The sequence below is a fragment of the Mus musculus genome, chromosome 9, assembly GCF_000001635.26.
Source record: "Mus musculus strain C57BL/6J chromosome 9, GRCm38.p6 C57BL/6J".
Lineage (NCBI taxonomy): Eukaryota > Metazoa > Chordata > Mammalia > Rodentia > Muridae > Mus > Mus musculus.
In genome coordinates, this window is record NC_000075.6 from 99,684,443 (window position 1) to 99,756,314 (window position 71,872).

At 43.8% G+C, this 71,872-nt stretch overlaps 1 protein-coding gene and 1 non-coding gene across 5 annotated transcripts; both read right to left on the bottom strand.

Annotated features, from left to right (window-relative positions):
• Nucleotides 1-6,353: 6,353 nt before the first annotated feature.
• Nucleotides 6,354-32,825, bottom strand: Cldn18 (claudin 18). Of its 4 annotated transcripts, none has more exons than NM_001194921.1 (5): nt 32,554-32,825; nt 14,367-14,531; nt 13,629-13,755; nt 11,624-11,734; nt 6,354-8,452 (listed from the first exon to the last, which is right to left on the bottom strand). In NM_001194921.1, exons 1-5 carry the CDS (start codon nt 32,771-32,773, stop codon nt 8,281-8,283), a joined length of 795 nt encoding a protein of 264 aa, NP_001181850.1. In that variant the 5' UTR covers nt 32,774-32,825; the 3' UTR covers nt 6,354-8,280. The 4 variants fall into 4 exon arrangements, with proteins under 4 accessions (NP_001181850.1, NP_001181852.1, NP_062789.1 ...); NM_001194923.1 differs by having other exon boundaries at nt 11,612-11,734; NM_019815.3 differs by lacking the exon at nt 32,554-32,825 and adding an exon at nt 25,287-25,621.
• A 33,123-nt stretch (nt 32,826-65,948) lies between these two features.
• Nucleotides 65,949-66,075, bottom strand: Gm23949. The gene has a single exon (XR_003948496.1). It is a non-coding gene; the product is annotated as a small nucleolar RNA SNORA17 (small nucleolar RNA).
• Between the last annotated feature and the right edge of the window lie 5,797 nt (nt 66,076-71,872).

Sequence of the window (71,872 nt, forward strand, 5' to 3'; positions counted from 1 at the left end):
CCTCCCTCTTCTACTCTCCTGCCTTTCTCTCTCTTCCTCTCCTTCTCCCTCTCTCTCCTGCCCCCTCTCCTGTTTCTCTCTTTCTCCCCTGCATCTCTCTCCCCTGCCCTTTCTCTGTCTCTTTCTCTCTGTCTCTCTCTGTGTCTCTGTGACTCTCCTCCCAGCCCCACCTCGTGTTTTACACAATGAAAAATCAACCCTGCATTGAAGTTCACTATCATAGTCCTTTGTGGATTGAGGGTGATTTCCTTTGTACAGATTCCTAAGAAATCCTCATGGCCATGGGGTCAAAGAGAAGGAGCAGGTGCAGTGTTGCTGTGTGGCACCAAGGAGGCTGTCAGAGTCACTTACTGTCGGTGAACTCTTGGTAACTCTCTGTGGGGTTCTTTCTACCATTGGCTGTGCCTCTCTGTGGATAAATGAATGGGGTTGATGGGTCTGAACTGGTGTGGACTGGCAGCGGGGAAGGATGGGTGTTCTTACAGTCCTCATAAAACACATGGTTGCATCTACTCACAGAAAGCCTCCACTGCCTTTTGGCATGTTTGTTTACAGTCTGACATCCCCCCCCCCGACTCTCTATTAATGATAACTTGGCTCCTAAGACTTGGAATGGGCAAACATTCCTTGTATCATGGAGATTTTCAGGCTGGCTCAGCAGCCTGTGCTCCATTATGGTATTTTAGTCACCCTTCAGCCAAGCTCTATCCTCTTCACAGGGGCATTGCCATGGCAACCTCCCTTCTTTGGCAGTAAATATGGGTGGCAAGTCCTACATGCTTAATATGTTTGATATTTTACTCTCAAGATATTCTTTAGGGGAAGCTCAAATTGGGCCGGCTGAACAAAATAAATAAGATTTTGTCATCAACAAGGGCTAAAGGCGGCAGCTTTGATAACAGGCAAGACCAGGACTGGTCAAAAACTCGAAACCAGGGTGAGCCAGTCACTTCTAGCTGCACTTGAGACAGCAAAGGAATGGGCAAGCACTCAGGCAGAAGGGACACTGACACCCCCGCCCAACCCCCCACCAAATTCGATTAGAGAACCCTCAAAGTCAAGGGGCTTGCAGGGATGAAGTGGATCCAGTCTGAGCTTTCAGCTGCTTCCCCTGGAGGACACAGCTGCTTCTTCCAGACACAGTGCATTTTCGGGGTGTAGGGGAGTCCTGGGGTTTTCCTTGCCCTCAGGGGCAGCATCAAACTACAGTTGTCTTTAGAGCGGCAGCCCTTAGGTGTGCACACACACCACAGAGCATGCTGAGACCTTTTTAGGGGCTGAGTGTTGGCTGGCTCAGGAGGGACAAGCTGGCCACATGCCCTTCACTGCATTGGGCAACTGTGTGCCCTTATGATGCACTTGCCCCTTCTTAAGGGTTTTTGAAATCAGAGAATTAAAACTAAAAAACTGTAGCAAATGTTGTGTTGTGTTTCTTAGCTTCATATCCTTCCTCTCTCCCTTGTTTATTTATCTTTCCCTCCCTTCTTTTCTCCCTTCCAAAGCTTTTATGTGTCCACGTGCATTTTTCCCATTCCTTGGTATCTCTCTTGTGTAGCTGGGAGAGAGTGCGGTGTGGTAGAACACAAGCTTCCCTATTTACTGGCTGGGCAGTCTTGGCATTGCTGTCTAGTTTTCTCGTTGCTGAGAGATTTTCCAGAACACAGGACTTTGGTGCTAAGTCCAGGACAGCCCTGGGATGATAGGACAGTTACTTAGTCAAAATAATTGACCTCTTAAAACTGGTTTCTTTACCTCTGAAACAAAGATGGCAACACCTCATAGGGATCAGGTAAGGACTAGGGTTAGAGTTGGGGGCAGTGTGACATTGGGGCTACAGTAACAGGGTTAGGGCTGTTAGCTAAGGCTAGGGCAGGTTTAGGGCTATGGTTAGGGTTAGGGCTAGAGCCTGGATTAGGGCTAGACTTAGAGTTAGGGCTAGGGCTAAGGCTAGGGCAGGTTTAGGGCTATGGTTAGGATTAGGGCTAGGGATAGGGCTAGGGCCTGGATTAGTGCTAGACTTAGGGCTAAGGTTAGGGCTAGTGTTAGCATTAGGGTTAGGGTTAGTGTTTGAGCTTGGGTTAAGGTTAGGGCTAAGGCTAGGGTTAGGTTTAGGTCTAGGATAGAGTTAGAGTTAAGGTTAAAGTCTGTTAGGAGTAAGGGTAGGATTAAGATTTAGCTATTGTTAGGGTTAAGTTTAGGGTTAGAGCTAGGTTTAGCTATAGGTTAGAAGTTAATATTCAGTTACTTTCAAAAATGCCCCAAACTATTTTTGAGGGATTGTCAGATTCTCAATAGATGCTAATGACCTCAATGTTAATATTGAACTTTTTCTACAGTTTTAAAAGTTCAAAGTGACATTTCACTATCATTGTACTTTTAAATTTTCTGTCTGTCCAAGGCATTGAAGTCTGTTTTTAAGTGATACTTGTTTCCGTGGCTTCCTCTACTGAAACGCCAGCTTCTCCCCCAGCTTCCAAACAACCCGAATGGCTTCTACACAGACACTTAGATGATCCTCTGAAACCTGCCAGGACCCCTAAATCTTCTTTAGAGATACTGTTTCTTCTGCACAGCTCATGTGGGGCCCCTTGTTTGTAGACTCAGTTTAGTGGATTCCAGTTGTTACATGTTTGGGTCTGGCTCTCATCTCTTCCCGGGCTCCCACACAGTTGGATTGGTTTGGCCTCCACCAGCTGCCAGCAGTAGGTTTCCTTCCTGGAAACATCCCAACATTTTTCTACTTGTCTGGTTCTTCTGTCCAGGAAATGGTGTTGGGAGCTGGTGGGAGTGGACTGAAGGCGAAGATTATGCGGTCTCTCTGAGCAGTCAAAAGGGTTAACTGGCGGGCTGGAGAGATGGCTCAGCGGTTAAGAGCACTCTGGCTGCTCTTCCAGAGGTCCTGTGTTCAATTCCCAGCAACCACATGGTGGCTCACAACCATCTGTAATGGGGTCCGATGCCCTCTTCTGGTGTGTCTGAAGATAGAGACTGTACTCACATGCATAAAGTAAATAAATAAATCTTTAAAAAAAAGGGTTAACTGGACTCCTTGGTTCTTGTTTTGGTCCTTCCTGAGCAAAAGCTTTGAGCATGGTCTATCTCCTTTGTGATCCTTTTCCTTACCAGGGATGTGGGTCTCAGGGAGTGGAGGTGATGCAGTGGAGAGATGAACCCCGAAGTGTCTCTGAAGGAACAAGAATCAGGGCACTCAGTGTGAGGGAAGTCCCTGGGTTCATGATTACTTCATTTCTTCTTTCAAGGTCCCTGAAATGTAGTTTTTGCCTCTAAAAATCTGCTTTCGGCCTTTAGTTTTTGTCTAGATATACTTAAAAAAAATCTTTTGTTTTGAGACAGGGTCTTACTATACAGCAGTAGCTGGCCTAGAACTAAGTGCACCAAGACTGGCCTCCAACTCACAAGGTCTGCCCGCTTCTGCCTTCAGAAGGTTGGGATTGAAGACATTCACCACCATACCTGGTTGGAACCTTCATTCTTATTAAATAAAGAGGAAAATTGTATCTTTAACTAGAAGCAGCCAATTAATATTTTTAGAATATATTTCCAGGGCAGTTTTCAATGTATTATTTAATAATTCATATTAGGGAAAATTAAGAATGTATTTAAAAATATTTTTGCTTGTATGTGTGTATGGCATGCATGCATGTGTGTTATGTATGTGTGTTTGCCTGTGCTCAGGTATGTGTGTGTATGTGTGCATGTGTTCATGTGTGTGTGTGTGTGTGTGTGTGTGTGTGTGTGCCCCTGTGAGGAGGCTGAAAATTGATTTCGGATGTCTTCTCTGATTGCTTACCATTGTGTTTACTGGCTCAGGTTCTCTTGCGGAACCTGGAGCTTGCTGATTCCAGTTTGTCTAGGCAATCGATCAGCTGGTCTGGGAGATAGCCTACCTCTGTCTTGTGGGTGCTGCTATTACAGGTTGGCCATCACATTGCCTGGCTCTTGTTCTGAGCATCCAAACTCAGGTCTACATGATACCCACGCTGGTGCAGGCAGTGCTTCATATGTTGAGCTATCTCCCCAGCTCTAGTAAAATATCTTACTAATTTTAGTAGGTGCACCACAGCATGCATATGTATATGTATATGAGATTTTTGTTTTATTTTTAAAGATTTCATTTTATTGTTATATGTAAGTATACTGTAGCTGTCTTCAGACACACCAAAAGAGGGCGTCAGATCTCATTACGGATGGTTGTGAGCCACCATGTGGTTGCTGGGATTTGAACTCAGGACCTTCAGAAAAGCAGTCAGTGCTCTTAACGGCTGAACCATCTCTCCAGCCATGTTTTGTTTTGTTTTGAATTTGGGTCTTGTTGTCTTGTGATGATGTCCAGGCTGGTGTCCAGCTCACAACCTTTCTTCCCACGCCTGTCTCCTGAGGCATGTCCCACACACCTGACTGAAGTGTAGTCTCCAATTCTTGACTCCTTCCCTGCTCATTTTGTGTCTGCTTGAGACATTATGTCTAGAATACCTTGTTCCTTTTCAACTCTGGATTGTGAGGTGTTGAAAACCAGCTTGACTGAAACTAGGAGGAATACAGTAGTTCAAAACCATTCCCGAGGCATGTGCGCATGCAAATTCCTAAGAATAGAAAAATCAAAGACATGATGATCCCCGAGGAAGACCCTGAAATCTTGCTGTGTCCGTGCCTTAGTTCGAGAGCGTCTGTGGGTGATTGCTGATGTCTGCCTGGAGGTTTTGGGCCTTTCAGGCTGGTCCCAGCCTGGAGATTATCCAAGAAGTCAACAAAGTAAGAAAAAAAATCCATAAATATTTGTCTTCGATCCTGCAAACACTGAATGACATAGCTGAGGACTATTTCTCCCCCTCTGTCCTCTTCCCTCCCCCTCCCCCTTCCTTTCTGTTTTCTTTTCGGTGGGCACCGAATCGAGGGTCTCACATGCGCAGTCTCTACCACTGCGTTACGCTCAGTGTAACTTGAGGCTCGTCATTGACTACTTTTCTAACTCCACATACTTAACATTGAGTGCAAACTTTAAGAATTTCAATTGTTTTATTTTAATCTTTGTCACTTTTCTTTGAGCACTGAGGGACTCTCTTAGGTCCTCTTTTCTGTACCATATGACAGTTGGTAATTAGAGAGACCCAGACAGACATTTGGCTTCTGAAATTTTTCTTGCAATTCAGGTTCAATCTAAGGATCAAGAAACGAGACAACCACATTCATGTCCCGGCTGGTGGCCCTAGTTAAAACTAGTGAGTCAAAAAGCAAAAGGAACATAAAAAGATGTGACCATGGGAGGGGGACTTGATGGGAGGGGTGGGGGTCAGGGAAAGAGGGAGGAGAGTAAGAGAGGGAGGGGGGAGGGTGAGTGGGGAGGAGTGTGACCAGAATGTTTTGCATATGTGCATAACTGTTGAGGAATATGCTAATTATTCAAATAAATTTAGAGAAATGAGGCAAACAGTGTCCTATGGACTCAGTATTTGTGGCACATAACAGTCTGCCTTTTGATTGGGCATTCCAGACTAAGCACTAATGTTCCAGCCAAGGAGGTGGCTTTGGGCTGGGAAAGGATTCATAGTCCAATGGATTTTGTTAGGACTTCTGCCTTGACTGTTGGCAAGGGCTTTCTGCTTGCCATGTGATTAGTGCTCCGGACACCATTTGACCTTCTTCTCGGGAAACCGAACAACAGAGAAGAAAAGAGAATTGAGGTGTGGGGCGAGCAAGGTAGACCCCGGTCATGTTCCTCAGTACAGCTATGCCTGAGCCAACCTTGGCTTCAGCTAGCCTGGGTATGTATATAAGCTAATAAACTGTCTTAAAGTTGTGTACGTGTGCACTCATCCTTCATGAGGGCCCTGCATGTGCATTATTCCTGGGTCCTTATTATCCACATGTTATAAATAAGGGAACGGAGATTCAGGGCCTGAGGTGGAGGCCGGCTGTTGTGACTTAGCAACTCATTCCATTTCTATCACTGGATACAGATACAGTGACTACAGCTCGTCATGCTTTCATCCCAGCCCCAGGTCAGACTCTCTTGTCTCCTAGGGCTATGGATAAGCGTCCTGGTGCGTCCATGGTCAGACAGGCTAAGCTGTCTTAGGTCACTGAGCTTCACCCCGCTTGTTCCAAGAACCTCCCTTCATTACGGCTTCTGAGTGCTCAGAAACCATTAACCAGGCTGAGCCCAGACCTAAGTGGCCTCCAGGCACCCAGGCTTCTGCTCTGGCAGATACAGATTCTGCCAGCAAGAGCAATTCTGGGAAGACGCATGCATCTTTGAAGTAATGAAACTTTTTTACATCCGCACCTCAAAGCTTGGGGTGGGGGTGGGGGTGGGGTGAAGAAAAGGACAATTATTTGAATGGATGTTAACAGTGTTTTAATATTTAACGTACAAAACATGGAGGTTAATAACACAGAAAACAAGACAGCAATGGCGGAAAAAACGGCAAAGCAAGGGGAAGCTTTGAAACAGCCAGGTGCTACACCGAGACCCACTAACTGAAAACAGCTGATTCTCACTGCCTCCAGTCCGACCAGGGACTTTCTGGTGGGTGGGCAGGTGGGGGTAGGGGTGGGGTGCATTGTGTCCATGGCCTCAAAGGGGTGACCTTCCATTTGGACCCCAAGAACCTTAACAATCTTCATGCCCTAGATTGCTTATTTCTACCTCCTTCCCCCTCCTTCCACCTGCCCCCTCCCCTTAAATTGTTTGGTCTGTTCATTCTTTATGCCATTTCAGATAATGATTTTCCAGAGGGCCTTCTTCAGTATAGTCTAAAATCACTGTAGTCCCAGTGGGAAAAACTCTGCGTATTAACCTGGCTCTTGGTCAACACAGCTCCTTAGACGGTCTGTACATACTCGGAGCCACCACTGAATATTCATCCCTGCCCCCCAGAGGCCACTTATATATGCACTATTAATGCAAGGACTGCCCTTTTTCTCCATAGGAACTTGATGGCCAGGCTCTTACAGCATAGCGCTACAGCTGTTTCAGGTTCAGGTGGGTTTTAGAGAGCACCCTATCTCCATTTCCTGGGAGCATTCAGGCTCACATGGAGATGGAGTTCATGCTTTCTCCTTGAACGGGTCGTCCTACAAGCACAGAGAAGGGTGTGGTCTGCATATTGATGCCCGGCGCAGCTGTCAGAACTGCAAAACTGCCTACAGGACCAAAGAAGTGGCCCTGTCGATTGGCAGTAACTGTAGCTATGCCAGACACACAGGTCTCTATTGGATTTTTTGAAAAAAAAAAAAAAAAAAAGAACCCGTTTTAAGCTACTTTAATTTTTTTACTTTTAAACAGGGGCTGCATCTATGAGTACTAAGGCCGTGGAGACCTCAAAAGAAAACTATTAGACTCAGTGAGCTTTTGTTGAAGCTTGGATTTATATAGGATCTTACGCTATAGACAATGTCAAGGGATGCTTTTTTTTCCCCAGCTTTTTCTATATGTAAGGCTGAAACTAATTCACTGAGATACCAAACCGTTTTGCTAATATACTATTTATTATAACTATACCTAGGACTCAGGTTACCCAAAAGAATCTATTTCTTACTCTTCTAGGGGGAATTTCTGACTTCCGAGAGAAGGAGGACTTCTAGTGGAAAGCTCTGGAAGGGCCTTGCTGGAATCAGCAGATGCTGAGCAGAGCGAACAGGCTCGCTTGCCTTCTTTGAAAATCACTGTGGCGAGTAATGTTCTAGATCACCACATAGGGGGACTCAGATGACTGGCTGGGGGGAAACACAACTATCTTTCCTCTGGCATTCTTTCTTTAAGTGGTGTTCATTATTATTATCAGTCAAGTTGGGGGTGGGTAAGGCACAATTGAGTAGGAAATAATGCCTTTTAATGTATTTTTTTTTCCTTTTAAAATTTCCCTTGGTGGTCAAGCTGGAAAATCGACCATCAGCAGGCTTATTAAGTACGAGGAAGGAAAGTTTCTCTAAACCATTAAAGTATTAGTCTGTGAGTCAAATTCCATTCCATCACCAGATGAAAAGAAAGTCTACGGTAAAAAGCAGAGGGTTGGGCTAAAGTGAGTGTTATGGCCTCTAACTCATAAACGATAACTCAGCTGTTTTGTGATGGGATATTTAGAGGCAGACACATGTGGCCAAGACTGTCTAGCCTCCCTATGGATGAAAATCAGGCTTTACCAACTTTCAGATGTCAGTTGAAATCAACAAGGGAACAAGGTAGACTCCCGTTGCTTTGGGGTGAGCTCTTCTTGGGGAAGGGTTCCTCCTGCACACAGGTTGGCGGGTCTTAGAGCACTACACATAGTCATACTTGGTAGGATGAGACTGTTCATCGTCTTCTGTGCGGGCACCCCCATCGTAGATCTTCTTGTTTCTGGTGTTGGACCCAAAGCCAGTGCTGGCCTTAAAGCCTCCAGGCCTGTAGGCAACATTTTGGCCAGAGGCATGGTAAGACACAGCTTTGAAGCTGAAAGGCAAGGAAAGAGTCCATGAACACCTGTGCGATTAGTAGGGGGACATAATTCATGTGTGTTTAGTAGGACTGACTTCCCCATTTACTCCTGATTGTTTCTGTCTTAGAAGGGGACAGTTCAGTGTTTGAAGAGGTATGGTAGTCTTGATTAGACCAAGGTACCACATTCAGAATTTCTTGATTTTTACATCAGGCCTTCAAAGAAGAGAGGAGACTTGGTAGGGGGAGGGAGAGATTTAAAGTAAGAGAAGAAGGGTGTCTGAGAGGGGGATGGAGTACACATGACGTGAAAGCAGGAGGGAAAGAGGAGATCAGCAAGGAGGGAGGGGAGATGGGACATGTGTGTGTGTGTGTGGGGGGGTGATGAGAGAAATAAGGGCAAAACTGGGCACGTGTCTAGAAATGTCATGAAACCTGTCATGATTTTATGTTTCCTGCAAACTTAAATGAGATTGGCCTGTTCTTGTTCATCTTCCCTCCTTCTTTCCTTCCTTCCTCCCTCCCTCCCTCCCTCCATCCCTCCCTTCTCCCTTCCTTCCTTTCTTTCTTTCTTTCTTTCTTTCTTTCTTTCTTTCTTTCTTTCTTTCTTTCTTTCTTCCTTCTTTCCTTCCTTCCTTCCTTCCTTCCTTCCTTCCTTCCTTCCTTCCTTTCTTCCTTTCTTTCCTTCCTTCTCTCTCTCTCTCTCTCTCTCTTCCTCTCTTTCTTCCTTCCTTCCTTTCTTTCTTTCTTTCTTTCTTTCTTCCTTCCTTCCTTTCTTTCCTTCCTTCTCTCTCTCTCTCTTCCTCTCTTTCTTCCTTCCTTCCTTCCTTTCTTTCTTTCTTTCTTTCTTTCTTTCTTTCTTTCTTTCTTTCTTTCTTTCTTTCTTTCTTTCTTTCTTTCTTTCTTTCTTTCTTTCTCTCTGGCAGTAGCCTACATAAGCCAGGTTGAGCTTCTAACTTGCTGTGTAGCTGAGGATGACCTTGAACTCTTAACAACCCCCTGCCCCCACCTCCTCAGTGCTGATGTTACAAGTGTGCACCTCCATGGCTTTGTTTTTGGTTCTAACCTAAAAAAACTAATAAAACATTCTGTCTGCCTGTCTGTCTGTCCATCTGTCTTATACACGTTTGAGCTGTAAGGAGATGGTTGTTACTGACTACGGAATTGTTTCTGTTATTTAAAACGAAGGTGACAGTGTCCAGTGGGATCTTTTTGACAAAGAATCACGGACCCTGTCAGCTGGAATGCACATGTGTGCAACTTCTCATTTGCTTGTCTTATGGACAAGGTATCAGAGGCTACTGTGGCGTGAATATGTGCCCTCCAAAATTCACAGGAAACTTAGTCCCCTGGTGTGATGATGCTAAGGAATGAGCCTTTGGGGCGATGGGGTCACACACCTTTAGTCCCAGCACTGGGAAGGCAGAGGTAGGTGGATCTCTGAGTACGAGGCCAGCATGGTCTATAGAGTAAGTTTTAAGATGCCCGGGACTGGGGCTGGTGAGATGGCTCAGTGGGTAAGAGCACCCGACTGCTCTTCCGAAGGTTCGGAGTTCAAATCCCAGCAACCACATGGTGGCTCACAACCATCCGTAACAAGATCTGACTCCCTCTTCTGGGTTGTCTGAGGACAGCTACAGTGTACTTACATATAATAAATAAATGAATCTTAAAAAAAAAAAAAAAAAAAAAAAAAAAAGATGGCCAGGACTACACAAAGAAACTCTGTCTCCAAAAAGATCAGGAAAAAAAGAGAAATGGGCCTTTGAAAACATGATCAAACCATGAGAGATTTGGGTTTTGTAAAAGGCTCCAGGTTGAAGGGGTCTCTTCCTTGCCCTCCATTCCTTCTCCCATGTGAAGACAATGCATCCCATCTCGGCCGCAGAGACTGGGCTCTCACCAGACACCCATCCCAATGCCCTTCTCTTGGACTTCCCAGCACTAGAGCCAGAATAAATACATTTTTTGTTTGTTTATAAATTAGCTACTGTAGGGTGTTGTGCTCTAACAGTCCTAATGCACTCGGTCAGAGGCCTGGAGAGCAGAAAGGACCTGTTGTGGTTGCAGGGCTGGTGAGTAGTGGAACCACCACACAATCCTGTAGGCATAGTGTTCTTGAGCACAGAGTAAAGGCGTGGGGTGATGAGTTATTCAAATGCCCTCGTTATTCAAATGCTGATGTCTCTGCCCTCATATCTTGTTTCAATCTGAACAGGACCTTGTAATGTCTGTCAAGAAGCTCCTGTTTCAAGTTTGCGGGAATGCTGATCACCCAATGGCTGGGCGGAAGGGGGAGGGGCTGATGCCAGCCAATGGGGGGAGAGAGAGAAGGGAGAGGGGAGGGAACGGGAGGGAGGGGAGAGGGTACAGGGAAGAGGGGAGAACTGAGAAAGGAGATTGGAATGAGACCCACGAGAAGAGGCTCGGAGAAGACACCTTGGGAAGAAACATCTGAAGCAAAGAGAGCTGACACAGTATTAAAATGCAAGTATCTTATGGATGGCTGGTTCATAGTCCGATTAGCATAGGGGGTTAAGGTAAATCTTTTAACTGCCCAGGTATTGAAGTACAGCTTGAAATAAATCTTAGTTTCTCTGTGTGGTTATTGGAGTCTAACAAAGGTAAAAAAAAAATACAGCCGCTGGATTAATTCACTGATCACATTTATATTAAAATAATTCATTTTACATCATCTGACTCCACCAATCCCAGGGCCTTGACAAAAGTTCAGAGCAGACTTGACATCAGGACTGATCCTTTGTGGTGAGACTGGTCCTGTGCATTGCTGGGTGTCCACCGTGGACATATTCTCACTAGAAAGCAGATTCCTTTCCCCTACCATTACCAAAGCAATCAAGTATTTTCAGATGTTGCCAAATACCTCTGCAGGCAGGAGTGATGCAAAAATCTCTTCCAGCATAGGATTACAGAGTTAGGAAGTGCTGGAGCTGGAGGGAACTTAGAGGGATTTTACCTCTATCCCCCACCCCACGATTCCAAAGAGTATCCACTAAACATTCCCTGGGGGATCTTGTTCTATTTCTTAGCTTCCCTATAAAAGAGGAAGTTCATCGCTCCCTTAGCCGATGCCATTCTTCCATGTATGTGGACCAATTATTCCAGCTACAAAGTATACATCAAATGATGTATGCAGTGGGAGGGAGGACTCACGGGAGGACTCACTTGCTGTCATCTGGTGTCAGGCCACGGCAGGCGATGCACATCATCACTCCCCCAATCAGGGTGAGGCCTCCAGCAACCCAGCCCACGAACAGAGCTGCACCAAAGGTGTACCTGAGAGGGGAGATGTTGTGAAGACAGTGGTCCAAACCCTCCCCGTTCTTCCCCTTGCTTCCGGTTATGCCCGGCCCTGTTTAGTCCCCACTTTGTCTCTCTGCTGTTCAAAGAGAGAGCCTGCAACACTTGGCCAGAAGGCGCTTAAGAGTGATGGAATCACCCTCTGTTCTTTCTGAAGGAGTTTTGGTATTTCGAGTTTTCATAGTGGACCTTATCTCGGGTGGCATTACATAGCCTGAGATATGCCTTCCCTAAGGGCCCAAGCATTAAAGCTGGTGTCCAAGGCAGTACTACTGGGAGATGGTAGACATTAGGAATTGGAACCTATGGGAGATCTTAGGTCATTGAGAGTGTGCTTTCAAAGGATGTGAGACTCTTAGGATTAAAATTGAGAAAGTCTCATGCAAACAGGAATGACTTTATCAGTGACTTCCAGGTTGTCCTCTCTTTCTTTCTTCCTTTCTTTCTTTCTTTCTTTCTTTCTTTCTTTCTTTCTTTCTTTCTTTCTTTCTTTCTTTCTTTTTCTTCCTTCCTTCCTTCCTTCCTTCCTTCCTTCCTTCCTTCCTTCCTTCCTTCCTTCCTTTTTGAAAAAAAAATATTTTGTAGCTGTCTTCAGACACACCAGAAGAGGGCATCAGATCCCATTATAGATGGCTGTGAGCCACCATGTGATTGTTGGGAATTGAGCTTAGGACCTCTAGAAGAACAGCCAGTGCTATTAACCTCTGGGCCATCTCTCCAGCCCCAAGTTGTTCCTTCTAAACAAGAAACTATGGGAGAGACACAAAGAATAATAGCAGCTTCTGGGATCACTTTCCTCCTCAGTCTTGAAACAAGATAGACACATGACTGGGGCCTGGAGTTCCAGAGAGTCAGATCATGATGGCTGTTTCATCTCCATTCTTTCCTCTTGTTGGGTGGCTGGAGAAATACCAGGCACTTGCATGGACAGGATTTACACCACTCTCCTTTGGGTTTTGGCTGGTGCTTACTGATGGAATGTATCAATCAGATACTTGGGCTAAACAAATATAGGTATTGATGTTGCCAAATATAGGTATCGATATTGCTTTTCCATTAAACATTTTCCTGTGGCTGGAGAGATGGCTCAGTGGCTGCTTTTCCAGAGGACCTGGGTTCAATTCTCAGCACCCACATGGCAGCTCTGAACCATCTCTAACTCCAGCCTCAAGGGATATGACACCCTCTTCTGGTCTCCTCAGGCACTGCACAATGTGATATATAGGCATACACAGAGGCAAACACTCATACACATAGAATAAAAAGAAATAAAACCTCAAAAATTCAAAAAAGGTCCTGCTCCCCCCACCTCCAGGTATAGTGAGGCTTCATCTCCATCTCCTAGATCTCCACATGAGTGGGGGCTTTGACTGCCTCTTGCACTCTCAGCTCTGCCTGGGTCACAGTAGGTATTCAATACATTTGTTGAACAAATGAATGAGAGAGAGAGAAGGCAGCAGTACAGGAGGGAATATCAGTTTCCTCACCTGTAAGGCACCATACTTCTTTCTCTTGAAGATTTTCCCTGCTCCCACCAAGCTGCCATTATGGACTGAGGGTCTAAGTTGACATTCATTAGCATTGTGAGTTAGCCACCACAATGGGGCCCGTGTAAGCATGCTAGATAAAAACTGTGGACTGTCACTGTATTTCAGGGCAAATACCAGATCAGCCTCAAGTCATATCAGCAAGGGTATTTCATGGAAATTAAGTTTTTGAATTTCCAGATCATTGTTGAGTTACGATATGGAATGGTTGCCTCTGATAAATGTTTGCTATTTCAGGCACTGACAGTCACATTAAGCATACGGTTTAATCATCCTCTTTCAATATTCACTGTGGATCACTATGAAGTGGACTAGCGGGTTACCTGGTCTGAACGGTCTGCACCATGCCACCCATGCCGCCCATGCCGCTGTACATGTTAGCTGTGGACATCCAGAAGTTGGTCACCAGCATGTTGGCAAACACAGACACACCAATGATTGCACAGATGCCTGTGGGCGAAGAACAAGGACCAACTTAAGGGATCGCAATGTTTCTGTGGCAGTTTATGCTGAAATGAGTTCAGATGAAGACTGTAGGGTATTCTATTCCTGTAACAGAATGGCTGACTAACCATTGGCCGTTGAATTCCTACTTTGTGAGATACAGTGGGCAAGATACTGATATTTAATTCTGGAAGGATTCATGTGTGTGCACGCAGAAAGAGATGCTTCCACACACCTTGAGACCAAGTGCAAATAACCCAAGCATTTGGGAACTGATCTTTGGTTTATGGCAAGAGCTTTCCCCTTAAAACCACTTTCTAGAGTTTCACCTAGAAAATGCTTTTTAAGGGTCCAGGTCTATGTTTGCCTGTGACATTCTTATTATAGTGTTGGAGGCAGCTAAGAGGGTCCTTAGAGCTGGTTAGAATTCTGTGGAGTATAATTTGGCTTACACACACACACACACACACACACACACACACACACACACACTTAGATCTCGAATCCCAGTGTGAAACACCTTGAGCTCTGTTCAGTAGTGGGGAGGGACCACTTTTCTTCTATCAGGATAATTTGCTCTGACATTTGCAGGTGCAGGAGAGTGGGAGTCTGTTTACCGGAGATGATGAACAAGATCCCAGAAGTCAGAGTCATCTTGGCCTTGGCAGAGTCATCCATGCTACCAATGCGAATGCACTTCAGGGCGAAGATGGACACGAGGATACCGATGACCCCCAGAACAATGCCCACGATCATCAGGGCTCGTACAGCTTGCAGCATGGCTGTAGGAGAAGGGGCATGACACAGGCAGACCATCACTACACTGAGTAGGTTTTATGTCGGCAAAAACTCAGCAACCCCAATGAACCAGCGCGGACCCTTTGAGGACGTCAAGACCATAAACTGTTTTCTTTGACACTGTGCAAAAATGTGGAGTTGTGGGAAATGCCAAAAGGCATCACTTGTAACTCCTCTGAGGGATGAAAGATACGCTCAGAGATGCCCATAGAAGGAGAGAATTGTGGCTCAGTGCCGTTAAGAGAGCTCTGGGTATTTATTAGTATCATTTCAAAATTTTATAATCTGAGTCCAGAAAGGGAAAACATTTGTCTAACTTGATCAATAAATTATTTATCGAGTTGTCAGGAAACTCAAGTAACCCAAACATCATTCTACTTCTCTTTGCATAGGAACTGAAAGCAAATTGCAGAGAAACTCAGCACTAAGTCTGGCATGAGATAATCAAGGTAGCAAGAATATACCAGCAGTACTTTATTTTTTGTATATTAAGCCTTTCAACATGACCAGTTTATCAACGGTGTCCCTTTTCTGGAATCAATTGTTAGTGTAGGTCCTATTGGATCCTGTTTACCTCACCTCCAGATATGCCCAACTCAGTTTCCATTTTATTATTGGAAGACGGTAAATCACCTCAACAGTCACTCACCAAGACCCTCACACTGGGTATGGAACTTCAGTAGTGAACACTTTACAAAATATGGAGAGACATGCTGTTACTTAAGAGGGCTAAACGCTTTTTTTCCCCCTTGGGATCAAGGAGTTATCCTGACATCATTAAAAACCATATTTTGAAACTCATTCCTGTTGAGACTCTTAATTGAAATCAGGAGATTCTCAATTATGCAGGATATTTTCATTGGTGTTATTCTTTAAAGATCAATTGTTGGACAGTTTCCAAAGCATAATCATTGCTGAAGGTCTTTGCTGATGGGAGGGGATGTGACGTCATGGGATGCCACAACCACAGGAACCACATCCTACACTTCAATGTCAGAGGTCAGACAGAAAGATCTTTTTTCTCTTGTTTGAAACCATAGAAATTCTTTCCTAATTATCTAAGCACCAAATGCCCATTATAAACATCTCTGAGCTAGTAGGAACCTCCTAGAGTCTTTATCTCACTTCTTGTGGGAGGTGGGAAGATAGCCATCTGTAGCATCTTGATGAGTTATTTTTCTGGGAAATATTTCTTCTTAGAGAAGAGAAACAAAGCCCCACTGGTGTGTGTGTGTGTGTGTGTGTGTGTGTGTGTGTGTCTGATACTACTGTTTATTCCCTAGGCACCAAATCAGGAGCCAATTAGAGATGTATGGAGATGTCTAGGCCCTACAATGTTCTAACGATGAGGGGGTCACCTGAAAGAGATGTTATTCTTAGTATCAGATAGACCAGTTAATAATTTCCAGGTGAAATTCAAATTCAGGAGTAGAAAGAAACAGCAGAAAAACTTCCTGGTGGCCTTCTTACCATGGCTCTGGTGGCCTTCTTACTATGGCTCTGGTGGTCTCCTTATCATGGCTCTTGGATGGCTGAAATGAGATCCCACTGACTCTAGCTCAACAGTGCAGACCTCCATTTACCTTGTCCTAATTCTCCTCTCCCTCAGGAACTTGAGGTTGATTTTTAACTTTGCTTTTCTGCTGGGAGGAGTGTTCTGTAAGCCACTGTCACTAGCTGTGGTCCATTTCCAGTACAAGTTTTTGTGAGTTATCTGTCCGATCGTTTTTGGGAGAACTAAGAAGTTTGGCATCTTGAGGTTGCAGTTGGGTTCTGTGCTAGTGTAATTGGCAACTCCAGTGAGACACAAAGAACACATGAGTGTTGAAGGGGCGTTAAGACCTGTCTACTTGTAAAATATGGTTTAGCTCTTTCACTGTACCTGGAATACTGTGGTATTCCAGAGCCACGCCCAGTGGCTGAGAGCAAATACATTGTTCCTTTCCTTATCAATACATGCAAATGCATATTCATGCCATCTACTGGGGTATTTGTTTCTGTCTTTGTGTTTTTAGAGGCAGCACACACTGAATTATTGTAGCCATGAATTAATGATGCCTCGACATACTCGTCTATGAATTTGTTCATTCACCATGTTTTAGGGATTTTTCTTCTGCTTTCCTTTTGTTTAGAATTTCATCGTGTATCCAAGGATAGCCCTGGACTCACCAGGTAGTCCAGGTTGGCTTTGAATTCCCAGCAATTCTTCTACCTCAGCCTGCCAAATATTGGGATTCCAGAGAAACGACCTGCCTTCAAGCCTTTGGTGTTCAGAGATTGGCTATTTCCACAGTCCTGGGCCTTATATTTTTTTCTTACCTTGGGAATGCTCTGGCTGAATAAATGCCAGAGAACTTTGTAATAGTAACTCATGGAGTGAGTCTGGTTGTCTTTTGTACACACAGTTGAATGACACAGTGATTTTGTGGTTCAGAACTGTGACTCAGAGGACATTTGTAAGATAGCCCACACCCTCTGGAAATAAATATCCTCAGGCTGTTCTGCTTTTACATGTTACCATTGGGAAACTGGATGTTTGAGAAAAAAAGGACTGGAGACATCGCCCCTGTCTTGCTCCCACTGGCCTCTTAGAAGTTTTCAGTCTACCCAGGATCCTACTAAAAGTTAAAAAAAAAACTACTCTAGTTTTGATCTTTCAACTCCTAAGCTGCTAGAAAAATTACAACATAATTTATTCATATTGAGAAACACTGGGCCAAGCATCTGGTTAAGGTAACACAACCAGAATCAATCGAACAGAATCAACTGGGCGCCAGTGAACCAATCAAACCACCACATAGGACGAAGGTGGTCCTTCCCTTGATCCTATGGAAGTTGGAGCCCTGGGCAGATGGTTTGTGCCAGGTTTTCGGGTTCTTTCTTCTTGTTTGCTCTTTCTTGACCTGCAATGTGGGCAGGACGTGCTTTGAGTAAGGGTTCCAGCATGTCCCAGAGCCCCTTCTTATTTTTCTGAACCTCTTCGTTACTTTTGCCCCCTCTGCTCTATGGGGTTTGAAGGACTATAACATTGACTTGTGACTTGGGGTTTAGGAACCCAGGCTTGAATGGATGGATCGAGGCCTTCTCTGCTTAGAAACCCCTAGTGTGATGGAGGCAGGTGACAGGAAGTGGATGGACAAGTGCTGCACCATCTATAATGATCTTGGAGAGACAAGAAGATGATCTGAGCTCCCTTTTTAGCTTGAAGAGTCTACCTTCTGGAATCCAAATCCTTCTGCTTAGATAGAAACAGAAAAATTACACAGAACCGTAGGTTTTTCTTTTTCCACTGAGTCTCTTATTTGATATTTTGATCAAACGGCAAGGGCTTGTCAAATGATAAGGCGTGAGTCAGTAGGCTCTGTCCTCTGAGTCCCTGCACCAAAGGTGTGACACAACATTCTTCCCAGTGAATAATTTGCCTTATCAGCCAGAAGGGCGGGCAAGACTCTGGGCTGATAAAAGCAAACAGAAAGGTTGGGACTCAGAGTTCCCCTTTCTGTTGCAAAATCTCTCATTCCGAAGAGTCGCTGTGGATTGAGGGGTGAGGGGCACCAAGGTGTGGGGCTCAGTCCTGATTGCATCTGAGCATGCCCAGAATCTTCAGAGACATGACAATGGCCTTGCCTCATTCGGAGCCTGTCACTGGGTTGTTCCACAGTGTAAGACTTTTTAGAGTGAAGCATTGACAATGGTCCTGAGGGATACTCAAGGAGGAAAGCGTGCCCAGAGCTGTGAGCACTGAGCTGGTATCAGAGTACCTCTGTGAAGACAGTGGTTTGCTGAGAACCAAAGGCCCATGGATTGGGGCTTGGAGGAGCAGAGAGAGAACCCACAATTCCAGGCAGCTGGGTCTGCCTGACTGGAGACAGGAAGGGATAGAGGGGGATTCCACATGGGGAAGTCTGTGGCTGACCTCAGAGGGAAGTTTCAGAACAAAGCAGACCCGGGTTCTCCAAAGAGCCCAAGGAACCAATAGAAAGGCCCTCATGGTCTCCGAAATTCTGCCATCCTGCGATGACAGACGAGTGTCTCCAGGATAGTCATTTGACCCCAGGGATGCAAGTCCCTCCCTCAACTCTGGATCTTGAAATAAAGATGTCTCTTGCACAGAGATGTCACAAGGCCTGGGTACCACGTGGTATCTGCATCAAATTAAGCCAGGCTTGATAAATGTCAGTTCATTCTATTTCCCTAAAAGAGCCATCTCCACACGGCTTTGGCTTGTACAAGCTATGCATGAACATGCGATAAAACTAGCAAGACTATGTGATTGTGATGAGCAAAAGACAAAGGTGGCTGAGAAGAGGGAGGCTGGACCTAGTGGCAGCAGGGAGGGTTAAAGGACAGACAGAGTGGGGGACTGGGACACAGGATCTGGCAGTGGACAGATGAGTCAAATGCACTTAATCCCCAATACAATAGTTATAAATAGTATAAAGAGGTGGGGTTCGAAAGGAGGGTTCAATCTTATGAATGACAGAAGGTCTTATCTAAGGGGTTAGGGAAGTCTGGTTGTACCTTTTGTTCCTTCCTTCCCTTTCACTGTGTGAGAACTCAGCAAAAGGTAACTTCTGTCAGGAGGAAGCAGACCTGCTGTCACCTTGACCTTGGACTTTCCAGCTTCCAGAGAGGCGAGAGATAAGCAGAGGGGGCTGTTCCTACATCTCCCAGTCTATGGTACTTCTGTTGTAGTATTTTCTCAGCCTTTCAGGTGAGATTCAGCTATATAACTCTAGGGATATGCCTCTCCACCAAGAAACAATGCTGTACCCTGACAAGGCCAGCCCCAGGCTTGCGACTTTGTGGTAACTGGCCCTGCCATGGAGAACAGGATCACCAGGGCGGCAAGCTGAGCATGCATTCTGGTCCTTAAGCCTCGGCTTTACTCCTCGAGAAACTGGGGCAAGCAGCCTTGTTTTAACCCCAGTTACAGGTCCTCAGGAGCTTTGTGGACATGGGCTCGGCTCCTTGAGGCACCTCCTTCTCTTGTATGATGACGTACAGACATTGGAATGCTTGTCCTTACAGTAAAAGACATCCTGTGCTTCTTCTCTTCTCTTCTCTTCTCTTCTCTTCTCTTCTCTTCTCTTCTCTTCTCTTCTCTTCTCTTCTCTTCTCTTCTCTTCTCTTCTCTTCTCTTCTCTTCTCTTCCCTTCCCTTCCCTTCCCTTCCCTTCCCTTCCCTTCCCTTCCCTTCCCTTCCCTTCCTCTTCCCTTCCCTTCCCTTCCCTTCCCTTCCCTTCCCTTCCCTTCCCTTCCCTTCCCTTCCCTTCCCTTCCCTTCCCTTCCCTTCCCTTCCCTTCCCTTCCCTTCCCCTCTCCCCTCCCCTTCCCTTCCCTTCCCCTCTCCCCTCCCCTCCCCTCCCCCTCCCCTCCCCCTCTCCTCCCATCCCCTCCCCCTCCCCTCCCCCTCCCCTCCCCTCCCCTCCCCTCCCCTCCCTCCCTCCCTCCCTCCCTCCCTCCCTTCCTTCCTTCCTTCCTTCCTTCCTTCCTTTTTAGTTTGAAGAGAGGGAAAACAGCTTGTTTAAAAAACACGAGGCACTCCCAGATCCCAGCTTAACTTTGTGACTAATGGACTCATCCATTTCCGAGGGCCATGTTTTTCTGTTAGCAACTGGGAAAAGAGCAGCTGGCTTCATATGAGTGTGAGCACCAGACTTCATGAGAACACATTCAGCCAGGGGCAAGAAGAAATGAGCAGGACAGTTTTAGAAAAGATTCTTCAGAATTGTCATATATTTTTCCCCCTTGCAGGTTTTTGGGTTCAATGTTGACTTGTTGAAACCTCTCACTCTGTGCCTACAAATATGATTCACTGGTTGATGGGAAACTCTCTAATTCTCCAGTGGTGGTTGCTTTTAGGCAGTGATGCAGAAGCAGGGAGCTGAAACTTATCATATGAAAAACCCCAAGATTTTTAGTGCCTGTGGCAGGGCTGAGAAATCTGAAGGACCCTGGACACAGATGTGATAGGCATGGAGAAAAAAAGATCAGCACTCTAAGTCATCTTTACTCTGAATATTTTGGGTGGTATAGCCACAGTGATGACTTAGCAACGCCAACAGCTGGCTTTGTGAATAGGCTGCTTAGCTCTTAACACACACGTCTTACAGTTGGGGAAAATTAAATCAGGAGATGTGAGGGGCCAAGATATCCTTAACACACCCGCTTCTAACCCTAGGGCTTGCCATTGCCCCCAATATGGTCCAAATGTTTGCAAACATATTAAGCAAGTAGTTTCTGACTGCAATGGCTTCATGATGGCAGTGGTACGGGGTTGGTAGAAGTTGTTCTCTCTCCCCTGCTTGCTGAATGAGCTTAGCTTTGCTGTTGCACTGTCTCCAGGAAGTACTAAAAACCATGCACCGATCACCCTCTGGATAGAGGTGGTACTCTCTTGGGCACAGTTAATTGTGCTATAGAAGGGGTATGGGTGATGAAGTATCTTTTATGCTCATTATCCTCAAGTGCAGACCATCTCTCATTAGGTCTCAAAAAGCCCATTCCCAGTTGGAACTAGAACCACACCAGGCAGGAGGAAAGGACGGTTTAGAAAAATCACTGAGGCTCGTGGCTGTGTGGCCATCGTCCATGCATGTGATTTTGGCCACATTCTATGTCCTTCCTCTCAGTTTCTATGGTTTTATTTATTTATTTATATTTTTTATTTTTTATTTTTTATTTTTTTGAGACAGGGTTTCTCTGTATAGCCCTGGCTGTCCTGGAACTCACTTTGTAGACCAGGCTGGCCTCGAACTCAGAAATCCGCCTGCCTCTGCCTCTGCTTCTGCCTCTGCCTCTGCCTCTGCCTCTGCCTCTGCCTCTGCCTCTGCCTCTGCCTCTGCCTCTGCCTCTGCCTCTGCCTCTGCCTCTGCCTCTGCCTCTGCCTCTGCCTCTACCTCTGCCTCTGCCTCTGCCTCTGCCTCTGCCTCCCGAGTGCTGGGATTAAAGGCATGCGCCACCACTGTCCGGCCAGTTTCTATGTTTTAAGAATACAGCAGTACATGCTTCCCTCTAAGAGAGTCTTGGGGCAGCCCAGCACTCGGCCACTCCCTTCACATCTGGGCACTGCATGTTGCATAGACTGGAACACAGCAAGAGGAGGTCAGCTATCAGGCACACAGAGCTGATGAAGAAGAGCAATAACATCCAGCAGCACTAAGCGCATTGCTGTGGGACCTTAACGCTTATCTTTGCAGTCCTTGCGCACTGTGTCCTAAAACTCAACTCTCCTCGCCTCCTCGCCCCCCACCAGTAAGTTTGAAACATCTCAGGGCTTTTTAATGGTGTGAACCGGGCTTCCTCTTTAAAGCTGCCTGTCTGGCTTGACGTGGAATAAGGTACCGCCAAGTGTCCCTTCCTTCCATCTAAGTTTTTGGGGAAGAAGCTTGAGTCTCTGCTCCATGGCCCTATCTACACTCATCTGATAAGTCTTGAGGAATTTTTTTCTTCACTGAAACTCCTCAAACAGCTCCTCCTTCTGGATTCCTGGCCACTCCCATCAAATGTCTGCCCTCTGAAACCATATTCTTGTATCCGACAACATATCACAGGCAGAGAGAGGAATTTAGCAATCTTTGCTGAAGATATGAGTGGACATCCACCATACACCTTTTCTCGCATGCTCCTACAGCCTTGGACCATTGTACCGTTGAGGAATTACCTGCTTTGTGGAACTGAGATCAGTGTGGAAGTGAGGCTAGGACTGTAGCTCAATAGAAAGCAGTTGCTTAGTGAATACAAAGGTCTGGCCCTAGGTTCCATGTCCAATAAAGCAAGAACCACAATCCGATAACAAACCAAAACCAAATGAAACACCAACAACAAAAACCAAAACCAATGGCGTAGAAAGCAGAAGTGGGTGTTGGGAGGTTAGCATAGCAGGTGGACTGCAGCCTGGACAGTTACTGCTCAAAGGACCTCTGTGGCCGAGGTGATCATTGCTTATCCAAATAGCTGGAAGCCTCCACATCTCTCACTGTCCAGGGCCATGTGTCCAGTTCTAGCCAATGCTTTTTATGTGGAGGTGACCAGTGTCACTTCCAGGCTGATGTCTAAGAGCTCATGTGCTCCCGATATGACTTTCTCTTGCCTCGGCTGAGTAGCATATCAACAAATAAATAATCTATAATCTTTTCCTTCCGACTTCAGATGGGCAGATGGCAAATTTACATGGTGTGAAGCTACTGAATTGTGCAGTGTGGTTGTTGCAGCAGCTAGCATTAACTACTCTTAACTGTCTTTAAAACTCTAGTCCATGAAATATACAGTAAGCATGCGGAAGATGTTTATTAATAACGAGACTGGGTGATCAAGTGTCTACTTCAGAAGGAGGAGGACAAGGTCATTTTCTACACACGGAAACACAACAGCAAAAGCAAAATCCAAAGGCAAAATCCATCTTCTGCTTTTTGGGAGAGGAAATTTCTTATCTGTAATTTTTTTTGTGTGTGTAAATGGCTTGCATAACCATTGAATTAAATTCTAATTATTCAGTTCAACCTAATTTATCAACCGTTTGCTGAATAGCCTCCCTACCAGGCCCTATGTTCAGAACTGGGAGGAGACTCTTGCTCTGGTTCACAGGGGTGTTAACACACAGCCGAATGGGACAAATGTATAACTAATGAAGTTAATAGTCTAAAGTTCAGACTCAGTCTGCCTCTCCCACCACTGAATAAGCATTTTCTTACGGCTCCTGTTAATATCCGTGTCAAAGTACCATCAAAGCCACTGCTTTTTCATTGACATAGCTACACACTCATGTCCCCTCCACCAGGATTTACAGGTGGCCACAAGGCCAATTTTGCATCAAGTCCTCTGAGATATGCAAGCGCCACTGCTGAGATTCATGAACGGAGTCAACGGGGCAGGAGAATTCGATGTTCTGAGCATACTCTTGGGCCGCTCTGGTTTATACCAGTTGGGGGCGCTGGAAGGAGAGATTCTGGGCAGCTGGACCAGAGAACACTAGGAGGAGAGAGAGAAGAACGGGATGGAGCAGAATGTGAGCCTTAGGAAGAGAGAGCAGAGGAGGCAGGAGGGGGGAAGAGGAAAGGCTCCTGTGGTAAGAGTCTCATGTCTACTCACTAATCAAGCAGGGAATAATCATGGGAATTGCCTGGGGCTTAGCATGAGTAGGAGACCAAGGACTGGAAGAATCAATCACTCCAACCCCTGTGCTGTGTGGTCAAAGAAGCAGAGAAGCCAGGACACGGGATCAAAACCAGACTGAGGGAGGGGATGAGTTTGTCTTGAAGTACTGGGAAAAGGTAGCCTTTTAATTCAGTGAATAGGAAGGAAACAGAACTTGACAAGGGTTAGAATCGGGAAGTCACTTTCCAAGAAAGGAGGGCAGGAGTCCAGGTTAGCAGGAGATGTTGGAGGATGTGAAGAGAGGGGCAGCTCAATAGGACAGGCTCCTAGACAGGAAGACAAAGGGCCTCCAGAACATGGGTGGAAGGTGAGTTTTGTGGAATTATGGGGTGGATAGGAGATTCTCATCATGGGGAGAAAAGATCTCACAGCAGGACAGGATCAAAGATCATGCAATGGGGTTGAACCACGTGGGTGAGTCGGGCTTGGAATGTTCAGAGCAGACATTGCGATAGGAAGCACGCAATCGGCAGTGTTTGGTGGGTGCTAGAAAGAGGGTACTGAGCACAGGACAGACACGGAGGTAACATGTGAATATGATCTCAGTCTATTTTAGTATGGATGTGGCTAGCCATGCAATAATCCAGGTTTTGTATGGTCTCCCCTTGACCTATCCCTTCAACACAGTATAATCTCTCCTGGTAGTCTGTTCCCCATCCCTCGGGCTATTTTCTTTCTCCCCTGCCTCCCTGCTTAGGTTTCTCATCCAGTCTGTGACTGTAACCCTGCATGGAGTGGCTTTCCAAGGCAGAGTCCACCCTGACACTACTCCTCAAAACAAAGATGGACTAATCAAATTGCTTTTCATAATTCCGCTCCAAGAGCCTCACGACCCCTTAGCATCTTGTAGATTTGTTTCATCTTTACAAGGGGTTTGCTTCAGAGAATCAAAGCCACACCTATGCCCTTGTACAAGTTGAGTTTGTGAATTATCGAGAATGCAAAGTGCCTATGATGCATGAAAAAATTATTCATATTAGAAGCAAAATTCAACTTTTATCTTCAAAGGTGAAATGGTGTCATATATTATATCCTACATTGTTATAATATTATAATCTGACAACTCTTGCTTTTAGGGCAAGTATAGCAGATATTTTAATTGCAAATGCAGAAAAAGGAAATCGTAATTTAATGATAATGATCGTTTTTTTACACCTCACAGAGATCCTGCTTTAAAAAAAAAAGTAATCAAATCGAAAGTACAATTGAAATCACTCTCAATAAATTTCTCTGTCTATAACAAAATGCCATCCCCCCCCCCCCCTCTCTACTCTCAAGTCTATTCAGGCAGAAGCAAGTCTCTTGCTAATGGAAAGAAGCCTTTTATGTTCTCCTTAAACAACAAGGTTCAAACTAGCCTTTACCAGCACGTCCTTATATTAGACCCACTCTATTTGGCTGCTGTATGAATTCTCCTATCTCCTACATGGCTACTGTTCCCTTTGATCCAATGCCAAATTCTCTATTCACACCTTTTATTGGGAGCCAAGGCTGCCACAGTCACACCTGAGGCGGATTGCTCAGTCCTGGGAGTTTCTGAGGATGCGCAGCCCCTCAGCCTTGCCTCAATCACCTCGCCTACCTGGAAGGCCCAGGATGGTGAAGTATGGCCGGCACTCGGTGAACCCCGAGCTCTGTTGCACGCAACTCCTCCAGAGCCCTTCATACTGGAACACGGCGGTGACTGGGTTGTCATACAGGTCTTGAGTGCTCCACATGTCCATCCCAGTGGCGGCTATGCAGCCGGCCAGACCCAGGAGGGACAGGAGAAGCCCTACCACCTGGCACGTGGTGGTGGCCATGGCTTCAGCTGCTGGGCGCAGGCTTCCAGGAGCAACCACCACCCTCTTGCTGGGAAGGTTCACGGCCTCGGGCCTCGCTGGGGAGCGCTCTTAATCAGAAGCTCCCCTCAGCTCAGTGTTTGCTCATACTGTTTTCCTTAGATAGTTCAGTTTCGCTCCTGCTTCAAGGGCATGGTTTTCATTTGTTGGGGAAGCAGCCCCAAGAGGCACTTGTCTGGTTGAGCTTTGCAGCCCGGGTGGTTGGAACGTGGAGCAGGCTGAGTGGACGAACCTACTCTCCCCTCCTCCAGGCCCTCCGGGCTCTGCCTCTGCCCAGAACGCACTATCTAGGGGAAATCAAAGTTTGTCCACTACCGTGACAGCATGAGGAGAGACCACCAAGGCTGACCCTATCTATAACAAAACTTGCTGGGATTCACCCATTTGTCCCTATTGTAATTCAGACTGTAATACATTCTCCTCGCACTTCTATGTCACCTTTCTGTTCTGATCCCCAAAGGGCAGGGCACCTGTTATTATTTCATTCGTTAAGAGGTGGAAAAGGAATTTGTCCAGATGTTTTGAACTACAAGTACTGTAAGAGGCAGCAGTAGTGATTTCTACCCTTCACTTTCAGACTAGCGTTCCTTCTCTATCTACAAACTGAGAGGCTAGAACAAGCAAAGTTGAGAACAGGAAACCAGGTTGTAGAGATATACCCTTGATCTGCAGGTATTGATATGGCCCAGGGAGCTGTCCCTCATAAAACGGAACTATACAAATACCAAATACCACACACACACACACACACACACACACACACACACACACACACAACCACACACAACCACACCCTCTCTCCCCCACCACTTTTCTAGACATGGCAAGTTCTCTCTCCAGGAAGCCAGCTCATATTTGAATGTTATCTTGGATGCCCCCAGTCCCAATAAACACACAAAAAAATAGTTAACATGGATGGTCTTCTCGGGCAACCCTCTCCTCGACTGCACACTGCTTCCTGTGGTTGGTATTTGTAGAGAGTGAAGCATGAACCAGAACTGTCCCAAAGAGGGAACAAGCCAGCCATGACAAATGAGAAGCTCCGAGTGCTGCTGAGCCGAGCTACAAGGCCGAGACAATTGTCAATGCTATCGGCTTCTGCTGGGGGACTGAGATTGATCGATTAGGTTAAATAATGTTGGTGGAATGTATTCTAGATTAATTCTCGACATTGCTTCTGGGGGCACTGCCAACCTTGGTGCTACCGGAGGCCATATTTGTCATTCCCACAGAGCTCTGTGTGTGTGGTTCTCAGCTATCTGGTTTATCACTCATTCCTCCTAAAAATGTCGGCTCTAATGCAGCTAAAATAGGTTGAAACAGGTAAAAAAATTGATTTACCTATTTTTATTTGTAGCAGTTTCTCTATGATGTTTTACACTGACTTTTAAAGTTGGGGAGGGGATCTTATTTCAGTAATATGCTTTCTTTCTTGGTTGAAATGTGGCAATGAATTTGTGTGTGTGTGTGTGTTTTCTTTGTTTCTTTCTTTTTTTTAGGAAAAATTAAATTTAAGTGCTAAACTAAAGCTAAATCTACCTACATAGAATCTGAATGAAAAGAGAGAAATTATAAGTCTACACACTTTAGAGGATATATTTAAAACACTTGGAAAATGAAAATTTTACTTTCTGGGTGCGGTTTCTGTGCTCTGATGAGAGACCACTGCTTTAGTTGTCTGTGCCAGAGAGTGACTGACTGGTGGTCCAGGGAGGAGAATCTGAGTTCCTGTTTGTGACAACAGGTGTTGTTAAAACGGACCACATATCCCTGTGTGCGTTCAGTCCCTGGATCTGATCCTATTTACAGGAATAGCTTCAGTACAACTTTGTTTAGTAATCTCTAGAACGGAGCGAGATGCGTTGGTGACGTCCTCGGGGGAAATCACCTGGTGTTCAGCTTTAACACAGCTCCTGTCACTTGGGCCAGTGCCTTCCCAGGCGCTGATGTTATTTGGCCCGCACTGGAGAGATGATTCTCTCGGTTTTCTTAACTTTTTCAGCTCGAACAGCAACTGAGTGATTTGGCAAGAATGGTGATCCAGAGAGCAATGAAAACATTATAGGTAGGTATTAGTTCAACTAGCTAGGAGAATAAATGGCACGTTTATTCATTTCTAAAAGCCACTACATTGAATATTAAACTTCTGATTCTAAAAGTGTTTGGTGTTGGTAATAGACTTGGAGTCATTTAAACAAATCACTCACATTTTAAAACTCCAAACTATTGGCTATACTTTCTTAGCAGTTCTCTGGATGAATCATTTTGGTAAAGAGATCACAATTTACATGGTCAAGAGATGATATGTTTGGTAGTTTGCTATTCCTATCTAGTTGTGCTTTGTCTTCAAAGGTCTTGCAAGGATACTTTCTATAACTTACCAGTCCTTTACATAGATGTACTGCTATTCACATAAAGACTTTCTGTTCTCCGTACCTAGATTTTTATCTGCCTCTAATTTCCTTTTATATGAAAGCAATGTCACGATAAACACTTAATATGCAACTTTCCCCAGCATTTCTGGTCACTCTCTTAAGATAGACTCTTAGGTGAACTAAGTTGTCAAAGAGTGTGAAGTATTAAAGCAATATCTCCTTTATGTAGAATGACATTCCCCCATACATTTTATTCACAACATTGCTATTTAAAAAGATTGTTCTAGGCGGCGGAGAGATGGCTCTGTGGTCAAGAAGCCTGACTGCTCTTCCAGAGGCCCGAGGCTACTTCCACAACCCACACGATGGTTCACAGTTGTCTGTAACTCCAGTTTCAGGGGCTCTGATGCCTTCTTCTGGCCTCAGAGGTCACTGAACGCACACGGAGCACAGACATACATGCAGGTAAAATACTCACATATATAAAATAAAGGCAAAAGGGAGAATAGTTCTATACTTTCACCTACTTTGTGAAATTCGTAAGTTATACATGATCCTTTGTTTTAATTTGAATTTGAACACTTAAAAGTTTATTTTATTAGTGTTTGGAGTGTGTGTATGTGTACACGATACATTTCTGGTGGTCAGAGGACAACTTCCAAGAGTGTTAGTTCTCTCCTTCATCATGAGACCCAGGGATTTAACTCAGGCCAATGATATTTGCTTTCTAAGCACTTCTACTGCCTGAGCCCTTTCTACTGACCCTGAGGCCCTGAAGGTTTTTTGTTTCTTTTCGAAGGACTTTTGGGCTGAGTGAGATGGAGCACACCTTTAAACCCAGCTCTTGGTGGGGGTTGGGTAGGCTTTGAATTCAAGGCCCCTGTGGTTTATAAATTGAGTCCTAGGCCAGCCAGGGCCACACAGAGTTTCTTGAGGTCAAGAAACTCACAACAACAGAATTCTTATAAGGCAAGTGTTTTCTTTCTTGAATTGGTGTCTGCCCTGCTCATTCGTTCATTCACCAACACTTTAACATCTCTTACCATCAATTGATGTGAACTCTTTGTGAATTGCAGTAACACACTCTACTGCAGTAAGTATAACAAGCATGTTATTGGCTTTTCACCTTCATTTCCAGTTTTTGGAAAAAAAATACAATGTATTCTGTTTTATCTGCCTTTCAGTATCTGGCACATACAGTGTGCTCAGTTAAGTGCTTGTTGAATGATGTAGCCAAATGAATTGATTTTTTTCCTTCATGCTTTCCTCTGTTGGTTTTATTCTTAGAGTGATATTTCCCATACAGGAGGCAACCACATTATACATTATCTTATATTTAAAAATATTTAAAGAGTAGTTAATATATTTTTACATTTAATTAATATTGAATTTATTTTGGTATGCGATGGTTGATAATTCCATTTTCTTCCCATAAATCCCACTCAATAATTTCTGCAGCATTTTTTGAAGAGTCCCCTTCCCCCTGGGTTTTGTAAAACCTCTCGCACCTTCCATTAAACCCACATTCATGTCTTTTAACTTTTGTTCCATTAATCTGTTTGTTCATCTTTGTGGCAAAACACAACTCTAATTATGGAAGCATTAAAATTGTGTTGAATATCTTATAGAATAATGAAGACCATCACTTCATTATTTCTAAACAAAAACGGTTAAGCATTCCTCATTCGAATCTTCTTATTGATAAGGACACAGTCAAATTGTCGGAGGGAAACCCCTGTGTCTTTGATTAGAAGTTCTGTGATGCCCAGGGGTCCAGGATCTGAGAAAAGCAGCTCGGGGGAACCCTGACCTGCAACTCATACTGCAGGTCCACTTGGCAAAAATTTTAACCACTTGGTGCCTCTGTCTCCTCAGTGTGTGAAATGGAGGAAATGAGTTCTTATTTCATGGGATTGTTGAAAATATTAAAGTATAGGCTATTTAATTTAATGAATATATAATAATGTAAAATATATACCAACATATCCTGATTTCTTAAAATAATGCCCAGCACACAGCAAGGACCGAGACACCCACTATTGTTACCTACTTTATTAGTTGAAGATAAATAAATATTTTAATAATATTCTCACCAGGAATCTAAAGAATTTAAGAAATGTCACTTTGGCAAGACATTTTACTTTTTCCACTTGACTCCTGTCAATTGGTTATAAATGTTACTCCTTAAGTATTGTGGTCTATGGCTGTGCTGTGTGGCTCCCTCTTCCCCGACCCTCCTCCCCTCACTCCTACCCTATCTCTTTTTCCATTCTCTCTTACCTCACTGTCTTTTCTCAGATAGGAGTCTCCCTGTCTGGAAAACTCTTCCTTTGCCTTTCTCTCCCTCCCCACCTTCCTCCTCCTCCCTCCCTCCCTCCCTCTCTCTCTCTCTCTCTCTCTCTTTCTTTTCAGAAATGAATTGCCTTTAATATATCTGCATGAAATAGTTGACTAAAAGCATGATTACATAAATCTGATACATATGACCCAAACTTTTAAAAAAATATATGATGATATCTATTTAAAAAAAATAGATGACAAAAGTCTCTAGCTATTCAAGCCCCTTGATAATTATGTTATCCATATTCAGAAAGCTTGAAATATGTTGGTGCTCAGCAAATGTTCATTGAATGAATAAATATTTCTTCTAATACCACCATTTCTATGAGATTGTTTAGCCCCTATGGTTTCTAACTGTGTGAGGGAACCAAAGGGTTTGCTTTTCCTTCCTGTGTCCCCCAAGAAGGAATCTTGTCTACATCTTGGAACAGGTTGACCTCTGGCTGTGAGCCCACTGAAATGCCTCCTTTTCTAGGAAGGCAACAGGCAGTCCTACGCCTAGAGTTCTTTTAGAGCAGTAGTTCCCAACCTGTGGGTCACAACCCCTTGAGGACGAATGACCTTTTCACAGGGGTCACCTAACAGTATCAGAAAACACAGTTTTTTTACCTTACGATTTATAACAGTAGCAAAATTACAGTTATGAAGTAGCAGTGAAAGTAATTTTATGGTTAAGGGAGTCACCTAAACGTGATGAACTGTTTTAAGGGGTCACAGCATTAGGAAGGTTGAGAGTTGCTGCTCTGGAGGGCTGTGTTGTGTTCAAGTGTTTCTTGCTGAGCCCGAAACTATGTTTGCATTCCAATGGAAACTTTAAAACATGGGTGCTTTCCTTCCAGGGACAATGAAAAAGAAACTCAAACAGTAATGCCCTGGGTTCTCTGGCTAGCCCTAGATAGTTTCTGTGTCTACAGGGGTCGGCAAACTGAAGTCCTTGATTGCCAAAGAGCATTTTTCCTGGGAGGGCATTGCTCACCCTGCAGCACCAGAGCCTAAGCTTGAAGGCTGTGCCTGGCAGCCAGTCTGTCAGTGCTGACTGCATTCATTTTACAACCTGCCTTTTTGCATAGACCGGATGGCAGCCATTACCAACAGAAATACAGAGTGCAGAGGAAAGACCTTTGCCCATTGGATTCCAGAAATAACTGTGTTGGAGCTAGATTTCAGGAGTGCCATGGCCGTCTTTCCTCTGATGGACAAGCCCACTCCAAGAAAGCACCAGGCTTCAGACGTCTTATGGCCGCAGACATTTTGTAAAGCAAACCCATTGAGATAGGGTCTCTGCATCAACCGTAGGGATGGTGGATCTCTACAGATGGTGAATCTACGAAGGGATAAAGCTCCATAGAATTCCCATCTTCTCTTGCTTCCTTTTTTGGGTATTTAAGTCTTGACCCTGTGGTCAAATGGCAAGTCCCACCTAGGGAAGTCCCTGTGCTGTTTCTGATCTGTCCTACAATACTCAACTTAGACCAATCCCCTTAGTAAGACTTCTATGTGTATCCATGGAAGGAACAGATAAGCAAAATTAAAATGACACTGCCCCCGCCCCCCCAGCCATTCTATTAGTGAAAGACCTTTTCTGCTTTCTCTTCTGACTTGGATTTCTTTTCAAGTTAAAAAGACCAGTCCAGTAGGCAGAAAACCTATGTGGCCAACATGCCAATCTGGGGGAAAGGGCTTCGCAGCCCACAACTTTTCCTCATGGTAGAACTCATTTGTCAGGCAGACATTCCTGCTCTGGGAGGGTCTGGAGTCCCGTTCCTTGAGACCAATACTTTCTGGAGGTCAGACACCTGGAGGTCAGGGCCTTCCCGACCTCCAAGCCCTGGCCCATTCAGTGCACCCCTGAGAATCATGCTTCTTTCCTTCGGGTCTTTTTCACCCCATTTCTATCCTTGCTGTTAGCTTTAGAATTCCTGGAAGCAGGGATCAGGCCAGGAGGCCTGGATGTAGAATTTGTTCAGGAGGTATGCAGTCTCTGACTCAGCAAGGGGGCTCTTGGCTCTAAGAGGAGAACGTGATGAGCGTCTGGGTCTCCTCAGTTCTGTCCTTGAGGGTGGTTGAGACAATGCCATTGCTCATGTAAGAGCTATTAGATAAATGTGTCCTTGGGAGAACTAGGCTCCAGAAAGTTCCTCTCCCTATACTTCTATTCCAATCATTGTGGCAGTGACTGTTGCTCCTGTCAAATTGGAATCTTAGTTTCACTTGCTTTTTGGGCCCTCTCTGGGTGTCTCAGGCAGAGGCTGCTGCCCTTTTGCTACCCCCAGCCACCCTATGGTCTTTTTACCTGGCAACCCCAACAGGGTGAAGTAGCCTCGGCACTCGGTGAAGCCAGAGCTCTCTCGGACGCATGAACGCCATAGCCCTTGGTAGTTGAATACAGCGGTCACCGGGTTGTTGTATAAATCCTGGGTGCTCCACTGGTCCATACAAGTGGCTGCAATGATGCCCGCAAACCCGATCAGTGACACCACAAACCCCAAGCCCTGGCAGGCGGTCACCGACATGATGGAGCACAGAGTCCACACAAATGGAGAGGACAAGAGACAGGCAGGTTCTGAGGGCACCGAGTATAGGGATGGCGTTTTCTCTGAGAGGCTGGTGCACACGTCACGAATGGACTGACGGTGTGATGGGGTGGGGGTGGGGGGACTCACCAGCGCCGCCTGGGCTTGCCTGTTTCTTTATCTACCTAAGCGAGATAATTTCCACAACATGGTACCAAGAGCCATTTGTTTTCCGCCATATGTACACTCTACTCACTGTTTGCCTTTGAAGGGAGTTTCTGTTCTGATTAACCAGCTTCTCCCCGGTAGAGGGTGAGCAACTGGGGGTGGGGGTGGCTGCTTGGAAGGTGTGGCATGTTGGTCGGGGGGGCTTCCAGGGGCTGAACCATAAAACCTTGAAGATGCAGTGTCTCATCGATGGGAAGTATTCCTTCGGGTACTTCCTACAACCCTGCCTCCTTAGTTAAAAACTTCGGCAAATAAAATTGATTCTCATTCTTCATGGTCATTATGTTAAAAAGAATCACAATATTGAATTAGCAAATTTTGAAACATTGCCTATAGGGAAAACACACCACTAGTTTTTTGTGAATCTCTGGTCAAATTTTCATCCATAATGGATAACCTTATTTTATGTGTACTTCTACTTAATGATATATAATTTAATATATAGTTTTGATTTATTAGCATTGAAATTATGGTCAATAGTAATATAATTTATGCCTACAATCTCACTTATGCATTTTCTCCACGGGAAATGTGGTAGCCTACTGATGCTTATTAAAAGCAGAAAGAACTTCAGCACTTTCTATGGTGAACCATTTAAAACAGCAAAACCAACGGGAAGTGCCAAAACAGGAGAAAGGACTCACTAAATACACTTCCGAGAGGATGCTTATTTACTGTATGGGAGCAAAAACAGAAGGCATGAGTTACCCTGCTCTCTCTCTATTGGGAGCACACAAATGGGTAACCCAAAGCCTTACCTTCTGCACATGCCTACTTAGGGCTGTGGAGTGCCATGAATATTGAATTTGATTATGATAGATTTTTACAAAATTTGCAAACATGGAATATGTATATAGTGAAAAATCAGCTCTATCGAATGTTTGATGGAATGGACTAGTTATGTGTCTAAGTCATTTGCAGCTTTGGTGGCATAAGAGTGAATTCTGCATGAATCAACAGACAGGTCATGACAGAGAGAGGAGAGCAGAAGTAAGTTGCAAGAAGATCTTTGAGTTCTGGAGCTGGGTAGTCTGGATTCAATGCCTACCTCATTGCTTAATATCCAAATATAGACAACGGCAGCCCACTTAACCTCTGTGAGCCTCAATGCCTCCATCTGCAAAATGAGATAGAAATAGTGTTGGGTTATTTGGATTGTCTTGTAGACTGAACATGCAGTGCCATGCATCACACACAGAACATACTCAGAAGGCGCTGGCTAACATCAGGATCCCAGAGAGACTGATGATATTACCAGCAGTGGCTTTAGCCATTGGTAATGACTGTCATGCCGTATTTCTTCACGTGAACCACAAATTAAACCGCAGCCTTCTCTCACAAGATGTCTCTACGCGCAGAAAGAATAAAGTTTTTGGTTCATGTATTATTTCTACATTTGTTTTTTGTTGGTGTGTGTATGTAGTGTGTATAAACACTGAAAGTAAACTCATGTTCCCTTGAGACAGGGCCTCTCACTGAACTTGAAACTAGGCTGGAGACCAGCAAGTCCTGCAGTGGTTCCCCCTGTCTCTTTCATGGCGCTGGAGTTGCATGCACACAACCCTGCATAGTTTTTTATGAGAGTGCCAGGGATAGGAACTCAAGTCGTCATGAGTGCACAGTGTCATGTGTACACAGCAGGGGCTCTTGCCTGCAGAGCCATCTCTGCAGCCCCATTTGTATTTTGGGTCTGGGTTCGAGAGTCAATGCTCTTCTATAACTCCATGATCTGTTTTACATCATTAGTTAACTTTTCTGTGCTCCAGTTTCTCTATATTTCTATCTCTATTCCTATCTCTATTCCTATCTCTATTCCTATCTCTATTCCTATCTCTATTCCTATTCCTATTCCTATTCCTATTCCTATTCCTATTCCTATTCCTATTCCTATTCCTATTCCTATTCCTATTCCTATTCCTATTCCTATTTCATTTTATTTTGAGGGAGGGCTTCATTTAGCCTAGGCTGGTCTTGGTTCTCTATATAGCAGAGCACAACCTTGAACCCCTGTTCCTGACATCTCCACCTTGTAAGTGTTGCGATTATAGTTGTGTGGTACCACATCTGGTAGACTTAAGTAGTGGGTGGGGCATTGCATTTAGAGGTGGCTACTAAAATGTAAGATTCCTAGATATTCTGACAAATCCTGGGGAGGACAGAAGAATTTTCTAGGGTATGAAATGAATATTCAAACCAGTCTCATTTAGGTCTCAGGGTTGGAGAATTCCCAAAGGAAATCTTGTACAACATTTTAAAGGATCTTCAGGTCTCAAAGACAAACTGCATCTTGGTAACTGACTGTGCCATGGAAACAATTCTTTTCTCCTGCCTTCCTTCCTCCCTCCCTCCCTCTCTTCCCTCCTTCCTTCCTCCACTCTCTCTATCCCCCTTCCTTCCCTTTTCCTTCTCTTTTTTTCTTCTGACAATTTTTCTATGTTGCCCAGTCTTATTGCCAACACACAATTTTCTACCTTACAGATTTGGACCACTATGCCTGGTTGAGACTATCTTTTGTCTACAACCTAAAGATACACTGAAAAATAACAAACCAAACATTTCTATATTCAGAGGTCTTTAGCATTAAGTGTGGGCTCTGATATATAAATTAAAATGTCCAAGAGTGGGAAGTCCCACTTACTCTCTCCAAGTGAAGCAGCCATCCCAGAACTTATGAAAAATTGAACATGTTCTTGTCATGAGCTCATACTGCCAACTCAGATATGACTCACAGAAACGACCATCTAACCTGAGTTTCAGTCTAATGTGGGTGTTCCAAGTCATGACTCATTTCCACTCAGTTTAGCTTCTGGGAGTCATGAGACAATATGCCTCTGTTTATGTGCTAGGGATATAAATGTTCATTTACTCTATTCCATTCAGTTCAGGATTCAATTCTAAAGCCAGCAAGCATGAGCAACCAGATACTGCCTAGTGTCCATTAGGGTTTTGTTACTAGTTATTGCTTTATGTACCAGTTGAGTGACTAACAACATATGAATTTTCGACAAAACATAAGAATCAAATCAGCTCATAAACTCAAGCAAATTTTTGGGAAAGATTTTGAACAAAGCAACATACACGCTCTTGGACTCAGCAAGAAGAAGATCTGTAAATTTTCAACTATATCTGTAGTTGAAATGCAAACATGGAACACATGAAAATGGACATTAGCCAGGACGCTGCTTTTTCTGCTGCCAGCAAAGGTTTATGTGCTGAGACACAGGCCCTTACAGGGCAGAATTCGTATATATAGCCAGCCTGTGGCAAGGATGGCTATCATCACAGGGAACCCTTACCTTTCTGGTTCTTTCCTCTCTGCCCTTTCTCTAACTCCTTCATTCTAGCTGGAGCCAACTGTCCCAGGAACCCAATCCACCTTCTAAGCATGGTGGCTGGCTAGAAAGTCTAGTCTGTAACCCTTCAAGTTCTCTCTCCACTGGAAGAACAAGTCAAATAAAGGATTTTGAGTTTGCAGATGATTTGGTGGTTCCAAGCCTTTATGATTTTTATGAATGAATATGTTTTTATGTAAAAAATTTAAGAACATAAAGAGAATTGCCAACTTAATTTTCCAAGCAAAGGATAGATAAATTATTACAATCATAAGAGAATGCTTTAATACCATAGATAGGAAACTATAATCTCAGAATAGAAGAATTTCATCCATAGCTAGGTCTGTATTAATATTTCACAGTTTTTTCTCAGATGCGGCAGTGTGATCATGGGCCAGGGTAGTCTAGGGACCAGCGTATGTGCAGAAGTCTGGAGCTGCTGGGCTTCTGGCTATCGCCAGTGAGATATTTACTGATAAGGTTCATTGAGTAGCCATGCCAAAGTATGAAGGGCAACAACACAACTCTTGAGTGGAAAGTGAGGGTGGAAGTTTCGGTGGCCCTGGGGTGAGGTGTTAGGCTTGGGGTTAGTCAAACTTACTTAATGACTCTGGATGTTATGGCTGAGGGGCAGGAACAGAGGTGGGCAGAGTGTTATCTGGGGAAAACTAGCTCACAACAAGAATAGACGAGAAAGGAAGGAACAGATTGTTCCTGGGAGGGTTTCCATGATCTTAGATGGACTCGGGTAGTGCTCTGTGGACAGGGATGTAGACTGTCATGAAGTGGCTGATGGTTTTTAGATGATTGATTCGATGCATTCATGGATGCATTTGTCTAAGAGGTGGCTGTTGGGTTGTGCAGTCAGTCCACTGAGCACTGGCAGTGTGGAAACAAATATGGCATAGTCTTTGGTCCCAGAAATGCATAACTATGTACAAGTTATAAATATGGATGGGCTGCCTAGTTTTATGTCAACTTGATGCAAGCTAGAGTCATTTGGAAAGAGGGACCCTCCAGAGAAAACTCCCTCCAGATGGGCCTTTCGGCAAGCCTGTTTTTTGTTTTTGTTTTTATTGATAGTTGATGTGGAAGGGTGCAGCTCACAGTGAGCGGGGCCACAACTGGGCTGGTTGGTCATGGGTGTTGTAGGAAAGTAGGCTGAATAAGCTGTGGGGAGCAAGCTAGTAAGCAGTACCCCTCTGTGGCCTCTCTGTTTCAGTTTTGGCTTCTTGTTTCCTGAAATGAACCCTTTTCTACCCAGGCTGCACTGTGGGTATTAAGAAAACAAAATGGTTGACAAAATGACTCAGCAGTTAAGAACTCATGACCGCTCTTGTAGAAGACCTGGGTTTGGTTCCCAGAACCTACATTGTAGCTCTCAACTATCTGTGACTCCAGTACTGGATGATCCAGTGTCCTCTTCTGGCCTCTGTATGTACCAGATACACACGTGATGCTCGTATATACATGCAGGCAAATACGCATACACATAGAAAATAGATGTTTAGAGAAAGCAGGAAGAGAGGGGGTTTTGGAGGGAGGGAAGAAGATGGGAGAAAGAAGGAGCCTGGAAGAGAAAGAGATAAGGAATAAGTCTGTTTAACTGCAATTCAAATAGCAGAAGACAGAATGCAGCAGATGCCAGTACAAGCACATAGTCACTGGGAACACTTTGGAATCAGAGAAAGGTACCCATGGTTTGCACCTTCAATAAGCTCCCAATTAACAAGATGAATCCTGTTTTCTCTAGGTATATCATGACATGGCAGAAAATCAAAGATAAAGGGGAATTTTAATAAAAACTAGATTCACTTCAAGGGAGTAGCAATTAGCAAAAGACTGTCAACAGTGGAGGACAGATGTCACTGTGGGATGACACCCTCTCAGAGTTAAAGAAAGGTAGCTGCAATGAACGATTTTCAATTTGGGAAGCAAAATCTTTCAAAAAAAAAGAGATAAATTAAAAAAAGGTTTTCAAACCAATAAAATAGAGTGCATTCTTGAAGAGCAGTCTTGTAAAAAAGAAAATTCTGAAAAAATGTTTTAAGTCAAGAAAAAAAGATGATTATAGACTTTCTAAGTTAAAAAGGAGGTTATAAAAAACCCATCACTCAGATCAGATGCAAAAGTGAAAGACAGAATACTTGCTCCATAAGGTTAGGACTAAGTTAAATATGCCTGCTTTCGCCATCTTTCAGGAGGTTCTAGCCAACAATTAGGCAAGTAAAAGAAATGACAGGTGTCCAGATTGGAAGGAGAAGCAAAACTATTTTTGTTTGCTGAGGACACACACACACACACACACACACACACACACACACACACACACAACATATATACACATATATGTATAATTTTATTTCTTGTTTTAAATTTATTATTTATTTATTTATTTATTTTTTGTTTTGTTTTTTTTTTTTTGAGACAGGGTTTCTCTGTATAGCCCTGGCTGTCCTGGAACTCACTTTGTAGACCAGACTGGCCTTGAACTCAGAAATCCGCCTGCCTCTGCCTCCCGAGTGCTGGGATCAAAGGCGTCCACGCCCGGCTATATGTATATTTATATAATCCTTACTTTTATACCCATACACACAAGAAAAACTTAAAGAACTCGTAAAAACCCAAATACTAAGTTGCAAGGTTTAAGGTCAATATAAAAATATTTATATACTTTGCAATGAAAAATCAGCAAATAACATTTAGAAAACAATCCAAGTGTTTTCAAAAATCAAAAGAATTAAAATATTGAGCTGGGTGGATGGTTCAGTGTAGAAAGCAACTACCTGCTTTGTAAGTGTGAGATTCTGAGTCCAAATTCCCAGAAGCCATGGAAGAATTTGGGATGGTAGTACACACCTGTAATCCCAGTGCTTCCACAGCAAGATACAGTATCCCTGCAACTTCCTGGGCCAACTGGCCTGGTCTATACAGTGGTGAACAAAAGGAGTGACACTGAACTCAAACAGGGTAAACTGAGGACTCACACCTGAGCTTACCCTCTGACTCCCACACCATCACATGCATACACACAAACATGCATACATATACATACAGACACATACAACTTACACACACACACACACACACACACACACACACACACGCATACATTCATATACGGACACACATTCAAACATACACACAGAACAAAAAAGAAAAAAAAATATCTTGGAACAAATTTCATAGTGTAAGTTCAAAACCTCTTACTTTAAAAAAGATTTGTCTTTATTTATTATTTTTTATTTTTGCGTATGTGAGGCTTGGGTCCTGTGGAAGAGCAGCAGTACTCTGTATACCCGAGCCATACACCATGCCCCAGGTCACTTTTATTCTTTAAACTCTTTAAAGTACAAAAGCCATCGAAATTAACTTTAAAAAGATAAAAATAAGTGAAAATATCTTCCACTTATTGGAAGATTTAATGTATTAAGATGGTAACATTTCCCAATTGGATCCAATATACTCTATTGAAAGGTTAACTTCAGCCTTTCCCCTTCTCTGCTTTCTCCTCCTTCTTCCTCCGTCCTCCCTCTGTCCTCCACTCTCTCTCTTTTTCACTACATAGACCTGGCTTGCTTGGAACTCCCTATGTAGACCAAGCTGGCCTCAAAAGTACAGAGAGATCCACCTGGCTCTGCCTCTCCAGTGACTTCTTCGTCAAAATGGACAAGCTTATTCTAAACCCATGGAATCTAAGATGGTCCATGAGAAAGAAGAACAAGATGATAGGACTTAGCGTTTCTGATTTTAAAACATATTCCAGATCTACAGTGATCAAGGCAGCATGATACAAATATATAAGAATAGACACATAATTCAATAAATGGAACTCAGAATTCAAAAATAAACCCTCATATTCTGGCCAACTGAGTCTTAAAAGAGTTTTCTAAGACAATCCAGCGGAGAAGAAGCACAGTTCCTTCAATGAGTAGGGGGTCAGCAGGATATCTGGATTTAACAGGATAAAGTTATATCCCTGCCTCACACCACACATGAAAACCAATTCAAAATGGACCAAAGAACTAAGCACAAGAGCTAAAACTACAAACATCTTAGAAGAAAACATTGACACAGATCTTTATCTTGGAGCAGGGGCTAGTTGCTTGGGTATGACACCCAAAGTATAACCTACAAATGAAAATGAAAAAATTAGACTTTAACAAAATCAAACTCCTCTCTCTCTCTCTCTGTATGTATGTATGTAAGGTACCATCAAGAAAGTTAAGAAAATTGACTGAATATGGTGCTGTGAGAAACCTTAAGAATTTGGACTAACACTTCACTCTGAAGCATGAAGATAAGCTAAGAAAGTGTACAGTTGGCTCTCTTTGGAAGATTTCCGTATGTTAAACACTCCCGGGGAAAGGTCTTAGGCAGTGATCACATTCCCCAAATTGTTTGTGAACATGAACTGAGAAAGAGACTTTTCTCTTTCTCAGTTTTGATTAATTGGGATGAAGCAAAATTTTAAGTGTAAAATCTATAGTCACCTTTAGCTAACATAGGGAACAAATTAACTGAGTAATGGCAAGCAGAGGAGAGGAGAAGGCCTGTGTGAGAAGCAGTTGGGATAGTGACCATCTCTGTCCTGGTTTTCCTACCAGCGCCCACCGCATGTCTTATCGGAGCAAGGGCAGTATCGGGAAGTTCAGGACTGCTTCCTGCTCTCAGGAATCAGCAGCAGAATCAGGCGAGAGCAAACAAGGTGGGAAGCCTGGTTTCTGTTTGACTAGCTGTAGGCCTGCTTGGCTCCCAGCCATCTCCCAGTATTCAAGATGAGAACTACACGATCATGTCAGGGGTCCTTTTATCCAGGGGAGCTACAAATTTACACAAGGCGTTTTGGAGTCATGGGAGAAATTAAGACGCCAACCTGATTTCCTCCCACTGAGACTTACTTTAAATGACATATTTATTTATTTTTTCCTTATCAGGAAAGTCATATAAAACACAGAAAAATAAAGAAAAAAATGAAAGTGCTTTCCAATATCCAAACGAGGATGGCCAGGTGGAGCCCAGAGGACTTTTGGGGTATGGAGCTGATTTGTGTCGTTTCTGTGGTGGTAGGCACCTGCTGCTAAATATTTGTCTAAACTCCAGAAAGCACAACGCTAAGCCTGAATCCTGTGGACTCTGGGTGATGCTATGTCAATGTAGGCCCATCATCAGTGAGAAAAGCACCAGTTAGTTGGTGGGGGGCAGAGATAACGTGGAAGGTCCTACATAGGATAGGTATGGGATGAGGCGTGTTTAGGAAATCTCTGTTCCTTCCATTCAGTTTCACCACGAACCTAAAATTATTGTAAAGATAAAATCTAAGAAAAATAAATACATAGAATATAAAAATAAATATATATTTCAAATTTCTAAATCATAAAAGCACAGAAAATAATGTATAATTCTCCCTTTAGAAGTTACTACTCCCAAAAATTTGTCTTCATTTACCTCTAATTTTCTCTTCCAAGCATTGCATACATTTTTACATAGCTGGTCTCAGATGACACATGTGGTTTTTAATCATGCTTTTTAAGTTTTAACTTTATATTTAGAAGTATTGCCTTTCTTAAGAACTCATTTCTGGAGCCTGTTTCAACATTTTGCCCTGTAGCACCATCAGGTTTGCTTGCTGCTGTTTCCACTGTTGGGCGTTTAGGTTGTTTCCAGAGTTTGCTTCTTATGTGTGGCATGAGTTTTTGAAAAAAAAAAAAAAACCTGGAAAGTCTGAACTCTCAAATCTTGAGGGGTAGGAGTTGAAAGCTAGTGCTCAAGATGTGAGCCAGGCTTCATTATTTCATACAACATTGTCTGAGGGACTCATGGCCAAAGAAGTCCCCCAGAAACTATGGGAAGTGCTCCTTGCTGACTCAGGCTTTTATACAGTTCAGGACCACCTGCCTAGGGAATGGTGCGGTCCACACTGGGATCAGCTCTTCTATATCAGATAACAATCAAGACAATCTTTTACAGACATGCCCACTGGCCAACCTGATAAAAACGATTGCTCCATTAGACTCTCTTTTCAGGTGATTCTTTTCTGTGTCAGTTGACAGTTGATGCTAACCAGGACAGAAGGGCAAGAGAGAAAATGGGTAGGAGAGAGTCCCAACATCTAGCATTGGTATCTGAGGGGATTGTGGCAGATTTATGGATGTTAAAAATGCAGCTGGAGGAGGAACCATTTTGGAGGTTATAGAAAGAGAGGGAAGGGCTTGGGTGGACAGAGGCTGTCTCTGAGATATCTTGAGTGGTGTGCAGAGGAGTTCCATGGTTAGTTGTAGGGATCTGGAGGCACAGACTTCTGAGTTCTCAGCACGGGGATGACACCTGATGAGAGAGGCAAGATGATGGTTAGAGTAATGAGATGGCACAGGAACAGAGTGCAAAGGCAGTTCTATAGAGGGCCCAGATCTGGTCTTTGGAATACTATCAACCCTTAGATGGCAGGCAGAGTGAGAAACACCAGCAAGAAGACTAGGGAGGTTGAGCACAGAGGTAGAGAAAGCTGTGTATGTAGGGTCACAGAAGGTAAAAGAAGGATGCTAGGAGAAAAAGAAGAAGAGTAGAAGGAGGGGGAAGAGGAGGGAGAAGAGAGGGGGAGGAGGAAGAGAAGAAAGAGAATGGGGAGAAAAGGGAAGGAGGAGGAAGAGGAACAGGAAGAAGAGGAGGGGAAGGAGGAGGAAGAACAGGAGGAGGAAGAGGAAGAGGATGAAGATGAAGAAGAGGAAGAAAAAGAAAAAATGGAAGAAGAGGAAAAACAAGGAGAAAGAAGAGGAAAAAGGAGGAAGAAGGGAGAAGAGGAAGAATAAGAGGAGGAGGAGGAAGAGGAGGAGGAGGAGGAGGAAGAAAAAGAGAAAGAAGAGGTGAAATATACTTTTTGCTGCTAGAGGCCAAGCAGGTGAAGGCCTGGGGTTATTTTATGGGTTGATTGACAAGTAAGTTCACTGGTGCCTTTTTCAAGGATGCTTTTAGTACGTAGGAAGGATGCTGGAACATAGAGGAAAGGAATGAAAAAAGGAGGGAAATTACAGTAGAGACTTTTGTTTTAATCATAAACTTGCTCAAGAAAGGGCAAAGGAGAAATAGGATCATGAGAAAGAGCATGGAGTTGGAGGAAATTTTGGAGATTGAGTGGGAGGCGTGGTTAGCGTTTGTAACTGTGACAGACCGGAAACCGGAAGAGAAGGAGAGATACTGGAGGGAAAGTCACTGAGAGCTCAAGTCTCTGCGAGGACAGGATGAAGTTCAGACAAACAGGGCATTCATACATTCCATTCACTTTAAGTGACCTTTTTATCGTTTTTTTTCTCTGAGCCTCCTCCTCTTCTGCTGACGTTTATGTAGTTCAGAATTTGCTCCGCTCCAAAGTGTGTTTCTCAGGCTGGCGAGCTGATGCAGGGGAGGGGTCAAAGTCCGTGCTAAAAACAGAACGCTATCCCAGAAGGCGAGAAGTGACTCCCTAAAGATGTCCTCTGACCTCCACACGTTTGGAGATCACGGCATGTATGCACCTGTACACACATACATCACATTAACAAATACAGTTTAATAAAAAAACTAATATCTCTTCTCGACCACCCTCAATTTGTTCTTGAATTTACTTATCCAGTCACTTATTCATAAGTTCATACATAATTCAGGTTCTTGAGCAACCGTTATGTTCCGGGATGAGAAGTGAGTGGGTTCAGAGCCTGAGATTTAAGGTTGTCTGTCTTGCCCAAGCGCCGGGAATCCTAATCTTCTCCATTGTACCTCCTCTTAGCTGTACAATCTCAGTGCTTTTAGACTAAGAAGTTTGCTAGCTTGCAGAACCTGGTTCAGCAGCCCTGGCAAGGCCGGAGAGCCTGCATTTCAAGTAAGTTCCCAGGTGAAACCTACATTCTAAGTAGCAAGGGTGTAATTGGTGCTGTCTGAGACATAGGAAGGTGGCCAGATAAAAACACAGAATGGCTAATAAAACTTGAATTCCAGCTAATAAGGACTTTACTATAAGTATACTCCAAAATTTAGAATTAAACATATTTATACTTAAATATTTATTAGATATACTAAGAAATTTTGTGTTTACTGGAAATTCATATTTAACTGAGCACCAGGTATTTTTATCTGTTAAGCATGGCAGCCTTACATAAGACTGAAGCTGCAGCTATGAACTACATTTGTGGCTCTCAGTTTTCTAATAGCTGTGTTTTAAAAAGTAAAAAGGAAGAGGAGAATTAAGTAATGTTATTTATTAAACCCACCATTTAAAAAAAAACAAACCTTTCAACAGATAATCCATACGGAAATTCTTTTCCAGTTCTAAGGTTTTGAAATCCAGTAAACATTCTGCATTTCCATCTCAAATAGAGTGTTTATTCTTTCCTGCTTTAATATTTAAAAAAAACCTTGAAAATAAAACAAATAAAAGAAAATAAAAACATCATATACTAAAATGAACTAGACTTAAACTACATAATTTAATGAGTTTTATATAGTTAGTTGACATTAAAAAGAAATCTGTGAAGTTTCATGTTAAATTTGTGCATGTAACCACCACCAGAACAAACAAACAAATATGATCTGTGATAGAATTAGAACTAGAAAAACATTTAGCTTTATAGATATAAGCTTGTGTCCATTAATTAAGCCCTTTCTTTTAAAAAAATATTTATTTTATGTATATGAGTATACATTGTAGCTATACAATGGTTGTGAGCCTTCATCTGGTTGTTGGGAATTGAATTTAGGACCTCTGCTCACTACAGTCAATCCTGCCTAATCCGGCCCTGTAGCTGTCTTTAGATGCACCAGACACATCAGAAGAGGGCGTCTCATTAGGGGTGGTTGTGAGCCACCATGTGGTTGTTGGGATTTGAATTTAGGACCTTCAGAAGAGCAGTCAGTGCTCTTACCTGCTGAGCCATCTCATCAACCCCAATTAAGTCCTATCTTATTTCTTTATATTTAGCTTTTTTTTTTTAAATCTTGGTCTATTTTTCTCATGTTATACTGTACCCATATGTACATTTCTTTACACATACATATATTACATATAGAGGACACACACACACATAGATACACAAACACACTCGACTCGATTCGGCATATGCTAGAGAACACATGACTTCTTTCTAGATTGTGTGATGTCATGTTTAAAATATTATATTTTAAGCCCATTTTTTTCCTGCAATTTTTTTTTTAATTTCAGTTTTCTTTAGGGCCGAATAGTCGTCGATAGCAGTTCCTAGCTGCTGGTGGCAGCACTGGACAACACAGATCCAGTTCTCTCCAGGTTGTGTGGAGTGCAGTGGCCTGTGGCTCAGAGCTTGTTTTAAAAGCCCTTAGGGGATTCCAATTCACTTTTGTCTCCAATCTCTCAAAGCTGCCAGAAGGCGCACATTCCGGTGGTGGCAGCCGCCACGAGAGGGAGCCAGCAGCTCGGAGTAAAGCCTGCTGCAGCTCAGCTCAGGGTTACAGAAACTCACAGCCTGTGTTTGCCACAAACCTAGCCAGGGTTTTCCAGCCTGAGCCACTCTGGGGGAACTCTGTTGCTTGTTGGTTCTTTCTATCGGTAGTATCTTGATCATGGCTTTTCACTTCAGCCCAATGGGAAGGTAGGAAAACCCCCCAAAGTTTGCTCACCAAGGTCTAGTCCTCCCAGCTGTGTCCTGGAGGCAGCAGGTGACACAGTAATAGGGTGAGGTCCCTGAGTCCAGCTACTAAACCACTCTTCAGTTCCCCTTCCCTGCAAAGGCGGTGGGGGTAACTGATTGCCTCCTGTGCGAATCGCCAAACCTCACCGCTCCTCTAGGCATGGAATCGGTTCTAGCTGAAGGTACTGGAGTAGGGTTTGCAAGTTCTGCCGATGAGCCTGAGTGGAAGGCTGTGCGCATGAGAATAGAAGAAGGAAGAAGGCACAGGGGATTTGGATCCCTGATCCTGGGTTCAGTGTCTTGCTTTCATTCATGCCTCTGAGCCTCATTTATGCTGTTCCGTAAAGGAGATGGACAGACACCTGAACGGAGGAACGCATGCGCGTAAAGCAACTGGCCGACCAAGGGCGGGCTTCAAGTCTCTGGCCTCTACCTCAGAGGCAGAAATGATAGCCTGACTCTCTTGCTTCTGGTGCAGGTCTTACTTTCCACTTCTCAACCATCCACGGTTATCTCTTTCCTGCTAGTTGGGGTATCTCGTTCTGTCTCCCTATTAACCAGAGCTGGCCGCATAACCAGGAGCCCTGCCTCCAGTCTTTGGACTTAGATCGAATTTTATCTATGGTAATTTAATCAAATTCTGGCTTATTTGACTAAGCAAAAGGCCATTGTTAGAAGAGTGCTAAACATGGCCTCCATCCTGCCCTTGAGGAGTGAGACAGCTGGTTATATTCATGAAAGGGAATCAAGTTCAGAGAGCAAAAGGGTGTGTGTGTCAGGGTGGGAGGTTGGGTGGGGGTGGGTGGGGCTTGGTGCAAATTTCCTGTGAGGGAGAGTAAAGCGGAGAGCTGCCTGCTCATTTTCAGTGGCAGTCTTCTGGATGAAACTGGTTAGCTATACAGCAAAACATCAGAAACGAAGACAAAAGACAAGTGTCAAATTGGCCCACAGATTAGCCCATTCAGATTTGGAATTTTGAATACCATCACAGAACATTCTGGTTTATTATTTATTTATTTTGTGTGTCCCATGCTGCAGTTGTGGAGGTCTCCGGACGACTTGAATGGGGCCAGTCTTTCCTTCCACTGCGTGGGTCCCAGGGATTGAATCCAGGTCTTGGGACAAATGCCTTTACCAGCTGAGTCTGTCTCTTTTTAACTGAGGTCATAATTGTAGCGTCAAGTGATCACAGGGCTGTCTAGTAAGCTCGAGAGAATAAGGAAATCACGAGGCTGCTGTGTTCACTTTTAGTTGGTAAAGAAATGAACACCCTCTGTCCAAATATTAGAATGCCAACAAAGACAAAAATAAAAATTGCATGTGTGTGTGTGTGTGTGTGTGTGTGTGTGTGTGTACCTGTTTCTCTGGGTGTACATGTAGATGCTGGAGGTCAATGCTAGTGTCTCCATCTTACTTTTGGAGATATTGTCTCTTACTGATCCTAGAGCTCATAGATTTGGCTGGTCTAGCAAACCTCAGGAATTATTCTCTCTCTGAACACCCACTGCTGGGATTGCAGGCACACAGCCAGACTCAGCCTTATACACTGATGTTGAAGGTCCAGCTCTTTATACACTAAGCCATCTTCCCAGTCCCTGGCTGCGTTTTTAGCATGTCAACTACAACATCTATTCAACATGTTAGCCATACATCTCATACCTTTTCTTTCTTTTCTCTCTCTCTCTCTTTTTTTGACTTAGTAAGTCATGGTATAGTTTTAAGATTTTATTACTAAAGATCAACCTCAAACTTCCAAGAAGCTTAATATTATCTCAACATTTGAGTGTATTTTTATTTAATGTGATTAATGCTGTATTAGTGTATGTACATCTCCAATATTTTCTATTTTAAGTGAAAATGATACAAGTATCTTAGAACGGTAATTACTTCCTGATTTCATTATTTTCCTAGGATAAACTCTATGAGGCAGAATATTTGATACAGACATAAAACAAGTTGAGATTTTAAAAGGATCATTTTCATTGTCTTCAAAGCTAAAACTTTTCAATATTTTTATCATTTCAGGAACAAGCAGGTGGGGTCCTGTCCCTCTTCCCCCCCCCCCCCCAACTTGAAGCTTTTGATTTGCTTGCTGATGAACATGGCTTCCTACCTGAGTAGACATTTTTATTTTTCTGTTTTGATTTTGGTATTCATGTTACTGAGTAAAGGTTTAACCAGAATAACAAATCCACTACAAGGTTGTATTTAGTATCTTTTGAAAGTAAAATTGATATCAAATGAGTTGGCAGAAGTAGTCACCCCCAAATTATACATAAAATTAATTCTTACAATTACTATTTTGGATCACTTTTTAGATTTTTTAAATGCCATATTCTTTTTTTATTAGGGCTGTAATAATATTGCACAATGAGTTCTGATCATATCTATGCTCTCCCCCAACTCCTCCCACATCCATCTCTCTCCTGTCTTCCCTCTCTAACCTTGTACCCTCTTTTCTCCTTTCACTCAGGAGTTTATGCTTCCCATACATTCATGGACACGTGGCCTTTCATTAAATGTGGGTGATCTGCCAGTGGCAATGCTTTTAGAGAAAACTGACCCCCCTTCCCAGTGGCTATCAATTGCCAATAGCTCTTTGTTTAGGGGTGAGACTCTATGTCCGTCTTGTCTCTCTCTGTGCTATGATTGACTAGGTCAGGCTTGGCTTGCATGGGTCTTGTGTACGCAATCACAATTGCTAAAACATAATTTTGAATTGACTCCTAATAACTTACTGATATACCCATAGATTAGTGCATCAGTCAGCCCTCCTCGGGGAAGGCTCTGTTGTCATAGGATTAACACAGAGACCCACATTTTCAGAATTCTTTCTTTTTTCTTTTTCTTTTTGGAATTGCTTTGCTGATTTCTTTTTCAGTGTGCCTGTCTTGGTGTTTAGAAAAGCTACAGTTATGGTATATTAATTTTGTATGTTGCCACTTTGCCAAAAATGTTTATTAGATTTAAGAGTTGTTTTTGGTGGAGTCCTTAGGGTTTCTTCTGTATGGAATATGAAAAAGGGACTCTTTAATCTCTTCTCTTCTTACCTGTATCCTTTCTGTTGCTTTCTCTTGTCATATTGCTGTGGTCAAGACTTTGAGCACCGTATTGGATGAGTGACGAGAATGAATTCACTTTGGTCCTGATCTTAGTGAGAATACTTTGAGGATTTTCTCCACTCATTGTGATGTTGGCTGTAAACTTCTGTTTTAATTGGTTGGGAGACTTTTTACTGAGTTAGTCTCGTTGTTAGTATAGGTCTGTTTAAGTTACCTATCTCATTTTAATCTAATTTTGGGTAGGTCGTAGGCTTCTAGATTCTAGAAATTCATCTATTTCTTTTATATTTTCTAACTTAGAGGAATTTACATTTTAAAGCATGGCCTTTTTTTGGATTTCATTGGTATCTCTTGTTATGTCTCCATTTTCACCTCTAATTTTGTTAACTTGGGTTTTATCTTTGTTACTTTTGGTGAAATTGGCTAAGGGTTTACTGGTCCTGTTTATCTTTTCAAGGAATTTTTCATTGATTCTTCATATTGTTTTTTTTTAAGTTTCACTTCTATTTTATGAATTTCCTATCTTAATTACATCTTCCTATCTACTACTTTTGTGTTTTTTGAATGTTTTAAAGTGCATCATAAGTCATTTATTTGAGATCGAATATATATATATATATGTATTTAATGTGAGTATACTGTTGCTCTCTTCAGACACATCAGAAGAGGGTATTGGATCCCATTACAGATGGTTGTGAGCCACCATGTGTTGCTGGGATTTGAATTCAGGACTTCCTGAAGAGCAGTCAGTGCTCTTATCCACTGAGCCACCTCTCCAGCCTATCTAATAATTCTTTATGTGGGCACTGAATTCTATAGGCTTTTCTTCTAAGATTGCTTTTATTTTTTCCCACTTATTTGGCATATTGTATACTCATTTTCATTCAATTATAGGAATTATTTTATTTCTTGATTTGTTTATCATTGTGTGTGTGTGTGTTCGTGCTGTCTAGTTTCCATGAGTACCTTGTGCCATTCCTACTGCTGTGGATATTTAGCCTTGGTTCATTGTGACCAGTGAGAACACAGGATATTATTTCAATTGTACTATGTTTGTTAAGGCTTGCTTTCCTTCCTACAAATGTGATCTATGTTAGAGAACACTCCATGTGCTCCTGAGAAGGATGTATTTTCTTAGTGCTTGGGTAAAATTTCTTCTTTTAAAAAATGATTTATTTTTATTTTATGTGTCTGAATGTTTTGCCTGCATGTATGTAAGTGGGTCATGTGCATTCCTGGTATTTATGGGGGTCTCCAGAGAGTGTAAGATCACTTGGAACTGGAATTACTGATGGTTGTGACCTATCATGGGGTGCTGGGAACCAAGTCTGGGTCCTCTGCAATTGGTAGGCCATCTCTTCTGCCTCTGGGTCAAACTTCTTTAAGTATCTGTTAGGTCCATATAATTTATTACATCATTTTTTTTTTGTTTCAATGACTCATTTCTTGGAGAAATAGCATTTATTTTATGAAACTTGGTGTACTTGTATTTATATGTTCAGAACTCTGATATCCTCTTGATAGATTGTCCTCTAGGAGGGTATCGTGTAGCTGTCATTATCTCTGATTTGAAGTCTATTTTGTCAGATATTAGAATAGTTACACCTGCTTGTCTTTAGTTCTATTTGCTTGTCATACATTTTCTTTTTCTCCAAGGGAGTGTCTAGCCTTTTCAAAAAAGTATTTTCTATTTCTTAGAATTATATCCATATGTGTGTCTGTGCACATGTGTGCAGGGGCCTACTGGGGCCAGAGGCTTCAGATTTTCTGGACCTAGAGTTACACACAGTTGTGAGCCACCTGGCACAGGTGCTGGGGTAATAGAAAATACACAACACACACTAAACCCTTGAGACATCTCTCCAGCCTCAGTGGTATCTATCTTTGCTGGTGAGATACATTTCTTGAGAGATTGCAGGTGATCAGGATAGGAGGCGGCCTTACCTGGTCCTTGCTGGGCTATGACAGTTTATCAAGCTCCTGTTGCTAGGGTCTGAGACAGGGTCTTGTTATGTAGCCTGTGCTGTCCTTGAACTGGTGACCTTACTGCCTCCACTGTTTGAGCCAGAATTATACATGTACTGGCTACAATATATCTATATTTTTCTGTATATTTAATTTTAATTTTATTTTATGCATATGAGTGTTTTGCTTGCATGCACGTCTGTGTACCATGTGCATTCCTTGTACCTATGGAAGATAGAAGAGGGCCTTGGGTTTCCTGTATTTGGAGCTGCAGATAGTTGTAAGCTGCCACATGCAGAGTGCAGAGTGGGTGGTGCTGCTCTGCCACTGGGCCATCTCTCTGATGTTGGGAGCCGCGCCCACATTCGCCGTTACAAGATGGCGCTGACAGCTGTGTTCTAAGTGGTAAACAAATAATCTGCGCATATGCCGAGGGTGGTTCTCCACTCCATGTGCTCTGCCTTCCCCGTGACGTCAACTCGGCCGATGGGCTGCAGCCAATCAGGGAGTGACACGTCCTAGGCGAAATATAACTCTCCTAAAAAAGGGACGGGGTTTCGTTTTCTCTCGCTCTTGCTTCTTGCACTCTGGCTCCTGAAGATGTAAGCAATAAAGCTTTGCCGCAGAAGATTCTGGTCTGTTGCGTCTTTCCTGGCCGGTCGTGAGAACGCGTCTAATAACAATTGGTGCCGAAACCCGGGACGAGAAAAAAACTCGGGACTGGCGCAAGGAAGATCCCTCATTCCAGAACCAGAACTGCGGGTCGCGGTAATAAAGGTTCCCGTAAAGCAGACTGTTAAGAAGGATTCAACTGTATGAATTCAGAACTTTTCAGCTGGGGAACGAGAGTACCAGTGAGTACAGCTTTACGAGGTAAGTCTGATCTTGAACTTTCTAACGAAATTCAAGACAGTCTATCAGAAGTAAAGTGGGAAATGGCTTTACAAGGTATATTTGGCCTTGAATTTTTTCTAATGTTAGAAGCCCTTTTGTTCCTTTTCACATGTTATCAAGTGGTTAAGGCAGGGCGGATTCTAGATGAAATTCAGGACAATCTATCAGAAGTAAAGCGGGGAGAGAGAGTAGGAGCAAAGAGAAAATATGGTACACAAAATAAGCATACAGGCCTTTCCAAGGGTCTTGAACCCGAGGAAAAGTTAAGGTTAGGTAGGAATACCTGGAGAGAGATTAGAAGAAAAAGAGGAAAAAGGGAAAAGAAGAAAGATCAATTAGCGGAGGTCTCTAGGAAAAGGAGCCTGTGCTCATCGCTGGATGGGCTCGGGGAGCCAGCTCTTAGTAGCTCTGAAGCAGATGAAGAATTCTCCTCTGAAGAAACAGACTGGGAGGAAGAAGCAGCTCATTATGAGAAAAAAGGGTACCAGCCAGGTAAAGTGCTAGCTAATCAGTTAAGGAAGCCAAAAGCGGCTGGCGAAGGCCAGTTTGCTGATTGGCCTCAGGGCAGTCGGCTTCAAGGTCCGCCCTATGCGGAGCCCCCGCCCTGCGTAGTGCGTCAGCAATGCGCAGAGAGGCAATGCGCAGAGAGATGCGCAGAGAGGCAGTGCGCAGAGAGGCAGTGCGCAGACTCATTCATTCCCAGAGAGGAACAAAGGAAAATACAACAGGCATTTCCAGTCTTTGAAGGAGCCGAGGGTGGGCGTGTCCACGCTCCGGTAGAATACTTACAAATTAAAGAACTCGCCGAGTCGGTCCGTAAATACGGAACCAATGCTAATTTTACCTTGGTGCAGTTAGACAGGCTTGCCGGCATGGCACTAACTCCTGCCGACTGGCAAACGGTTGTAAAAGCCGCTCTCCCTAGTATGGGCAAATATATGGAATGGAGAGCTCTTTGGCATGAAACTGCACAAGCGCAGGCCCGAGCAAACGCAGCTGCTTTGACTCCAGAGCAGAGAGATTGGACTTTTGACTTGTTAACGGGTCAGGGAGCTTATTCTGCTGATCAAACAAACTACCATTGGGGAGCTTATGCCCAGATTTCTTCCACGGCTATTAGGGCCTGGAAGGCGCTCTCCCGAGCAGGTGAAACCACTGGTCAATTAACAAAAGTTGTCCAGGGACCTCAGGAATCCTTCTCAGATTTTGTGACCAGAATGACAGAGGCAGCAGAGCGTATTTTTGGAGAGTCAGAGCAAGCTGCGCCTCTGATAGAACAGCTAATCTATGAGCAAGCCACAAAGGAGTGCCGAGCGGCCATAGCCCCAAGAAAGAACAAAGGCTTACAAGACTGGCTCAGGGTCTGTCGAGAGCTTGGGGGACCTCTCACCAATGCAGGCTTAGCGGCCGCCATCCTCCAATCTCAGAACCGCTCCATGGGCAGAAATAATCAGAGGACATGTTTTAATTGCGGAAAGCCTGGGCATTTTAAGAAAGATTGCAGAGCTCCAGATAAACAGGGAGGGACTCTCACTCTTTGCTCTAAGTGTGGCAAGGGTTATCATAGAGCTGACCAGTGTCGCTCTGTGAGGGATATAAAGGGCAGAATTCTTCCCCCACCTGATAGTCAATCAACTTATGTGCCAAAAAACGGGTCATCGGGCCCTCGGTCCCAGGGCCCTCAAAGATATGGGAACCAGTTTGTCAGGACCCAGGAAGCAGTCAAAGAGGCGACCCAGGAAGACCCACAAGGGTGGACCTGCGTGCCGCCTCCGACTTCCTACTAATGCCTCAAATGAGTATTCAGCCGGTGCCGGTGGAGCCTATACCATCCTTGCCCCTGGGAACCATGGGCCTTATTCTCGGCCGGGGTTCACTCACCTTGCAGGGCTTAGTAGTCCACCCTGGAGTTATGGATTGTCAACATTCCCCTGAAATACAGGTCCTGTGCTCAAGCCCTAAGGGCGTTTTTTCTATTAGTAAAGGAGATAGGATAGCTCAGCTGCTGCTCCTCCCTGATAATACCAGGGAGAAATTTGCAGGACCTGAGATAAAGAAAATGGGCTCCTCAGGAAATGATTCTGCCTATTTGGTTGTATCTTTGAATAATAGACCTAAGCTCTGCCTTAAGATCAACGGAAAAGAGTTTGAAGGCATCCTTGATACCGGAGCAGATAAAAGTATAATCTCTACACATTGGTGGCCCAAAGCGTGGCCCACCACAGAGTCATCTCATTCATTACAGGGCCTAGGTTATCAATCATGTCCCACTATAAGCTCCATTGCCTTGACGTGGGAATCCTCTGAAGGACAGCAAGGGAAATTCATACCTTATGTGCTCCCACTCCCGGTTAACCTCTGGGGAAGGGATATTATGCAGCATTTGGGCCTTATTTTGTCCAATGAAAATGCCCCATCGGGAGGGTATTCAACTAAAGCAAAAAATATCATGGCAAAGATGGGTTATAAAGAAGGAAAAGGGTTAGGACATCAAGAACAGGGAAGGATAGAGCCCATCTCACCTAATGGAAACCAAGACAGACAGGGTCTGGGTTTTCCTTAGCGGCCATTGGGGCAGCACGACCCATACCATGGAAAACAGGGGACCCAGTGTGGGTTCCTCAATGGCACCTATCCTCTGAAAAACTAGAAGCTGTGATTCAACTGGTAGAGGAACAATTAAAACTAGGCCATATTGAACCCTCTACCTCACCTTGGAATACTCCAATTTTTGTAATTAAGAAAAAGTCAGGAAAGTGGAGACTGCTCCATGACCTCAGAGCCATTAATGAGCAAATGAACTTATTTGGCCCAGTACAGAGGGGTCTCCCTGTACTTTCCGCCTTACCACGTGGCTGGAATTTAATTATTATAGATATTAAAGATTGTTTCTTTTCTATACCTTTGTGTCCAAGGGATAGGCCCAGATTTGCCTTTACCATCCCCTCTATTAATCACATGGAACCTGATAAGAGGTATCAATGGAAGGTCTTACCACAGGGAATGTCCAATAGTCCTACTATGTGTCAACTTTATGTACAAGAAGCTCTTTTGCCAGTGAGGGAACAATTCCCCTCTTTAATTTTGCTCCTTTACATGGATGACATCCTCCTGTGCCATAAAGACCTTACCATGCTACAAAAGGCATATCCTTTTCTACTTAAAACTTTAAGTCAGTGGGGTTTACAGATAGCCACAGAAAAGGTCCAAATTTCTGATACAGGACAATTCTTGGGCTCTGTGGTGTCCCCAGATAAGATTGTGCCCCAAAAGGTAGAGATAAGAAGAGATCACCTCCATACCTTAAATGATTTTCAAAAGCTGTTGGGAGATATTAATTGGCTTAGACCTTTTTTAAAGATTCCTTCCGCTGAGTTAAGGCCTTTGTTTAGTATTTTAGAAGGAGATCCTCATATCTCCTCCCCTAGGACTCTTACTCTAGCTGCTAACCAGGCCTTACAAAAAGTGGAAAAGGCCTTACAGAATGCACAATTACAACGTATTGAGGATTCGCAACCTTTCAGTTTGTGTGTCTTTAAGACAGCACAATTGCCAACTGCAGTTTTGTGGCAGAATGGGCCATTGTTGTGGATCCATCCAAACGTATCCCCAGCTAAAATAATAGATTGGTATCCTGATGCAATTGCACAGCTTGCCCTTAAAGGTCTAAAAGCAGCAATCACCCACTTTGGGCGAAGTCCATATCTTTTAATTGTACCTTATACCGCTGCACAGGTTCAAACCTTGGCAGCCACATCTAATGATTGGGCAGTTTTAGTTACCTCCTTTTCAGGAAAAATAGATAACCATTATCCAAAACATCCAATCTTACAGTTTGCCCAAAATCAATCTGTTGTTTTTCCACAAATAACAGTAAGAAACCCACTTAAAAATGGGATTGTGGTATATACTGATGGATCAAAAACTGGCATAGGTGCCTATGTGGCTAATGGTAAAGTGGTATCCAAACAGTATAATGAAATTTCACCTCAAGTGGTAGAATGTTTAGTGGTTTTAGAAGTTTTAAAAACCTTTTTAGAACCCCTTAATATTGTGTCAGATTCCTGTTATGTGGTTAATGCAGTAAATCTTTTAGAAGTGGCTGGAGTGATTAAGCCTTCCAGTAGAGTTGCCAATATTTTTCAGCAGATACAATTAGTTTTGTTATCTAGAAGATCTCCTGTTTATATTACTCATGTTAGAGCCCATTCAGGCCTACCTGGCCCCATGGCTCTGGGAAATGATTTGGCAGATAAGGCCACTAAAGTGGTGGCTGCTGCCCTATCATCCCCGGTAGAGGCTGCAAGAAATTTTCATAACAATTTTCATGTGACGGCTGAAACATTACGCAGTCGTTTCTCCTTGACAAGAAAAGAAGCCCGTGACATTGTTACTCAGTGTCAAAGCTGCTGTGAGTTCTTGCCAGTTCCTCATGTGGGAATTAACCCACGCGGTATTCGACCTCTACAGGTCTGGCAAATGGATGTTACACATGTTTCTTCCTTTGGAAAACTTCAATATCTCCATGTGTCCATTGACACATGTTCTGGCATCATGTTTGCTTCTCCGTTAACCGGAGAAAAAGCCTCACATGTGATTCAACATTGTCTTGAGGCATGGAGTGCTTGGGGGAAACCCAGACTCCTTAAGACTGATAATGGACCAGCTTATACGTCTCAAAAATTCCAACAGTTCTGCCGTCAGATGGACGTAACCCACCTGACTGGACTTCCATACAACCCTCAAGGACAGGGTATTGTTGAGCGTGCGCATCGCACCCTCAAAGCCTATCTTATAAAACAGAAGAGGGGAAATTTTGAGGAGACTGTACCCCGAGCACCAAGAGTGTCTGTGTCTTTGGCACTCTTTACACTCAATTTTTTAAATATTGATGCTCATGGCCATACTGCGGCTGAACGTCATTGTTCAGAGCCAGATAGGCCCAATGAGATGGTTAAATGGAAAAATGTCCTTGATAATAAATGGTATGGCCCGGATCCTATTTTGATAAGATCCAGGGGAGCTATCTGTGTTTTCCCACAGAATGAAGACAACCCATTTTGGATACCAGAAAGACTCACCCGAAAAATCCAGACTGACCAAGGGAATACTGATGTCCCTCGTCTTGGTGATGTCCAGGGCGTCAATAATAAAAAGAGAGCAGCGTTGGGGGATAATGTCGACATTTCCACTCCCAATGACGGTGATGTATAATGCTCAAGTATTCTCCTGCTTTTTTACCACTAACTAGGAACTGGGTTTAGCCTTAATTCAGACAGCCTTGGCTCTGTCTGGACAGGTCCAGACGACTGACACCATTAACACTTTGTCAGCCTCAGTGACTACAGTCATAGATAAACAGGCCTCAGCTAATGTCAAGATACAGAGAGGTCTCATGCTGGTTAATCAACTCATAGATCTTGTCCAGATACAACTAGATGTATTATGACAAATAACTCAGCTGGGATGTGAACAAAAGTTTCCGGGATTGTGTGTTATTTCCATTCAGTATGTTAAATTTACTAGGGCAGCTAATTTGTCAAAAAGTCTTTTTCAGTATATGTTACAGAATTGGATGGCTGAATTTGAACAGATCCCTTCGGGAATTGAGACTTCAGGTCAACTCCACGCGCTTGGACCTGTCCCTGACCAAAGGATTACCCAATTGGATCTCCTCAGCATTTTCTTTCTTTAAAAAATGGGTGGGATTAATATTATTTGGAGATACACTTTGCTGTGGATTAGTGTTGCTTCTTTGATTGGTCTGTAAGCTTAAGGCCCAAACTAGGAGAGACAAGGTGGTTATTGCCCAGGCGCTTGCAGGACTAGAACATGGAGCTCCCCCTGATATATGGTTATCTATGCTTAGGCAATAGGTCGCTGGCCACTCAGCTCTTACATCTCACGAGGCTAGACTCATTGCACGGGATAGAGTGAGTGTGCTTCAGCAGCCCGAGAGAGTTGCACGGCTAAGCACTGCAATGGAAAGGCTCTGCGGCATATATGAGCCTATTCTAGGGAGACATGTCATCTTTCATGAAGGTTCAGTGTCCTAGTTCCCTTCCCCCAGGCAAAACGACACGGGAGCAGGTCAGGGTTGCTCTGGGTAAAAGCCTGTGAGCCTAAGAGCTAATCCTGTACATGGCTCCTTTACCTACACACTGGGGATTTGACCTCTATCTCCACTCTCATTAATATGGGTGGCCTATTTGCTCTTATTAAAAGGAAAGGGGGAGATGTTGGGAGCCGCGCCCACATTCGCCGTTACAAGATGGCGCTGACAGCTGTGTTCTAAGTGGTAAACAAATAATCTGCGCATATGCCGAGGGTGGTTCTCCACTCCATGTGCTCTGCCTTCCCCGTGACGTCAACTCGGCCGATGGGCTGCAGCCAATCAGGGAGTGACACGTCCTAGGCGAAATATAACTCTCCTAAAAAAGGGACGGGGTTTCGTTTTCTCTCGCTCTTGCTTCTTGCACTCTGGCTCCTGAAGATGTAAGCAATAAAGCTTTGCCGCAGAAGATTCTGGTCTGTTGCGTCTTTCCTGGCCGGTCGTGAGAACGCGTCTAATAACACTCTGACCCCAATATATATATTTTTTCTAAAGCAAACTATTAACAGCAATGTCTGCATTCTGTTTCCATTTTAAACAGAAGAAAGTCTTCCTGTGGTTTCCTAAAATGGCAGGAATGTAGTAACATCCTCACTTAACAATAACATTGTTACTGGGCTTCCCCGTCTCTGGCTGACAGATGGGAGCACGCAGTCCTCTAGGCAGCCAGACATGTTCAACTGTGCCTAAAGCAAACCCATGTGATCCAGACCCTTCAGAATATACACCTGAAACAAATATGTCCAGGTATGTCTGTGTGCCTTGGGGCCAACGGGGAATATTCTTAATTAACTTCTCAATAGAAAGCGCTTATTCAAAGAGAAATAGTAAAAACATGCCAACCTGAAACTTACATATGTATTATAAAAAATTATTTAGATGTTAAAACCACAAAAATGCTTTAGGGAGGAATTTCTATCAATGTCAGCAATGGAAAGGTCGCACAAAGACAATAGAAACCAGAGCTTAAGTGATTATGATTATTGCCTTTTAATTCTCCACAGGCAATGCCTCTCTGACACTTCTCTATCTTCTTCAGTCTTCAAGAAAAAAAACCCATCAGACTCCAGGTTCCTTCACTGATAAACTGAGTCTCAAAGTAACCATTGTCTTTATTTACTAAACATAGTTATTTTCTCTTGCATCGAAGCTTGTGGCTGGAAGCTTGTGCTCAGTGATTTGCTCTTCTGGAAACGGCTTCTTTATTCTGTGGCTTTTCCTCTCATCTGACTGGTGGAGCTTCCTCACGGTGTCATTTTGTTGTTGTTGTTGTTGTTGGGATAGAAGAGATTTTTAAGCACTTGTTTTGAAGTGAAGGGTCATTTTGCGAATGGGAACCAAACAGAATACAGACCTCTAGCCTCACGGGCAAAACCCGAAATGTGCAGCCCCGATGTACAGTCTGCAAAACACTCACGGACTGTTCATGCTTCCAAGTTCAGGATCAACTGGCCTCAGAGGGCCTTTTCCTTCTCACCTCCCTCCCTTGGTTTGGAGCATGGCAAACCCTATTGTCTTTGGCTTTTCCTGGCTTAAGACTGCTCCCGGGAGCTAAAATGGCCAGCAAGCAGTTGACTGCTAAGCTCAGGAAAGCTTCACCTGAACGCCTGTGGCACAGTTGTAAGGGTTCTGTAGTTGCAGAGGAGGGGCTTTCTTATGGGGAGCCCCCTTCCCTGAGCAGTGAAATTCAGCATGGCTTTGCTAATGACAGCTGGTGACTATGGTCTTCAATCAGGACGGTCTTTGGTGATGCTTCAGCACCGCACTTATCTTCCAAATCCTTGAGGGAAATATGATCCATGTGCTATCCCACTGGGCCTGATAAGTCTCCAAAGCCTCCCTGGGTGTGATGCCGATGCCAAGAAGGCACTGCAAGAACTAAAGGATGGTTCCCCCCCTCCCCGAGATCTGAGGGTACATTTGTCTTCTCACTAATGTCACAGTTGGTGCTTTCTTTTGCCAAGCTTCATAATAGCTGGACCTCTTCTTCTTTTATAGCCTCATAATAAAACGAGAGGAGGATTCACAAGCACCCCTCATCCCCAAATCTGGTAAGCAGGGAAGAACGCTAACTGAATATCCATTAGATCTAATGAGTCAGATTCATTTCAAAGGCATCGTGTTGACCTACCACAGGTCCTTCTGAAGCTGTGACCTAGAAGAAGCAAGGGGCCTTTTGTCCCCAGTGGCTGGTGGGAGGGAGGCTGGGCAGCCAGGATGATGCCCTGCTGGACAATGGGGAGCATTGACGAAGTGCTCCCATTTATTGGCTGAGCGACTGCATCAGTCATTCATTCACAGACACAAGGTCTAAATTGCAGAACCAATTAACAGCACTAATAGCCCTTGCCTGAATTAATCTTTGAGACAAAAGGGAGGAGAAGTGGAAGCGCTATTAGCAAATCAAGCTGTACCATCCCTGCTTTATTGAGGGGATCTCGGTGTCTGTATGTGGCCATTGTGCACTGACTGCAATTACAGCCCTCATTTAAAAATGATTAAGTGGTTATAATTATTTTTCAATTAAAACTTATATCTTCCATTTATGCAACATCTCAGACTTCAATTAAACTTCTTTTTAAAATTGCCACCGAGCCCAAAGATCCCCGCTTCGTCTTCTGCCAGGAAGCCTTAAACTTAAACCGCAGAGAGCTCTCATTTCCAGACTTGAGGAGCCCAGGAAATGTAAGCACTGAGATGAAAGTTAGCAATAATAAAAAGTCGGAGTGCCTGTGTGAATTGACCACTCTGTCTCAAGAGGACTGAGATGCTGTGACACCTGAGAACAGGGTTCTTAACCACTGAACAGTGATGTCACGGGATGAGCTGCTACCTGGGCTCTGTTCTTAGAGCGGCTGCCCCCTTATGACAGAGACAAATGAGTGTCTTATTTTTATTTTTGTGTGTTCATGCCATGACGTGTGGGTGGAAGTCAGAGAGCAACATGCAGGAGCCAGTATCCACCCAGCGATGGGTCCCAGCGGTCAAACTCTGGTCATCAGGCTTAGTGGCGGGTGCCTTGCCCACATCTTACTAACTCAGGATGTGAAGTTCTGAGCAACTCAGTGCATTTGACAGTTAGAGAAGCTTCCGGGTACCCCTCTGAGATGCTTAACCTTGGTTGTCAGCTAGGTTGGATTGAGAGACACCTGGGAAACTGGCAAGACAACAGAATGTGTCTGTGAGGGTGTTTCCAGGGATGTGGAGTACAGAACTGATAGATGGACACTATCACCTTGAATGTTGGGAGTGTTTGCAAATAACTGGGGTCCTTGATGGAGCACAAAGTGGGAAAAGGGGGAGGCTTGCCACAGACAAGACTCATTCTCGAATGGATGCATTTTTCTGCCGCCGCCAATGGACACTAGATTCCAGATTCATCAGTTTTTTTGTTTGTTTGTGTTCAAGCTTTATGATTGTTTTACTATTTTATGGGTGCAAGTGTTTTTCCTGCATGTATGTCTACCTACCACATGCATGCCTGGTGCCCACAGAAAGCCAGAAGAGGGAGCCAGATCCCCTGGAACTGGAGTTACAAGTGTTTCTGGATCACCATGTGGGTGCTGGGAATTGAATCAGGTCCTCTAAAGAGTAGCTAATGCCCTTAGCCCCCTGGGCCATCTCTCTCACCCCCAGCTCTTCAGGATTTCAATGTGGACTTCTGGTAGCAACTTTCCAGGGTGCTTACAGGTCTTCAGCCTTGGACCCAGGCTATATTATTGCTTCTTCTTGTCTGGAGCCTTTCAGTTTCTGGGACTGAAAAGATAATGGTTACTTAACTCTCCATACTGCAGACTACCACGGTGGGGCCGTTCAGCCTCTGGTTGTGTGAGCCAAGCTGCATGTGTATGTATGTTGCTGCATGTGTATGCATGCAGTATATGCACATGCTCATGTGTATGGCTGTGCACGTGTGTGGAGACCAGAAGTTAAAGTCAAGTATTTCTTGATTGCTTTCCAACTTGTCTTTCTTTGGTTTTGCTTTTGTTTTTTTTTGAGACAAGTTCTCTCATGGAATCTGGAACTCATTGACTAAGGTAGGCAGAATGGCCAGTAAGCTTCAGGGAATCTCTTGTCTCCTCCCCGCTTCCCCCTGCAATGGAGTTACAGACATCTGAGCCCCCACCAACTCCTGGACATTTTCTGTGGGATCTGGGAATCCATTCAAGTCTTCTTGCTTCTCTGGCTGGCACTCTACTAACATCTATGGCCTAGACACCTCAATCTAATAAATTCTCTCATAATTACACCTATATTGTATTGATTCTGCCCCTCCAGAGAGGGCTAATATGCCTCCTAAAACTGCCCTTATCTTGTGCTTTCTTGAGGTGTGGGAGGTAGGAGTTATGTATATATCATGGCCCGTTTCATCTTCCTGGCCTATAATCAGTGCATGTTCTTGGGATACGGCCCTCATGGGCATATCGTGCATCTTGTAATGTAGTGTTGGGAATCCTCTGAGGTTTAGACACTCCAGTCAGGACTGTTTAAAAGGCCATGCCACCAGCTTCAGTGAGGACCAAGAGTTGTGGGAAGAAATACCTGGGCTCAGAGAAACAGTGCAAGGGGTTAGTGTTTATTCTACTCCTGCCTGACCTCGGTCTCCTGTTTCAGCTGGTTTTTTTTTGGGGGGGGGGCTTAGCAATCTGAATTTGGTTCCATGCTTTTGAAAGCATCCATGTCACATGTAATGAGTTTTAAAAATCAGACAATTAAAAGAAATTATTTCTAATCTTCTTCCTTCCCTATCAAAGTCATCGTTTGTCTAGCATAATTGTGGCGCTCACAAAGAGAATCATGCCTCAAGAGAGAGGATGCAATGGCAATATTAAAATCTGGAGCTGGCCACGCGGATTAGACTCTGACCTAGAAACTCAGTGAAAACTTCCAGCCCTTTCCTGCAAGGAAGAGATGTGCTCTTGCAATATGTTTTTCCTTTCAAAAGTTAAAATAATCTGGACATGGTAGTTCATCCATCTAGCCCAGCATTCGGGGACTGAGGTTTAAGGACCGCCTTGAGTTTGAGGTCAGCATGGACTACAGAGTGGAACTTTCTCAAAATAACAATTTTATTATTTATTTCAATAAAATAAATCCTTTTATTCATTTAATATTGAACATATCTCCAAAGTGCTTTTACCTTTTTTTAATGGCTATAAAATATCTGATCCCGCTCTGGCGGTGTGGTAGGAAAGCTGAGGTAGAGGACAGAGAGTTCAAGGTTAGCTTGGGTTACATGGAGGATTTCGTACTAGAGAATCCTAACTTTTGAAGACCTTAACAGGAGGGAAATAAACCTAGGCAGGATAATCAAATTAAACGATCTATGAGCAGGCTTGAAGAATGTCACTGTTTTCTAATATTGAAAGGTTGTTTCTGATTCGTTAGACATCTTCAGTATCTGACTTTCCCACAGCCCAGGTCAACAAACGTGTACATTCTCCTTGCCACTTGAGCTGTAGCTAGGCTCACAGGAAAGCACTGATGGTTTTAATTAGCTCTCTGTGTTGGAAAGTCGGTAGGGAGTGACCAGGCAAAGAAAGCAATAGTAACCTCTGGATTCAAAGTCAGATGTGGAGTTACATTTGAGGCAAGTCAGAATCAGAAACAGAAGGGAGAAAGGAGCAGGCTCAAGGGCCACTGGATTTAATTAATACTTTTAATAAAGTACATTGTACTTTCATTACTGTTTTTAGTAGCTAAGATCAAATACATTTCTACTCTTTAAAATATGTTCTTACTATTTCCTTCTGATTCAATTACTTTGCATCATATTTTTTTTAAATGTAGTATCTATAATACACCTACAATGTAGATTTTTGAAAACATTTAATTGGTTCTTTGTGGATTTCACATCATGCACCCAATCCCACTCATCTCCCCTCCCCTCGTACCTGTCCTCCATCCTTGCAGCCTCCCCACAACAGAGAAAAAAATTCACTGTGGAAGCTGCAGTGTGTCCCACAGTGCATCCTTTTGTCCACATTTCTTTGCTTGCAAGTTTTTTTTGCAATGAGTCACTGGTCTGGTGACTCATTGCAAAAATGACTGGTCTGGTGGCTTCTGCTACACTATCAATTCTGGATCCTCATGGGGACTCACTGGATCCTCTCAGGAATATCCTATTGTTGCCTTGTGTCATGGAGACCCTGTAGTTTTGGATCTGTAGGACTGGTCTCTTCAGCACTCCAGCAGTTCATTGATGGGATAGATGTATAATTGGCAGAGCCAATTTAAAGCCCTGGATCTAGGTCTGAGAGGACTGTGAGCTGGTCATCCTGCCCACTCTTCCACTCTCCCACCCTTGGGGATGGCTCACCAGCAACTCCCCAAGTCAGGGCCAGCTCTACTCTGCTACCCAGGCGAGGTGCAGGGTCTGCTCTCCCGAGTGTTGTAGCTGGCGAGGGACATAACCAGTTCTCCCAGTCTCGTGTCCCTGGAGCCAGCTCTTGGCAAAGGATGAAGAAGAGGAGGAGGGAATTTCTCCTTTATCCATTCCATCACCCAGCAGACAAGAAGCAGGGACAGCTCTCCTGCAACCCTCATATCTAGGGCTAGCTCTGCGGTGCTGCTCAGGTGAGGTGCAGGGCCTGTTCTTCCAAGTGCTGCAGCAGGTGAGGGGCGGGGCCAGATCTTCTGTTCTCATGACCCTGTTGGGGCCACATTCCGTAGTGTCAAAGGGCAAGGGTTGAGGAAGACATCTCTCCCTTGCCCACGCTACTGCACAGCAGACAAGAGGCAGGGCCAGCATCCCCACACTCAGGTCCTCAAGGCTGGTTCATCTGCAACCCTCATATACAGGGCCAGCTCTCCTAGGATGCCCAGGTAAGGGTTGGGGCCAGTTCTTTCCAATCCTCAAACATCAACACGTCCTTGAGGGACAGTCCAGACCAGGGACATCTGCCTAGCCTTTGGTGGTTAACAGTCCCCTGCTATTGCAGGTACAGGGTCTACTCTTCTAAGTGTTGCAGAAAGTGAAGGAACAGGAACAGCCCTCCTGCTCTGATGCCCCGGGGCCGGCTCTTCTGTGTGCTGTAGGTGGTGAGGGGTGAGGGGGAGCATCTCTCCCTTGCTCATGTCACCACATGGCAAACAAGTGGCAGGGCCAGCTCTCAAATACTCATGCATTCTGGGCCAAGCTTGCCTATGCTCATGCCACCAAGATCAGGTCTACTGTTGCTGCCCAGGTGAGGGGTAGAGCCAGCTCTCTGGCTCTCATGACCCCAAGGCCAGGTCTCCCTCCTGCAACAGGTGGTAAGGGGTGAGTGGGGAGTCACTCTCCTATGGTCATATCCTTGGGGCCAGCTCACCCGTAATTCTCCGCAGTGTGTGTGTGTATGTGTGTGTGTGTGTGTGTGTGTGTGCGCGCGCGCGCGCGCGCGCGCGCGCGCCTGCTCTCCTCAGGACTATAGCTGGCTAGGGGAAGGATCAGCTCTTCTGCTCTCATGCCTCCAGGGCCAGTTCTCCCAATATGCCCAGGTAAGGGTTGGGGCCAGTTCTTCCCAACCCTCAGACATCAACAAGTCCCCGAGTGACAGCCCAGAGTGGGGACATCTGCCTGGCTTTTGATGGTAACAGAACCCTGCTACTTCAGGGCTGCGGACCCAGATGTGACACTCCGTGGCAGCATAGGTCAGAATCCCATGATGGTCCCCTGTGGCATCACTGGCTACTCAAATTGGGCTGTTCTTAACTACGCCCAAGTCTCCAGTTCTGCCTCTCTTCATTGTGCCCACATCCTTCTGTTTCTCTTTCTCTTCCATTTCTCCACCACTGATTTGTTCCTTTTAGTGGTGCATGGGGTCTCTGAGTGTCTGGGGGTGTCTCAGTGTTGTGCCCCAGTTGTATGTTATGACACCAGGCAGGGATCATCTCCAGTATGGTCTGTCCCCTGAGACCTGCCTGGGACCAGAATGGTGTGTTGACCTAGGCTTGCTTTTTTCAGGGGATGTTAGGCATCATTCCGATGTTGACAGTTCAGAACACTGAGTACAGACATGGCCTCTCTCCTCTCTGCCACCTACTGACACACATGTGGCACAGCAGCCATACCTGCCATGCCTCTAGGGGCAGACAATGTAGATGTTTTAAAACTGATGGGACTGGGGATTGTTCTAAGGAATTTGCTCCGGGATACAATGCTAACTGGCATCTCCTCCATAGTGGCACCAGAACCCATCGTTCTTAGTTACGATAGCTTTGTAGAAAGTCTGAAATCTTGTGGGATAATGACTTCCCTCTATGCCTGGGCCCTGGTGGCCCATCCTCTACCTACTCTGTCCCTCTTCTCCAGTCTTTATGCTTCCCTGTGAATTTAATGATACTTTTGTCACCACCTGCTAAGTAAGACCTACTCTTTTCTACTACGTAAAACTTCCGTTGGGATATTGATTAGGCATTGATCAGAATTACATTTAATGCATTAGTTACTTCAGGGAAGACATGCCATCTTTATGAGATGGATGCTTCTCTCCCGTGACTGTAGAAAGTCTCTATTCCTTCAGATCTGCTTTCATGAATTTCAATAATATTTCAGATTTTCTTCCACAAAAATATGCTATTTGTTCCAAGGCTCTTGCTATAGACTTTTATATTTTGACACTGTGGGTGAACTGTTGCCCTATTATGTTTTCTAGTAAATTATTACTGCATAGATTCTCTATTGATTTTTCTATATACACTTTGTCTCTAGTGAGCCTGCTGGGTTCTCTTCATTTGCAGTGTTGCTATTCACACCCAGGACCTGATGTGTGCCAGGTAAACGCTTGAGTACCATGCCCTGCCTTGAGGACCGCTGAATTCTCTTGTTGGAGGGAGAGGGTGTCGTTTCCTCTTCTCAACTCTTCTCTGCATGTACAGTTAAGTTGCTGGCATTCAAGACAATGGTAGGTAGGAGTAGCAACAAAGGCATTTTGCCTTGTTTTTGTCTTAAAGAGACCTCTTCCAATGACTTACCCTTTAATATACTGTTTATTTTAGACATGGATGCTATGTCTCAGTGGAATAAATGATCTTTACCCCTGAAAAAGTTGTTTCTTCAAACCTTACCCTGCATTTACTGAGGTGATCTCACCCTGTTCTCACCTAGCGTCATAAACTCTCCCCACCCTCTGGGGACACACTCTATATAATCACAATATATTATGGAGTTAAATTTAATGAATTTAAAAAATTTATTCATTTTATGAATATGAATATACTGTCACTGACTTCAGACACATCAGAAGAGGGCATCAGATCCCATTACAGAGGGTTGTGAGCCTCCATGTGGTTGCTGGGAATTGAACTCAGGACCTTTGGAAGAACAGCTGAGCCATCTCTCCAGCCTCTAATGATTTTTTTTTAAACCTAAGATAGTTTCTTCTCCTTTTATAAAGCGATTGATCCCTTTCTCTTGTCACTTCCTCCCCACTTTTCTTTCTTCTCTCATTTTAATTTAGAAAATATACTCACCTGCCTCCAGGAAGTAATTCCTATCTTTGAGACGATTTGTGGTCATTTAGATTGTTTATTTAGCAGATGTCCATCGGATGCTCAGTGTGTGCCAGGTCCTCTTTTAGTCACTGGAGACACAGTGGCCAACCAGCATCTATCCTCTATTTCACAGGACCCACTCTCCTGCCTCCAGGTGTTTGGGAAGGGGCAAAAGCTTTTGCTTACTATTCAGTTCTTTCATAGTTTTGTCCAAATATTCTATTTTTCTTTCTGGATTTAAAAGTGTGTGTGTCTGTCTGTCTGTCTGTCTGTATGTATGTGTGTCTGTCTGTCTGTCTCTGTGTGTGTCTGTCTGTCCTCTCTCTCTTTCTCTCTCTCTCTCTCTCTCTCTCTCTCTCTCTCTCTCTCTCTCTCTGTAAGCATGTATGGATGCTAGGAAAAGGTATTAGTTCTTATGGCTCTTGAGTTACAATGTTGTGAGCCTCACCTCTCACATGGGTGCTGGGAACTGGGCTCTGTTTTTTTCTGGAAGTTGAGGAAGCACAATGGATTGAGTGTAAGGTGTGACTTTTGATGTCTTCTGTAGATAGAGCTTCGTCCTGCACATTCCCTTCCACAGCACCTCTCACGTCTGCCAGTTCCTTCTCACATAGTCTAGTTAAAAGCTTACTATCATGAAATGCATCACACTAGATTTTTGCAAGCAAGTGTGTTCTAGGTCTTCATTTCTTCCCTTCTCTCTGCACCCCCTCCCACCCGCTGTGCTTCTCTGCTGAAACAGTTTCTGTTTCTAGCATCCTGAAATGACTGGATAACTAACCATCTTATTTCCAAGCTGTCTGTTAGAAAATACATTTCTCCAATAGTCATACCACTGCACAGAACTAGTGCTTACTGAGGAATGGCTGAGTCCAGATCTGGGGCAGAAAATATACAAAATGATCCTGGAACATCTGTCACAATAGATAACAAAGACCCTACCCAAGACAAACTGGGCCACAACAATAGGATCTTGATATCTAATTAAAGGCTCTCATTTTCTCTGTCCAACAGTGAGACAATATGACCATCAAAAGAGACTCAAATCTGCAGAGGACTGAAATAGATCATGTTTATTAAAACCCATGAGCTAATAATGATATTAGAAGTATGCCTTACAGTGATGTTTAATGTGAGGATGATAGTTCATTGTCCTAAAAACCCTTTAATTGGGGAGAATGTAGCATTTGTTTTGCGTTCCTTATACAAGCTGTTCCTACTGGAAAACAGTAGTGATAAGCTGTGTTTGGAAGAACGTTAGGTAATTATACATGGGGCATCCTTCTTTTGCAGCCCTTAGCGACTATTCAGATATAGGCCAGGATCCTTAATGATGCCAAAGCCTGCTGCTTTGATACAGTGGGGAGTGCATGCCACTGCCTGTGAAGTGTCCACAGACTTGAACCACAATTAAACCATTAACAAGTATTTATAGGAAGAAGAGGAAACTCTGAGTGCTTTTAGCAATTCCATGGGACTACAATCAATGAAACACAGGATGTAGGAAATTTTGTTAGAGAAACTTTTTTGTATGCTCCTTTTAACTAAAAAATATGTATGTGTGCATGTGTGTTTGCTCTATCTATCTATCTATCTATCTATCTATATCTATCATTTATCATGTGTGTGTTATCTGTTTGCATGTGTGCTATGATGCATGTGGAAGTCTAGTGACAGTTTTGGGGAATCAGTTCTTTCCTTTTACAAGATGGTCCTGGGGAATCAAACTTAGGTTGTCAGATTTGGCGGCCAGTACCTTTATCTACTGAGCCATCTCACCTGCCCCTTGTAGACTACTCCAACTAGTAATTAACAAGGGGGAAAAATAAGAAAGTGTGGAGTTTATAGATACCTACAGACATATAAACCAATACAAGAACCAAATCTTGTTTGGAATCCTGATTCAAACAAATGATACAACTACTAGATCATTAATCATTTACTTGACATGATGGCAATGCCGTACATTTAAGGCATATCTTTTAGAAATGAACATCGAAGGATTTGTGGTATCTATATCTATATCTATATCTATATCTATATCTATATCTATATCTATATCTATATCTATATCTATATCTAATCTATATCTATATCTAATCTATATCTATATCTAATCTACATATCCCAAATAATTGAAGATGTTAAAGTAGGATGGATGATGGGATAATGGTTAAAGTTGGATAATGGGTAGAGGTCTATTATAAGGTTCTCCTTAGTTTTGTATATGTTTGAATTTTCCTGTAACTAAAAAGAGTGGGTTCACTGGGGCCCAGGCTGTAGCCCAGTGACAGAGCATTTGCCTAGCAGGCAGGAGGCTTTGATTCCTGGCCTCCCCCTCTGAAGACTAATGATTGCATATGCTAGCCACCAGGTGCTGATTCTGCTCCATGCCAAGTCTTCCTCGCAGGGTTTTCACTGATCCTTTCTAAGCATCTTCAGTCTCCTTTTAAGCTTCCTCTTTAAACTATGGGTTATTTAATAATGCATTTATGAACACACAGCGTACACACATTACGACTGGAGGTCACCTACTGTCCCTTGTTTATTTCCTGGGTTCTATCAAGGAGCCTTGTTCACACTGTGCTAGTTCAACTCTGAACTATTTGGGATTTCTTTTAACATAAATTGCATGTGGAGATCTAATTACAATTTTTGGGAATCAGTTCTTTTCTTTTACAACATGGTCCTGAGGAATCAAACTTAGGTTGCTTAACGTGAGTTCAAGGTGAATCATTGTAAGAATAATCTTAAACAATTAGTTAAAATCTCATCTGTAAAGGACACATCACACAAAATTATGGGCCTGCACTCTCATCTACTAGATCAGCATTGCATTGCCGGTTAGTTATAAATGTTAAAAATCCGCTCTGTTGTTGACAGTTTTGTTAACGTTTCCTGCTGTGAGTACAGATTCTCTGGTTTTCTTTATTACTTCATAGCTTTCTAGTTTGCACACTTTGATCCTTTGTAGCTTTTTTCCCCCCTGCTTGGAGCCTGTTCTGGCTATCAGCATTGCTTGTATGCATTCTTGGGCACCATTCTTATTACGCCCCTGGACTCACTCAGAACTTTGGGCAGAGAACATGGCTGTCTTCCTGCTCCAATGTGTGTCAGGCTCTAGAATAGAAGACAGAAAAGGTTGGAGTGACTGGAAGCTGGACTCGTCTGAAATCCATGTCTAGGGGTAGGGCTTACACTAGAGGGGCAGGGCTGATTCCATGGGTGTGGCCTTAGCTGTGACAGTGGGGCTCTTGGGGGAGCATCTCAGAATATGTGTCTAGAGAGCAGGCATCTCACAGACTGACGAAGATATGCAGGCTTCCTCTGATTTTGCGCTGCTGAAGTTTTATAGCATTGCCTCTGTCACATCTTACGTTTTCAACCATGTGAGAGTGAACTTAGATCCCAAGGAAAGGAGATCAGACTTTGTCTCTTTACTGGAAATGGCGGAGTCATATTGCACAAGAGATGTGGGTGAGAGATAGTTTGTGGCCAGACCTGGAAAAGACGGTGTACCTACCTCTGAGCCTATTGTTAGGTGTATATTTGTAGCTTTCATCATTACATACTTACATTTAGATAGTCCTTTCTTATTTTTATGCCATCTTCCTCTTTATATTTTAAAAATGCAATTTCTATTGCTTACCTACATTTTCCATCTTACGGAGCTGGGGATTGAACCCAGGACCTCGGGCATGCTAGCTAAGCAATCAACTACTGAGTCACACCCCCAGTCCCATTTTGTTTGTTTTTTTTGGGGGTAATCTTTACATGATATATGATATGTATTTTTATTTCTTTATTTTCCATTTTTCTTATGGTTTTATTTTAGGTTATCCTTCAAAAAGATTCTCATAACTTTCATGATTAAATTGGAGCATGCATCTTGTTTACATGTATTGTGGTCCTTACCGTTCTAGAATCAATTCCACCATCTGCAGAAGATGCTGGATGCAAGCAACTTCAAGGAAAACCAGCTGAATGAATCTGTGGAAGGAAGAATTGGGCTACTCCAGCTACTCCTACTCTTGCTTGCCAGTGCTCGAAAACTGCTTTAAAAGAGAGCCACTCTATTTGCTGTGAAGGAAGAAAATGAGACCGTGCAAATATCGATGGATGAAGGTTGGTTATTAATATTTACCCCTCGGCCACCAAACAGGCATGATAGTTAGCAGCATTAGTCATCAAACAGTGGTTGTTGTAGTTGATTGGATATTGTTCAAATGAGGGAATACAGAGACATACACAAAGAAGGTACTGTCCTGTCCTCATAGAGACTGGGTAAAGGGGAAGACCGTCAGCGAATAAGGCTCATAGTGGGGCCATTGTAGAAGTTAGGTCTGGGTCTCCCTCCCAGTTTAGTACTCCCAGAAATAAAACTCAGACTCAAAATA

Coding starts and splice junctions, on each gene's coding strand:
- Cldn18 (NM_001194921.1), bottom strand. CDS start 32,773: ATGTCGGTGACCGCCTGCCAGGGCTTGGGGTTTGTGGTGTCACTGATC. Junction 14,532..32,553: donor CACCCTGTTGGGGTTGCCAG/GTAAAAAGACCA, acceptor CTTCTCCTACAG/CCATGCTGCAAGCTGTACGA. Junction 8,453..11,623: donor CTGACACCAGATGACAGCAA/GTGAGTCCTCCC, acceptor CTTGCCTTTCAG/CTTCAAAGCTGTGTCTTACC.